This window comes from Musca vetustissima, unplaced genomic scaffold (assembly GCF_032173495.1).
Source record: "Musca vetustissima isolate MV318-11 ecotype Yass unplaced genomic scaffold, APGP_CSIRO_Mvet_v1 utg31943, whole genome shotgun sequence".
Taxonomy (NCBI): domain Eukaryota; kingdom Metazoa; phylum Arthropoda; class Insecta; order Diptera; family Muscidae; genus Musca; species Musca vetustissima.
In genome coordinates this window covers 6420-78508 of record NW_026873316.1, presented here as the reverse complement: position 1 = coordinate 78508, position 72089 = coordinate 6420, and the positions used below count along the sequence as shown (strand labels likewise).

General features: G+C 36.8%; 4 protein-coding genes across 4 annotated transcripts; 1 reads left to right on the top strand and 3 right to left on the bottom strand.

Annotated features, from left to right (window-relative positions):
* Nucleotides 1-28822: 28822 nt before the first annotated feature.
* Nucleotides 28823-31471, bottom strand: LOC133323980 (angiopoietin-related protein 2-like). The gene is made up of 3 exons (XM_061532883.1): nt 31385-31471; nt 29425-29849; nt 28823-28844 (listed from the first exon to the last, which is right to left on the bottom strand). The coding sequence occupies exons 1-3, from the start codon at nt 31469-31471 to the stop codon at nt 28823-28825; spliced, it is 534 nt and encodes a 177-aa protein (XP_061388867.1).
* Nucleotides 31472-32967: 1496 nt separating this feature from the next.
* Nucleotides 32968-36821, bottom strand: LOC133323970 (fibrinogen C domain-containing protein 1-like). Its single transcript, XM_061532874.1, has 3 exons — nt 36729-36821; nt 33166-33587; nt 32968-33091 (listed from the first exon to the last, which is right to left on the bottom strand). Exons 1-3 carry the CDS (start codon nt 36819-36821, stop codon nt 32968-32970), a joined length of 639 nt encoding a protein of 212 aa, XP_061388858.1.
* Nucleotides 36822-40961: 4140 nt separating this feature from the next.
* Nucleotides 40962-42132, bottom strand: LOC133323960 (fibrinogen C domain-containing protein 1-like). The gene is made up of 3 exons (XM_061532864.1): nt 42064-42132; nt 41149-41741; nt 40962-41085 (listed from the first exon to the last, which is right to left on the bottom strand). The coding sequence occupies exons 1-3, from the start codon at nt 42130-42132 to the stop codon at nt 40962-40964; spliced, it is 786 nt and encodes a 261-aa protein (XP_061388848.1).
* A 14097-nt stretch (nt 42133-56229) lies between these two features.
* LOC133323949 (probable serine/threonine-protein kinase clkA) lies at nt 56230-57429 on the top strand. Its single transcript, XM_061532852.1, has 2 exons — nt 56230-57096; nt 57165-57429. Exons 1-2 carry the CDS (start codon nt 56230-56232, stop codon nt 57399-57401), a joined length of 1104 nt encoding a protein of 367 aa, XP_061388836.1. The 3' UTR covers nt 57402-57429.
* Nucleotides 57430-72089: the final 14660 nt, after the last annotated feature.

Below are 72089 nucleotides of genomic sequence, written 5' to 3'. Positions count from 1 at the left end.
ACCGATATCGGCCTATAGTCTCGATATAACCGTATCCTCCATTATTTGATATTGTGGGAAGTTTTTTAATTAGCTATAATTTAGTATTTTGAGTTCTCATTGGGTAGCAAATCTCCATACCAAAACCAGTAATGAAAGTTCAAAAGTCGAACGGGCCGACTATATGATATCGTTACTTTGGGTACATACAAGATATGCTCATATGCATAATACCCTGTAGATAGAATAGACGTATCATCTTTGGATATAATGATACCTACCGATTTTCGGAATTTTTAATATTTAGCGTAAAGGAAGGTATATGGGTCCTCAATTAGGCATAACACGTCATATAATGATAACTTCAAATGTTCGGTAAATCCTACACGATGCAATCAAAATTGTTCCCGCTTTAGGTATAACATTTTTCCGCAATGACAATTTTTGTATTGAACTAGCAGCTTCCAACCAATCCCCCGAAATAAAATCCTGTGTAGTTGTTGATGGCCTCAGATAACATTGCCCTCTAAATTGCAGTATTTTGGGGACTTTATATACATGTTCCACCCTACCAGTGTCGTCAATATCGGTCCACGAAAAACACTCCATTAAAAATTTTCTGAAATGTTTTGGTACGTTCCTTATATTTTCATTTCAAGTAACTATCAGTGTACCTAGGGTGGAGGGTATTGAAAATTCGGCCCGACCGAACTTAATGCTTTTTCACTTGTAATATATTACGTTTACATTGTACTGGATTTCGTTAACCCAGTGGATTAAATTTGCAAATTCATATGCCAAATAAATCCTCATAAAGTAGGTTAACCCGGTAAAAAGTTCTAATGTAAATGCCGTTATACCTTCAGAATAATGGCTAATGAAGTAAATATAATTGCTTCGGCAAAAATATACAAAAGTAACCGAAGTAACCGAAGCTTTGCACATATTTCTTCCAAACTTTAATCAAAGTCGAAGATGGTCCATCTGGTCCATCCCCCACAAACTGAAAATGAAAATTACTTTTATAATATCATGCAAACGGACCATCCGATTCAAACCAAATTTTGCACAACCTAATATCATATTATAAGCATGTATAATGTTGAAAAATGGGACTTATTGGTTCATTCCTTCACTTACCTCCCCCACAAAGTTTCAACGTTTTAAGCGAATGGAATACCCGATTTAATCCAAACTCTGCACATTGTGGAATTTTTACCAGTCAAGTCTGAAAATGAGACATCTCGAACCACTACATCTGATACTTCCCCGCACAATAACTCAAAAATTTTGAAAATTTCTTTATCAAATATTAACGAATGGGATCCCCGATTTGATAATAGCTTTATAAAATCTAGAAGATTTTAAAAGAAATATAATTTAAATTATCCGATTTGATCCATTGATCCATCCGAAGATGAGGTCTATAAGGCAAGTGCTTCATAGATGGTGATAAAATACATATAAGCCGAATAGTAAATCCTTTGCGATATAAACATTGCATACCTTAATATTTATACTAAGTGTTGTCAAAATTTTGAAAAAGTAAAATATTTATAAAACCAGTAAGGAAAGTAGTAAATTCGGACGGGGCCAACTATATGAAACCGTTCACCACTGGGTATATTCAACAGATGAATCCTAACAGACGTCGCATTTTTAAAGGACCAGTAAAATGAAATTGGAACCATAAAAATGTCATTCTGCAACCGATACTAAATTTTTCATTTGGTCAGATATAGAAGCTATATCTAAATCTGAACCGATTTTCACGAAACTTAACACACATCATTCTATACCTAATTCATTACGCTGTGCCAAATTTCGTGCAAATCGAAAGATATATAGGGACTTTGGTACACCATTTACATAAAATCGTACGAAAATGTATATGGGAGTTATATCTTAATCTGAGCCAATTTTCAGGAAACTTAGCACACTTCATACTAGACCCAGTTCATTACGCTGTGCCAAATTTTACATTAAAATGGACGAAAATATATATGGGAGCTATATCTAAATCTGAACCGATTTTCACGAAACTTAATTCCGATTTTCACATATCATTCTAGACCTAATTCATTACGCTGTGCCAAATATCGTGCAAATCGAAAGATATATAGGGACTTTGATGCACCACTTACATTAAATCGGACAAAAATATATATGGGAAATATATCTAAATCTGAACCGACTTTCAGGAATCTTAACACACATCATTCTATACCTAATTCATTACGCTGTGCCAAATATCGTGCAAATCGAAAGATATATAGGGACTTTGATGCACCACTTACATTAAATCGGACAAAAATATATATGGGAAATATATCTAAATCTGAACCGACTTTCAGGAATCTTAACACACATCATTCTATACCTAATTCATTACGCTGTGCCAAATATCGTGCAAATCGAAAGATATATAGGGACTTTGATGCACCACTTACATTAAATCGGACAAAAATATATATGGGAAATATATCTAAATCTGAACCGACTTTCAGGAATCTTAACACACACCATTCTATACCTAATTCATTACGCTGTGCCAAATTTCGTGCAAATCGAAAGATATATAGGGACTTTGGTGCACCATTTACATTAAATCGGAAGAATATATATATATATATATATATGGGAGCTATATATACATTTGGACCGATTTTCAGGAAACATAACACACATCATTCTACACCTACTTCAGTATGGTGTACCAAATTTCGTGCAAATCGAAAGATATGTAGGGTCTTTGTTACACCATTTACATTAAATCGTACGAAAATATATATGGGAGCTATATCTAAATATGGACCGATTTTTCCCAATTCCAATTGCGCCAAATAAGTGAAATGTGCCAAATTTCATTCAAATCGGATCACAAATGCGACCTGTACTTTGTTAACAAAAATACATAGACTGACGGAAAGACGGATATGCGTAAATCGACTCAGAAAGTGATTATATGCATATTCTGAAAAGGAACCATGGGTCTATCTCGATACCTTTTGCCTGTTACAAATATATGCACAAAGACATAATACCCTGTACCACAGTGTGGTGAAGGGTAAAAATACCATGGCATACCCTGAAATGTATTAAAGTCCCAAAATATTACAGGTATTTTAAAAGACCAACTACTCATGGTGGAACCAAACATTTATACCAGTCGTACCGGCCTTATTTAACGACTTTCTCACTTGTTTGTTTTAGAGGTGATTTTACAAATTTCGTCCTGGTTCGACTCTTCTCGATTCCAATTATCCCATTTGGACAATAAATTATTGTTCCAGCATGTTTTATATGCGGAGATAGTTATCGAGAGCGTCTATAGTCTCAGATATATAACACAGCAGACGGACTCTGATCTTACTTGGATCAGAATACTGTTCGGTCTTATCCGATTTATCACAAAACTTTTTTAACAGAGAAATCTTATATTCGGGAACAAGAAAATTACTGGGCAGTGATTTGAGCATCCATCAGCAAGGGTCACGCAGTAGCAGATTGACCCTTTTGAGGTAATAAAAGTTCCTATAAATAGTATTCCTTATCTTCAGACGGACGCAATAGTGATATTTCGTCTTCTTCTGTGAGTATTCTTTTGAAACACAACAATCGCATTTTTCAATATTTCTTTGCATCAATCAACACGAGCCTTCATACGATTTTCAAATTGTGCAGAATTCGATAAAATTAATAGGTATTTTCTGACAACCTAAATGTGGAATTATGTCCCTAGGTCCATAAATATACTCAAAGTGAGACGGGGACCCTTACATTGGCATATACAGAAAATTATCTGCGATAAGAGAATAGCAAAAGGTGGATCAATGCAGCATTTCAAAATATTATCTAAAACATTGCGAACTTATCGTATCACCGACGAATCTTTCATGGACCATATAACAAAAATTGCCTACTACTTTATCATTTCTTAAGTTGTCGTTGTAGTTGTCGTTACGCCCCAAACTTGTATCCGATTTTTTTTAAGTCTCGATGTCAGTCAATATTTCGCAAAAAAAGAAACATTTAATTTGAAAAATACATTTTCATGGCATGTAACAACGAAATGAAAAGTAGATGGAGGATAATATGAGGCAGGGCAAGATACAAAAAAACCAAACCCTCACTCACACACACACAACAACAATGAACACACATATTTGTTACATGTAAATGTCTGATTGTATTTTCACAAGAGATGAGAACCAAAAAGAATTGCCACTTTTCATGTTCATGTTTTACTTTCGAATATATATTGGAAGCTTGCAATTTGCCACAAAAGAATGGAAGAGAGAATGAACGGGCGGGCGAAGTAAAGAATGGAAGGAAGATGACGGCTAGAAAATGTAGTTCATCTTGGGGGGAAATGCAGAAACAATTGTAAACTACTGAAACTCAATATACAGCCCAGTAATCTTCAATGGCAACAAAGTAATGTAATCCTTATAGGACATTCAGACTATTAGTCTGCCACCTTTCTCACTCCCACTCTGTCGCTGCCTTCGTAAAATCACTTATATCCACTCTACATTGTTACTGACTGTTGTCGTACAAGTAGGCGTATGTTTTTGTGAATGTTTATTTTTTTTATAGTTTTTAATATGCCATTGTACATTGTCCTGAAATGTCCTGTTCGTTTCTTTTTTACTTGTTCTTAAAAAAAAAGTTTGTCTAGGATAATCTAGAGAAAACATTTTTGGATGTTTCTTTTTTATTATATTTCTAAAAACCATGTCATTTCAATTTCGTTAAATCGAAGCCATGTTTCAGGATGAGTGGTTATGTGACACTTATAAATACCAACAATTTCAAACCACCTGCCAATAACCAATTGTCGGTATGGGGCTGTGGAGGTACAGTAGGACGTATGTTGAGTTACAAAAAAAAAAAATACCGTTAGGATCGAATGTTTTTAAAATACCGAAAATTAGGATGTACCGATAAATGAGAGCTATACGATGACATAAACCGATATTGACAATTTTAAGTAGAAAGATGGGGTGTATATACCATGAAAACCATAAAAATCAAATTAAAGTCAGTTCGGACGAGAAACGTGCCCAAACCCCCGTCAGGAAGATTTTCTCCTCATTGAGAATCTAAAATAGTAAATTATAGCTGATTAAGTTGAAAACCGAGCACAAAAGCTTTAAAATATCGAATATTGTGGGTTCCATTGTGGTGGCGGGGAATAATATGCGACTACATAAAATTGGACGGGACCATTTTATTAGTCACTCAATACTGCACAATTTCTACAAGGTAGCAATGCGTAACATGGAACCCCATCTTTTGGGAACAGAAATAATAACAATGATGTTACAATGGTGAAGCAAGTGAAAAGGCGGGCAAGTTTGGAGTCGCTTGCGTACAATGGGACAAACTTATGTAAATCGATTTAGAGCAAGCTTGATAAACGGAAAACGAAACTTTGCACATCTCCTTCTAGACTTACTTCAAATTTCGTGCAAATCGAAAGATATATAGGGACTTTGGTGCACCATTTACACAAAATCGGACGAAAATATATATGGGAGCTATATCTAAATTTGAACCAATTTTTCCCAATTTCAATAGACTTCGTCCTTGGTTCGAATAAATGAGCAGTGCTAAATTTCATCCACATCGGATCATAAGTGCGACCTGTACATTGTTTACAATTTAACATGAACAGACAGACGGACGGACATGCATAAATCGACTCAAAAGGTACCATCTGCTTTCCTTTTGCCTGTTACAAACATATGCACAAAGACAAATTAACTTGTACCGCAGTGTGGTGAAGGGTATAAAAAAAGGGGTTATATGGGGAGTATCCCTAAAGACAGGGAATATAAATAGTTCTTGAGAAAAAGATTTGTTACCAAATATGACTACAAAATACGAAATTACAAATTAAAAAGTGGACCTATATTATTAATTTTGGTTGGAAAGATTTGGTACCTTATAGAAACCAATGTGCCGAATTTCAGCGAATTCGGTTGAACACAAAAATGCCGAGAATTGAGGGGTACCATTATATGGGGGCTATGCCTATGCCTATTCGTGGACCGATATAGCCCAACTTCGTACTTGACCTGCCTGTAGATAAAAGACACCCCTATGCAAAATTTCAGCACCTTATCTCAATTCCTTCAGAATGATCAAGAATGTATATATATATATAGACTTTTTAGGGTCGGAAATGAATATTTCGATGAGTTACAAACGGAATGACAAAATTAATATACCCTTCCTACTATGGTGGAGGGTATAAAAAAAGAGTGAACAAGATACTCCGTATAACCGATTACTGAATATTCTTTGTAATCGAGACGTTAGAATGACACTTTTCAATTAAATTCTTATGACGAAGCTCCTTTGGAACATATCACACAAGTTCCTATAAAAAGGGATAGCTGATGTTCCTAAACATTGAATTTTGAAACTCTTTAAGTACTCTGAAGATAGAGCTATCAAACTTTAAATAGAGCCTGGAAGAGCAACAGGAAGACAAGATCCTGAGACCCACTTAAGCTTGAACAGTGCATCGAAATTCCTACTAAACAGAATGCGAAATTTGTTGAAGAGAAATACGAAAATCCTGTAGTAGGGAGACTCATTTGATTTGGTATAGCTCCCATAGAACGCCACCTTACTATTTTCGGAATTTTGAAGACTATATCTGCATTAGCCGACATTGTTTCCATATGAGGGTAGCGCCACATTGTCGGTATTTTAAAGGTTTTAGCCTGATTTCCCATTGTATGGACTGTAATTTGACTTTCTGGCATATTGGAGGGTAACACAAATCTATGCGGAAAATTATCTTTATAGTTGTGATATAGTACTCTTTTTATTAATAAATGTTTAACCGAATTTTCTCATTGAGGTGGCTATAATTCGGATTCCTGGTGAATAAAAAAATGTATTACCGTTTATTCGGTATAGATTCGAATAACATAAAGAACCTTAGCATTGATATATACGTATATTTGTACATATTCTCTATTGTCTAAATATTTCCCTATACAATCTAATGTTCACATTTGCATAGTTCTCTCATTGCAATGTAATTTTATAATTGAATTTTTGTTTTTATGATTTTTTATGTATTTTCTTTGTATGTTTCTCTTTTTTCATTAACATGAGATTTTTATCTACGTACAAAGAAAAACGCAAAAGGGATATCTTTCTTTGAAATCAAAGTCATGTTCAAGGAATTTCTGTTTCAAGGGGATTTAATTTTCATTGTTGTGATGGTGGTAATTTTGATTCTTCCTTTGTTCAAAAAGTCAGTTGAGTTTTTTTCAAATTTTTCTTTTTTTTTTGGACAATGGTAGAATTTTTCAATAGCCTCAATGTGATTGTTACAGACAATTATTCAGAAAATAAACGATACATATGGGGACTATGCGATATAGCCCATCATCGAACTTGATCTGTCAGCAAAGTCAATTCTATGCATCACCCTATCTCAATTATTTCGAAATACCGCGTGAAATACCACAACAGACGGACGACGAACATGACTAGATCGTCTTCGAATTTTACACTGATCAAGAATATATATATAACCAATGAGCGGAGCAGTACAGTCGGGCGGGGCTGACCATATGATACCATACACAACTTCTACGAAAATATTGCTTTCTGTGGATCTATATTCTGAGCTTGAACAATATTTCGCAATATTTGCACCCTCATAACCGACTAGAGGTCAACAAATATTACTAATACTCAATACAGCCCTTCTAATTACTTATCTAGATTCCCTTCACAGTGAGTTGTGTTGTGATGTTCGGCTTTCAATTTTGGCCAATAGATCGACTCGAAACCAGTAAGGAAAGCAGTAAAGTCGTACGGGGCCGACTATATGATACCCTTCACCACTATGGGTATATTAAACAACTGATGATATTTATCTAAATGTGAATCTATCTAGATCTATCCCTAAACATATTATTCGTTTGTTACAATAGGACAAAAGTAGGTAAATCGACTTCAAACAAATATAAATAGGTCATCCGTTGGACTATATCTGTACTTCTAGAAAACGCAACAACGTAATTCTATGCTCAATTTTGTACGTTGTGCAAAATTTGATATCAATCTGACTAACATGAGGAGTTTGATGCCCAATTTACTTAAAATCGGGCGAAAATATATATGGATTTCAACGAAACTTGTCACAGGTTATTTTATACTAATTTTAGAACGATTTGTTCCTACCAGCCTATTGGTTCCTTGGTGTGTTAATTACTTAAAATCAATCTATAATAAAAGGGAGCTATATCTAAATCTCAATCGATTTTCACGAAACTTGGCACCCATCATTCTGGACTAAATTTACATTAAATCGGACGAAACTATATATGGGAGCTATATCTAAATCTGTACCGATTTTCCCGAAACTTGGCAGACATCACTCTAGGCTCGATTCAGTACGTTATGGGACTTTGGTGCACCATTTACATGAAATCGGACGAAACTATATATGGGAGCTATATCTGAATCTGGACCGATTTTTTCGAAACTTGGCACACATCACTCTACGCTCAATTCAGTACGTTATGCCAAATCGTAAGATATGTAGGGACTTTGGTGCACCATTTACATGAAATCGGACGAAACTATATATGGGAGCTATATATAAATCTGGACCGATTTTCTCGAAACTTGGCAGACATCATTCTAGGCTCAATTCAGTACGTTATACTAAATTTCGTGCAAATCGACAGATATATATAGTCTTTGGTGCACCATTTACGTTAAATCGGACGAAAATATATATGGGAGCTATATCTAAATGTGAACCGATTTTTCCCAATTTCAGTAGGGTTCGTCCTTGGGCCAAACAAATGAGCTGTGCCAAATTTCATCCAAATCGGATTATAAATGCGACCTGTACTTTCTTTACAATTTAACACCAACAGACGGACGGACGGACATGCATTAATCGACTCAGAAAGTGATTCTATGCATGTTCTCAAAAGGAACTATGGGTCTATCTCGTTTCCTTTTGCTTGTTACAAACATATGCACAAAGACATGCACATACCCTGTACCACAGTGTGGTGAAGAGCATAAAAACACAACATATTTTTCGCTCCACTCCATCCCAATATTATTACCAGATCATCACCGAAAAGTATAGACGTTGTCTTTGACCATACCTGCATCCTCATGGAAAATTTCAAAGCGATCAGAGCCCTCTAGCCTGGTAATGGGTTACTAAATATTACGTAAGTACCTGTAAATATGTAAGTGTATCTCCCACAACCGAGTACATACGACAATGCAATTGCTATAACTGAATATACTATCAACTTCTCAGGACTATGTCCGCCAGGGGTAAATATATTCGCTATAGAATACAATTTTTTTTAATTTTTCACACAAAATTCAGGTTCTATTTGACCCGCTAAATATTGGCTGATCCTTATCAAAACCGGCATGCTTATTCTTTGGTCCGATCCCCTGTTGCGAGTAAAAATTCGCGATGTTTGGGCCATAATTGCGACCAGGAAAACCGATGAAAATTAAGTATTTGGTCCATTTCATCCCCGAAATAGGGGTCTTCGTTGGACAGAACTCACACTACATGCAAAATTTCGTGAAGATTGGTCCATAACTGTGGCCCGTATCGTATTTACAAATTATAATGGACATAGGGACGGGCACATGTCTAGATCGACTCAGCAAGACGAGATATAACAATCGGTATACTTAAAGGTGGATCTGGGACCAATATTTTACGGCGTTACAAACACTTGGGGCTGCACATAGCTATAATACCCAGATAACACAATTGTGTAGGGTATAATAATTATGGAGTCGGAAATAAATGAGTTACAAACGGAAAGACAAACTTAATATTAACATTTCTGAATAGAATTGAATTATTTAATTCAATAACTTTAAATATTTTTATTCCCAACAAAAAAGTTATGAATGAATAGATTTATTAAAGGAAATTTATCTGCATTCCCAAAGTTTTCGGGCATTGTTCGAATCAAATATTTCACCAACTCTAACAACATTTCTACTTCGAAATGATTTTTGTTTCATTGTCTGGCGTTTCCTTGTGTCGGCGCTACTACCACTACATCGTCTAATAACAATGCCTTCTGCTAATGACAACAATTTAATTTCCAAATTCATTTCACTATTGTCTTAATATATTTTTATTTCCACCCAAAATTCGCAGACACGACGACAATCAGACAATGGCAAAATTACAAATACAACAACTAACTGAATATATTTTTGTGAAAAAGATAATACAGCAACAACAACAGCATTTCACATTAATATACGTTTTTAATAAAATCTACAACCGAAAATTAACTCAATCCATGTCAAAGACACACAGATCCCCCAACCAAGGGTGACAGGCGGACAAAAAGACAGACAAAGAGGAAGAATGAGTGCGAGCAGCAAAACGGAAGGAAATACAGTCAGTCGAGCGGATACTTCCGTTTGTTATCTTCGGGTAATATTTGTATAATTCGAAGGTGGGGTACAGACATCTACTTAGCCATCCATCGTTCGAATAGATTTTCAAAAGCTTGACTTCCCTGAAGCAATGGCGAAAGGAAGGACGGAAGGAAACTTATGCGGAGGAGTAAAATGCACAGACATTAGACATTAATGCCGACAAAAATAACCGGTTTAATTTAGTGTGCGGAACAAAGATTATACACAAGAAGAAGCGTTTTATAATGACATCCTCATTAGTGTTATAATAATGATGGTTGATATTAAATTAGATTGAAATTATGTGAATGATTTAATATTTACTTATTTTATAGTACCTGAATTATCATGTTTATACCATCTGTCATAAGACGGAGATGTATATTAAATTTGTTACCTTCTAGGATTTTAATACCCACAACTATGTTGGCAGGGTATTATAGCTTTGTGCAGCACCAAGAGTTTGTAACGCCCCGAAATATTGCTCCTAGACCCAGCTTTAAGTATACCGATCGTTATATCTCGACTACCTGAGTCGATTTAGACATGTGTGTCCGTCCGTCCGTCTGTCCATTATATTTTGTAAACACGATACAGGCCACAGTTATGGACCAATCTTCACGAAATTTTGCATGTAGGATGAATTCTGTCCAATGAAGACCCCTATTGTTTTTGGTAAAGATCGGTTAATATTTAAGGGATGAAATGTACCAAATACTTAATTTTTGTCCGTTTTTCTGGTCGCTCCAGAGGCCGCAATTATGGCCCAAACATCTCGAATTTTTACATGGATAAGGGGATTGGGCCAAAGAATAAGCATGTCTGTTTTGATATGGATCGGTCAATATTTAGCGGGCCAAATGAACCCTGACTTTCATGTGAAAAATTACAAAGTTTGTATTCTATAGCGTATAGATTTACCTCTGAAGGACGTAGACCCGAAAAGTTATTGGTATATCCAAGGGCAGTGGTTGACCTTTAAATTGATACCAATTATATGGTCGTATGTACTCAGATGTGGGAGTTACACTTAAATATTTACAGGTGCTTACGTATTCATATATTATTTAGTAACCTACTGGAGGGCGGAAATATAGCGCTGATCGCTTTGAAATGTTCCATGAGGTTCCAGATATGGTCAAGGACAATGCTAAAATGTTAGGTGATGATCAGATAATAATTTTTCGGATGAAGTGGACCGAGAAATTAATTATTGGTACTTTTCGAGTCGATCTATAGGCTCCAATGGGAATAAGAAGATCGCAACACAAGGGAAGGGAATCTGGACAATTAATTAGAAGGGCTGTACTGAACATTAGTAATAATTGTCGGCATTTAGTTGGACCAGATGGTTCAAATATCGCGAAATATTGCCCAAGCTCAGAATAGAGATCCACAGAAAGTTAGTTTTTCGTGGAAGTTGTGTAGGGTATCATATGGTCGGCCCCGTCCGACTATGCTGTTCCGCTCAATATGTGATAAATCGGTCCAGGGTATATTACTTACTTGCTTAGGTGGCTTGTTACAGAACAGTTGTTCCATAAGCCGAGCTTAAAAAAGACTCCAAAAGCGTCGGTTTTGTGCGGATCTCCTTCAATTTGAAAGACCACGGTCCAAGATGTTGTTTTCTACTTTTCCATCTAATTCGTGGCTTTCCCCTTCGCGTATGCCTTTTGAGCTTGAGCATTCTCATTCATTCGCACAACATGGCCTAGCCACCGTAGTCGCTGCAGTTCAATACGACTGACTACATCGTTGTCCGTAGATCTTTCGGAGAATTTTTCTTTCAAACACCCCAAGAGCTGCCTCATCTGCTTGCGCAAGTACTCATGCTTCAGATCCATATAACAGCACGGGTAGTATCAGCGTCTTTTAAAGTGTGAGTTTGGTCTGGCAAGAGTTGGCCTTGTTTCTAACCTGATCACTTAGACCATAGTAGCATCTGTTGGCCATCACAATCCTTCAAAACTGATGTCATTCGTTTTACTTATGTCGGTACCCAAGGTATATAAAATCTTTAACTACTTGGAAGCTGTAGTTCTCAAGTTCCACAGTTGATCCGAGTCTACTGGACGTCTTACGCTTTGATACCATCAGCTTGGTCTTCTCGCCGTTTACTGCCAGATCCACTTTGGCAGACTCCTTCTCAATTTGTTCAAAGGTGGCTGTTACCGCTCGCAATGTATCGATGTCATCGGCCATTGTATTGATGTCATCGGCGTAGGCGAGTAACATGTTTTTTCCAGCAGGTTAAACCGGTCACATGACAAACTGTCACCTTGTCTGAATCCTCGTTCGGTGTTTAAGGGCTCCGAGAGGTCTTTTCCCACTTTAACTACTGATATTGTCCCAGTTAAAGTTATCCTGCATAGCCGTATAAATTTTGCAGGAATGCCAAACGCAGACATTGCTTTAAATGCCTCGGAATGGATAGGGCTGTCGAATGCGGCGTTATAGCTGACGAATAGGTGGAATGTGAGGATGTTTTTTTCATGGGTCTTTTCCGAGCTTTGACGCAGAGTGAAAATCTGGTTTATGGTGGATTTTCCAGGTCTGAAGCCCCATTGTTATAGTCCTATAATATCAATGACCATTGGCATCAGTCGTTCACACAGTACGCTGGATAGCACTTTATATGCGATGGGAAGTAGACTAATTCCTCTATAGTTTGCACATATTGTGTTTGTGCACGGGGCACAGGATCCTGAGGTTCCAATCATTGGACATGCATTCTTCTAGCCAAATTGTACTAGTCAGTTGATGCATGCTCCTTACCAGCATCTGAAACCAGTTTTGAATAGTTTGGCTGGTAATCCATCGGCATATAGCACTTTATTATTCTTCAGCCGATTTATTGCTATTCTGACCTCATCTTGACTAGTTGGTATACACTCTATTTTTGGGTATACTATTCACCGCTACTATTTGATACCAAAAGCTTTCCAAAATGCTCCTTCCAGAACCTCAACACGCTGTCTGTATCTGTCACCAAGGTTCCTTCTTCATCTCTAAAGGAGGACGCGCCTGCACCAAAATCTTCGGTTTGGCGTTTTACTCGTTGATAAAATATCCGGACTTCATTTTGACTCCTGTACATCTTGATTTTCTCACACTCACGTTTTTCTTGTTCTTTCGTCTTTTTTTCTGAAAATACGGTTCTCCTCTCTCCTTTTCACCCAAAAATTTTCCTTGGCATTATGTGTTGCTAGTTGCCCTACACGCTGCGTTTTATATCAGTAGCAGCAACACTCATGATCGTACCACGGGTTTCTTGATGGTGGTCTTTGGTACCCAAGCTAAACCTAAGTGGGGACCAATATTTAACATAAAATAAAGGGATATATGGGGACCAGCCCCAAAAGGGTGAATATTAAAATTTTTTTGGTAGGAAGATTTGTTACCAAAAATGAATCCGAAACTCCAAACTTCAGCAAATTCGTTTGGAAAACGCGTTCAAAATTTCCAAATACTGAAAATTTAGGGGTACCCTTATATGGAGGCTACTTAAAAATCGACCAATATTGATAAGTTTTGAGGGAAGATTTAGTATCCAATTGGAAAAATATAACAACAAATTACTGCCAATTTGATATAAACACGTATCCACAATTTACAAATGTCCGTCCGTCTGACTGGACGGCTGGTGCGCACTATAACTTTCGAAAGGAGTAACCGATTTCATGCAAACTTTGCATATAGTAATATTTCTTCCAAACTTAGTTCAAGTTCGAAGAAGGGGAATATCGATCCATTCCCTCTGGAAGTACCACACCCCACACAAACGTAAAAATTATGCAAAAAAAAACATTTGTTTCGAATATCATGCGAACGGACTATCCGATTTGAATCAAACTTTGTACAACCTATTATCTTTATCAAGCCTTGATCAAGTCCGAAGATGCGACACATTTGTCCACTACTCCCCCCCCCCCCCCCCCACAAATGGCGAATGGAATTTTTAATTTGAACCAAACTTTGTACTACCTATTACCTTTACCAAGCCTAGATCAACTCCGAAGGTGGGATCTGACGGCCCTCTTCTTCTGGTATTGCAGAATAGTAAACAGCGTCCTCGAAACCCTTACATGTAATATTTATTTTCTTTTTGTACACCCACTGATCTAATTACGGCCAAAATATGTGATCTCTGGCCCATAGTGAACCGATTTGATAAACATTAAATCCGAAACCTCTTTGATAAAAGCATATAACTTATATAAGGCGAATAATAACCATAGGTCGACCCCCCTCCACTTTTCTTTAACTTGTTAATAGAGCGATTTCATACCATATGAGAATCCAAAATAAAGGGGTACCTTTATAAGAGAACTACACGAGAAAAAGTGGACGAATATTGCTATTATTAAGAACCCAAAGTAATAAATTACAACGAATTCGGCTAAAAAACCACCAAATACCGAAAATACCCATTTTAAAACATGACCTGCACGCAGGCAAAATACAACTCTATGCTAATAATGTAGTTCTATAAAAATACTTGGGGTACGAAATCATTACATTTGACCTCTACTTTTGCGTACATTTGACCTCCTGGCGCTGAAACTTCTACTTCTTAGAAAAAATCCAAATTATATATTATCGCTTCTATAGATTCGTTAAATATTTGTACGCAATCATGCTGCTCAACCCATCGTGTTTCACAATATGAATGTTCTCGAAATATTCTGCATGAAGTAGCAGATTTATTGGATTTTCTAAAGAATGGACAAATGTCCAAAATTGTAGAAATATATTTAGAATTTCTCGAATCTTTGAAGCTGTATTTATATTTAATTCTAAAATGTGAAAAGAACAATGAATGTATCAGCAGAAATGAATTTTGATTTAAGGGGACCCCCCCATTCTCGGGGTCAAAAAGAATGTCCCTACAAAATTTCAAGTAAAAATTCCAAGAACTCTTGAAAATATGTGTCAGCATCAAGTGACGGCTAAAGGGCTTCTCAAACTTTAAACGCATTTTTCTCTTTTGCGAATGGCGGGCACGATAACTCAAAAACTAATAACCCAATCAATTCCAAATTTTTACACGTTTCTCTGTGAGTGTATAGCTATCGCCTGAACTAGGATAAAGTCAATCGGTGAAGATCTTCCTTATTTTTTAACTTGGTATTTGGTCAAAAATCGGCGATTTTCCAAAAATATTTTTTCAAAGATCCGCCATTTTGTTAATTTTAGACCGAAGTCAATAATCCTAGTTCATACGAGAGCCAGTCATGTACTCTTTCTAACACCGTTGGAATTTTCGGATCCCGATGTTCCAGTGAGGAGTTATCATGCCCGCCATCAAAAATAAGGACTTCTCTTTAATTACAAAAAACAACAACAAAAATTTTTTGTAAATTATTTTTCTCCCTTTTTAAATCTCCAAATATATATGTACAAAGTTACAGACCTCAGCAAGCATTGGTATTGATTTACCAGCCCATTGAAAATCTTGAAAAATTAAAATCGAGAATGGGGGGGGGGGGTTCCCTTAATAGCGGCCTGCACTCCATTATAATTGCCTCCATTATCCGTGACCTCTCATAAATTTTGGATCCAAATCCAATATGATTATTGTGTTTATGATTCCCATCAATAATTATTTTCCTGTTAATCGATCTACTTCCACGTAGATACCTTGTCAAAAAATCTAATACACATTGATAGCTTCTTCTTTCCGGAATTATCCGTAGTATTTTTAAAGATCTTTCATTCTCAATGTAATATTCTGAGTCCTCATCATTGCGTCTTTGTGGTACTCCGTTTTTTTCGTAAGAGCAGTAAAGCATTCTTTTAAATTTTTAAAGAGTGCTGTAGAAGTAATTTTGTCGCCTGGGCCCCTTGGGCCACCGTGCATATGATTGTATGTAAATCAATCACCGATTGTATGTAAATTGTTCTGCAAATGCTGATATAAAATTTTGTACAGCTGCAGCATTCCGAATGACCCGTGTCAAAGCTTTAATGTATATTCGGGATCCTCAGAATATTTCTACCTTCTTAGAAATTGTGTATACCAAAAAACTGTGGAACTTTCCTTACTGATTCCTACATGTGATAGGGGTATTCATAATTATCACATAATATCAGAATATCTCCGAGTATAGACACTATACGTTGTGACAAGTTCTCTAATCAAACAAAAGAACCCGATCCGGAAATGCCTCAAGAAGCTTGGGACATCTTCATATCAGAGCAGTGTGATCAGTTGTGAAATCACATGAAGTACACCAATGTCAGTTAATTAAAATAAATACAATGTGCACTGTTTACTATTTTAGCAATTAGGTTCAAATTCGACATCGAAACTTACGTCACAGCGATAATTATATTTACAAGTGTTTTTAATTTCAAAATCTCAAACAAATATGAGTATGTATGTGGTTTGGCGCCAATATCAATTTCAGTTCAATATCAATATTTACCGAAATGTAAACCAAAAGTAACAAAAACCACTTCAGATTTCAGATTGAGTAACCACATTTATTTGTTTAATGTTTTCAAATAAACAAAAATGTTCGCACAACAATTAAGAAAATATTTTGCAATTGTTTTTTTTTTATTATTATTTTGAAATAGCACTTAAGTCCGTTATTTGATGAATTTGTATTCTTAAAGTGATTCTTCGGGTAATGATTGATCGTTGGGCAAATTGGAACCATCCGATGGTTCTGATGAGGATGACGATTCAGTTGAGGATGACGATTCCGTGGAAGATGACGATTCCGTGGAAGATGACGATTCCGTGGAGGATGACGACTCCGTTGATGAGGAGGATTCATCTGTGGCTGGGCTAGTGGTATCCGGTTGACCATCATCAAAACCATTTTTCAAACAATTTTGCAGGGCCACCGTTAGGGCATCGGTGTCGGCCTTAACCTTATCCAATACTGTTTGTATACAGGCATCTTCCGAGCTGTCAATGCTGACATAGGCTGCCGATAGTCCATTTGCCAACGAAGTGGAGCTCAAGCTGACCTGGGTTACGGTACTTTGTAAAACTTGTGACTGTCGTAATAAGGAGAATGAAATTCATTATAAATCCGCTAGCACGGCATCTACACGAGCTGTACTTACATTATCCCTAAAGCAGGTTAGGAAACTCAAAACATCCTCCTGTTTGACACATGATGCCAATGTCTCTTGTACGGTTTTCACCTGTTGATCCAACGACTCCCGCTGTTGTTTCACTTTGTTCAACTCATCTTCACGTCGTGATGTGGCTCGATTTACACACGCCGCCGTATCACTTTTAGAATCTTCTGTTGCGGCCGTTATCAATGGAATATATTTATCGTAACATGCCAAACCACCACCAGCTCGTCCAATTGCCGGGGTCCTTAGCAAAGAGGAAACTTTAGTCTGTGCATAAGCCAAAACTTCAGCCTGAACTTCATCGGGAGATTTTGAGGCATTGGCCAGCTATGGAGGTAGAAGAGATTTCTATTTTACATTTTTTTTTGAATATTTTTAATAAAGTGCACTTACACTCAATCCCACAATGGCTATTAAAACAATGATAAATTTCATTTTTATTTTTTTTTCTCTGTTTTGTTTTGGAACTGACCACTTCTTTAGATACTGTTAGGAGAATGATTACGATATTCACATTTTGCTGGGCTTTTATATCGACACATATGGTTTCTCAATATGCCGCCGTGCAACAATAATTGCGATAACTGTTTGCAAAAAGTTTAAGATAAGGTTTCTGGAGTATCTTTTGTGGATCAAGTAGCTACACTTAGAGAAACAAAAAAAAACAAATGAGCATTTGGCATTTCTTCATCCGATTTTATTTCTACCAAACAACAATAAGTTCGACTGAGGAGATCTTTTTACGCCCTGTAGCTATGATATAATGGATGTGCCATAGTGCCTTGGATGGGGTGTCAGACTAAAAACCGATAGGCTTTCCAAATTCTTTAAAATTCCATAGAAAAAAATTTGAGAGCATATTCATGATTTTTGGTACATAGGTCCAAGGTACCTATATTCGCCTTTTTTTGGGCCGAATCGTTAGATTCGGCACGTAAAAAAACTAAAATCACACGGGGTTCTACGGCATTTGAGTGGACCTTCTTAAATTTAGACGCAAAACCAGTGAGCGGAGCAGTATAGTCGGACGGGGCCGACCATATGATACCCTACACAACTACCACGAAAATCATGAACTTTCGGTTCAATCAACAACTCTACTTTCTAAGTCTTGCATATTTTCCAAAATGTTTTTTCTTGAAATGAATTTTTACGCCATAAAATAAAAAATTGGTCACTTTAGGTTTTGGTCGATTTGACCCTCGGAAAATTGACCGATCATCATCTAAACAGCCGCCTCTAAGTATTTGGTCAGATCCCCTTCACATTGTTAAATATGTGATGTTCTGCATATAATAATTGCCTCTAGAGCGACTAGAAAATCTGACAAAATTAAAGTTTTCGGTTCATTGCACCCCCTGAATGAAATCTCAACTTCACCGAAAACTATAGGCGTCGTCCTTGACCATTATCAGAAATTCAGGTACAATTTCAAAGCGATCAGCGCGACATTTCCTTCCTCTAATGGAGTAATAGTAGTACTATGCACATAGTCACCTTTACCTAATTACGTATAACTCCCACACCAGAATACATACAGCCATATAATTTGAAGGTCAACAACTCCTCTTGGATATACTGTCAACTTCTGGGGTATATGTCCTTCAGGAGCAAGTATATACGCCCCAGAATAAAATATTTGTAATTTTTCACACAAAAGTCAGAGTCCATTTGACCCGCTAAATATTGACCGATCTTTATCAAATCAGGCATGCTTATTCTTAGGCCCGATCCCCTTCTCCATGTAAAATTTCACGATGTTCGGACCATAACTGCGGCCTCTGGAGCGACCAGAAAAACCGACAAAAATTTAGTATTTGGTCCATTTCATCCCCTAAATATTAACCGATCTTTACCAAAAACAATAGGGGTCTTCACTGTCCAGAACCCATCCTACATGCAAAATTTCGTAAAGATTGGTCCATAACTGTGGTCTGTATCGTGTTTACAAATTATAATGGACAGACGGACGGACACACATGTCTAGATCGACTCAGGTAGTCGAGATATGACGATCGGTATACTTAAAGGTGGGTCTAGGACCAATATTTCGCGGCGTTACAAACGTTTGGGGCTGCACAAAGCTATAATATCCTGAGAACATAGTTGTGTACTCGTATGTGGGAGTTACACTTAAGTGTTTACAGGAACTTACGTAATCATATACCACACTAGAGGTCGGAAATATAGCGCTGATCGCTTTGAAATTTTCCATGAAGATCCAGGTATGGTCAAGGACAACGCCTTTAATTTCGACGATGATCAGATAATAATATTGGAATGAAGTGGACCGAAAACTTAATTTTTTGTGTTTTTTCGAGTCGATAGGCCACAATTGAAAGCCGAACATCACAACACAACTCACGGTATAGGGCATCTGGACCAGTAATTAAAAGAGCTGTATTGAATATTAGTAATATTTGTTGATCTCTAGTCGGTCAAAATGGTGCAAATATCGCGAAATATTGCCCAAGCTCAGAACATAGAACAACAGAAAGTTAGATTTTCGTGGAAGTTGTGCAGGGTATCATATGGTCGGCCCCGTCCGGCTATACTGCTCCGCTCACTGATTCTAGACTTAATTCAGTACCCTATACCAAAATTCGTGCAAATCGAAATCGAAATATATGGACATTAGTGCACCAATTACCTAAAAACGGATGAAAATATATATGGGAGCTATATCTAAATCAGAACCGATTGTCACGAAACTTTGCACACATCATTCTAAACTTAATTCAATACGCTATGCAAAAATTCGAGCAAATCAAAACATTTCGAGGGACTTTAGTGGACTATTTACCCAAAATCGGCGAAGCTATATATGGGAGCTATATCTAAATCTGAACCGATTTTCACGAAACTTTGCACACATCATTCTAGACTTAATTTAGTACACTATATACACAATTTATCTTAAATCGGACGAAGATATATATGGGAGCTATATCTAAATCTGAACCGATTTTCACGAAACATGACAGAAATCATTCTAGACCTTATTCATTACGCTGTGCCCAATTTCGTGCAAATCGAAAGATATAAAGGGACTTTGGTACTTCATTTAGCTTAAATCGGACGAAAATATATATGGGAGATATATCTTAATCTGAACCGATTTTTCCCAATTTCAATAGCGTTCGTCCTTAAGCCAAATAAATGAGCTGTGCCAAATTTCATCCAATTTGGATGATAAATGCGACCTTTACTTTGTTTACAATTTAACATGGACGGACGGACGGACGGAGATGCATAAATCGACTCAGAAAGTGATTCTATGTATAGTCTCAAACGGAACCATAGGTCTATCTCGATTATTTTTGCCTGTACCACAGTGTGGTGAAGGGTATAGCATCTGTAGAGATGGGCAGTGGGTAAATACCCCAAGGATAAATACCCGGTAAATTGGGTAAATACCCATTTGTGGGTACTTATTTGGGTATTTACTATATTGAATAGGTAATACAACATCTTACACCCTATTTCCGGGTTTTTGCTATCAAACCGGCATAGAATCGACGTGGGTAAATACTTGGGTAAATACCCGAGTTTTTTTTTCTGCATACATCTTTTTAATGCCAAAGCAAATATAGAAATCCAAAATGGGGTTCCTGGGTCCAAATTTTGATATAGCCCCCATATAACCGTATCTCCCCATTTAAAGTATTTTTTGTCTATTAGACACATTTTACAACCAAATTGGCTGTAATTTGGCACAGAGTGTTATTTTTGGGTACCAAATGTCCATACAATAATTTATTACCTGTCAGCAGACAAAAGAAATTCAATGAAAAACTCTATGCAAAATGTTGGCGACCTATCTCAATTCGTTTAGAGGCTAGAGTGATAACAACGGGCGGACAGACATCGTCATAGGATTTTATGCTGATAGAGATGATTATTTCGATGGGTTATAAACGGAAAAAACTAACTAAAGATACACTCCATACTACGACAGAGAGTATAAAAAGGTACAAATGTTATTGGAAACCCCACGGTCAATAACCGGGTAAATTTGTACCTTTTTATACTCTCCCTCGGTTCACATATAGCAACAGATCACATTTTTAATTTAGTGTCATTCATGTCAATGGTCCAATAAAAATGCGAGCTCTGTTAAGATGCATCTCTTGAATGAGGAATATTTTTGTGAAACATATCCTCCTTCCATCTGGAGTTCTTGTGGGTCATTTTCGTCGTTATTTAATTAAACCGTAAATTAAATACATGAAATTTTGCATATATTTAAGAATTGCATGTGTATGGATTGATTAAGTTTGATTTTTAAATCTATATATATCACATATTTAATTTCGTCCAATTTTATGTCAATTGTCCTCCAATGATGTTACGTCTATTGTGTCGAAAGGCTATTGAATACAGAGGACCAACAACTTTGGAGAAGGGAGTGTGTTACACTTCCTTCAAATCGGTATATATGAATCTTAATGTACCTTACATACGAATCTATGAAGGGTATCATATAGTCGGTCTTGTTGGACTTTTGAACATTCCTTATTGGTTTTGTCTTAATCTAAATACAAGCTTCAATATAATTTCCCTATCCATCCATCTTCCCAGGTTCTATATGTGTATATGTACATCTTTATTTTTAACCATGTACAACAGGGTAAATTTACAATTTCTATTTTAAACAAATAATTATTTATTTTTCTAACAAGAAATATAATAACAATACAAGCGATTGACATACATTATATTATGTATTTCCAGTGAAAACTGCTAATAGGTGATTCACACATTGTTGTAGTTTTTTTTTTTATTTTTATTAGAATCACTCTTAATTAGTGGTATGTAATACTCTCAAGTAGCAAAGTACTTATCCAAGTTTTATGGTGACATATTGACGGAAGTTCTATTGAAAGTTTTTATTTTTTTTAATTTATTGATGTGATTTTTGAAGTGGCATATTTAACCTCAAGCTATTAATTACATTTGCGAAGTGACATTGAGAGAAATAGAAATTAATGTGCCATATTTCAGTATACCGATCAATGTCAATATTTCGCCAATATGAATTATTCTACTTAAAAGCAATTATAATTAAACTACTGGAGACAATTATAGGCCGATTTTCACGGAATTTTGAATTGAAATTGAGTATCAGCAACGGAAGAGAGAAATATATATAGTTGATTACCTAAATAATGTGTAAGGGTCTGCGTCGATTCGCATGTATAACAGAAGCGCTCACCGGATTGCTTGCGAGGGCAGTTCGGAAAGTTTTTAGCCTAGCACAAAAAGCGCGGTATAAACAAAAAAAATTATGTGTTTTGGAAACTTCCATCTTTGATATGAACACATGTTAAATTTTGTTTCGATCTGGCAACTCCCTCATATAGAAACAGGCACGCATTTCTACTGTTTCCATTGTAAACCAGTAAGGAAAGTAGTAATGTCGGACTGGGCCGACTATATGATACCCTTCACCACTTTGGGTATATTTTACATATGTATCCTAACATATGTAGAATATATCTGAACCGATTTCAGGGAAACTTGCCAGATACTAATTTATATTACATCAGTACGTTGTGTAAATCGGCCTAGCTATGGATCTTTTCACGAAGCTTAGCAACATCATTCTAGACTTAATTCAGTACCCTATACCAAAATTCGTGCAAATTGAAAGATATAAAGGGACTTTGTTGCACCAATTACATAAAATCGCACGAAAATATATATGGGAGCTATATCTAAATCTGAACCAATTTTCACGAAACTTAGCACACGTCATTCTATCCTTAATTCAGTACGCTATGAAAAATTTCGTGCAAATCGAATGATTTTCAGGGATTTTGGTGCACCAATTACCTTTAATCGGATGAAAATATATATGGGAGCTATATGTAAATCTGAACCGATTGTCACGAAACTTTGCACACATTATTATAGACACAATTCAGTACGCTATGTTAAATTTCGTGCAAATAGAATAGAAAATAGAGACATTGGTGCACCATTTACATAAAATCGAACAAAAAAAGAAATATATATGGGAGGTATATCTAAATTGGAACCGGTTTTCAAGAAATTTTACACACATCGTTCTAGGCTTGATTCAGTACGCTATGCCAAATTTCGTGCAAATCGAAACATATATAGGTACTTTGGTGCACCATTTACCTTAAATCGGACGAAAATATATTTGGGAGCTATATCTAAATCTGGACAGATTTCTAGGAAACTTAACACACATCATTCTAGACATAATTCATTACGCTATGCCAAATTTCGTGCAAATCTAACGTTATATAGGGACATTGGTACACCATTTACATTAAATCGGACGAAAATAAGGTTCGTCCTTGGGCCAAATAAGTGAACTGTGCCAAATTTCATCCAAATCGGATCATAAATGCGACCTGTACTTTGTTCACAAAAATACATGGACGGATAAACGGACGGACAGACTGGCATGCATAAATCGACTTAAAAAGTGATTCTATGCATATTCTCAAAAGGAACCATGGAACCATCTCGATTATTTTTGCCTGTTACAAACATATGCACAAAGACATAATATACTGTACCACATTGTGGTGAAGGGTACAATTACAGTCAATTTGGTTAAAAAACGTGTCCAAAATCCCCAAAATTCCGAATACTTGGTGGTACCGTTATATGGTGGCTACCTTCAAACTTGGGTCAATTTTAATAATTTTTGGTACGGAATACAAATGGCTATTTACCCCATATTAGGTTGAAGATTTAGAATCGTGTTTTACGAGGGCAATTCGGAAAGCAGAAAAAGTTAAGGTTTTTGGAAACTTCCACCTTTGATATGAACACATGTTAAATTTTGTTTCGATCTGGCAACTCCTTCATATAGAAACATTGGTCATAGAGGACCTCAAAAACCCTGTCCTCATATTAAAACTTCGGATGACACATGTTACCTGAACTTGGCCTAGCGAAACAAATGTTTCAACACTGTTACTAAACTGTCAAACTGTTTTCGAAAGCAATGGCCTAAAGAGATATGAATAGTTGCAGATGGTGACCATGACAAACAAACAGCCAAACGACCGACCGTTCATATGGAATCTCTTTGGAAAATGGTTAACTGTTTGGTGGTGGTCACATGGAAAACCAACAATTTTTGGCTAACCATAAGCAACGAAACGATGATGAGGACAAACTTTTCGTAATTGTGGATTTCACTCAGCTTAAGCCTTGTTTTATGGCTTCAAATTGTTACAACAGCTCCGCACAGAACACCAGCTACAGCTCCGGCTGCCAACGACGAGTAAATGGTAATTTTTTGAAGTTTAAGAAAAAAAAAACGAAAGAAGAAATCGTTTTGATAAAAATCTAAATAAAACTATGAACGTTTACATTTTGCTGGTTTACCATTTTTTCGGCAGAATTTGAAATGTATTTCGCTACTTTTTGTTGTTCCTTTTCCCAAACAAAGATGAAAAAAATGAAGGTGGTGTTTGGCGAAACGATTTGGTTGTGGCATTGCAAGGGGCCGCACAAAATGTGGAAAACATATAATTGCCGTTTTGTGGGCCAACAGCGAAGAAATGTTCCATGCGGCCAACCCTCCATACCCCAATTGCAAATGTTTTCTTTTTGATTTTTTGTTTTGGAATTGCTGCCACAAAATTGTGAACATCATATCAATTGATCTCAGAAAACAAAAAGCGTTTACAAAGCAAGATATGGACACAATAATGAAATGGGAAGTACTTATCCTGCGGCATAATCGCCATCTAAATGTGTACATGTACACTTCTTTCTATCCTTTGTTTGTTGCCAGTTATTTCGCGATGTTGTTGTTGTTGTTCTTGTGCTTTTTCTTGTATATTTTTCAGCGAGCAAAGTGAATTGTGTTGGCAGCTCAAAGATATATCCTCCAGCAGCAACAACGAACAGTAACACTATCACCACCATCATCTGCAGCAGCAATGTCGGGAACCGCAGCAGCACCAAAATGGCAAACAAGTGCCTGCCATGGAAAACCCAAACTATTCCAAATTGTAATCCCAAAAAAACAAAACCAAAACCCAACTATTCGCGTATGCAATCGCCCATGCCTAGTGTCCTGCTATTTGGCAACTGCCACCCATTTAAATCGCTTTGTAGGCCATAATAAAACGTGAGGCACGAATTGCCACAATTGTTACCGCATTTTATTCCATATTCACCATGGCCAGAGTAAATCGATGTGTTTTTGTTCGGAAGAATCACAGAATGGCAAATTAAATTAGCTATGCATAAAACCGTAATCAAGAATGGAATGTGCAATTTTGTCTTCTAACGTTTTTTGTTTTTTTTTTCTTTTTGTGTAGGGAAAGAAGAAACAATTAGTGAATAAAACACAATAACAAATGGGGGTAATGAACGTGAATTAAGTTGGAATTAATATTATTTTCCTCCGATATCCGGACAATTGGTCACTATTTAATGATGACTGGAAAATTTGGGTTTCGTAGGGAACGATAGATACCAAGCAACGGCTCTGATTGGCTTTAACTTAACGAAGCCCAGGCTTATCTTTGTCCCTCTTTCATCTCAATTGTGGACACTTACATCCCCGCGGTGTCACCTGGGGTAACTATTTCCATCACCCATTGAAATATTCAGCTGATATGGGCCGCGAGGCGTCGCGTTATTTACTCACACTGGATTTGCTGGCATATCACCATTGACCAGATTTTCACTCTACGCCAGATCCTAGAAAAACCCCACGAAAAACACATCGACAGATTCCACCAATTCATAACAGGATAACTTTAACTGATACAATGTCAGTAGTTAAAGTAGGAATGGACCTCTCGGTGCCCTTAAATACCGAACGAGAATTCAGAAAAGACAATTTGTCGTGTGGCCTGTTCAACATCCTGCTTGAAAAGGTCATACGAGATGCAAATGTGGACAGAAATGACACTCTGTACACCAAAAAGCATATGTTTACACGCCTATGCCGACGACATCGATATAAGGGTTCAAACATTGCTAGCGGTAACAGCCACCTTTGCACGAATTTGGAAGATGTCTGCCAAAGTGGGAGTAGCAGTAAGAAGGACCAAGGTGATGGTTTCAAGGCGCAAGACGTCGTGTAGACTCGGACCTACTGTGGAACTTGAAAACTACAGCTTCGAGGTAGTGAACGATTTTATGTACCTGGGCTTTGAAATCCGGAAGAGAATAGTGTTGGTCAACAGATACTACTATTGTTTGAGTAAACAACTCAAAAGCAAGGCCACCAGACCAAACTAACATACTTCATGACAGATGAAGCAGCTCTTGGGGTGTTTGAGAGAAAAATTATCCGGAAGAGATATGGGCCGACCTGCATCGATGTGAGTATCGCCGTCAAATGAACCATGTGAATATCGCCGTCGAATGAACGCATCGAGCTGCAGCGACTACGTGGGCTAGGCCAACTTGTGAGGATGGATGAAGATGCCCCAACTCAAAAGGCATATAAAAGCGAGTCAAGTGATGGTTCACGCAGAAAGGGAAGGCCATGAATCCGATGGAAAGATCAAGTAGAAGGCAACATCTCGGAAAATAGTGTTTCCAATTGGATGAGATGCGCACAAGACCGACGCGATTGGAAATCTTTTTATACCCTTCACCACACTGTGGTACAGGGTATTATGTCTTTGTGCATATGTTTGTAACAGGCAAAAGGAAACGAGATATACACATGGTTCGTCTGTCTGTCCATGTATTTTTGTGAGCAAAGTACAGGTCGCATTTATGATCCAAATTGGATGAAATTTGGCACAGCTCATTTGTTTGGCCCAAGGACGTGCCCTATTGAAATTGGGAAAAATCGGTTCAGATTTAGATATAGCTCCCATATATATTAAACCGATTTAATGTAAACGGTCACTATATATCTTTCGATTTGCACGAAATTTGGTACAGCCTAATCATTTTGGTCTAGAATGATGTCTGCCAAGTTTCGTGAAAATCGGTCCAGATTTAGATATAGCTCCCATATATAGTTTCGTCCGATTTCATGTAAATGGTGCCCCAAAGTCCCTATATATCTTTCGATTTGCACGAAATTTGCCATAACGTATTGAATTAAGCCTAGAGTGATGTCTGCCAAGTTTCGAGAATATCGGTCCAGATTTAGATATAGCTCCCATATATAGTTTCGCCCGATTTCATGTAAATGGTGCACCAAAGTCCCTATATATCCTTCGATTTGCACGAAATTTGGCATAACGTACTGAATTGAGCCTAGAGTGATGTCTGCCAAGTTTCGAGAAAATCGGTCTAGATTTAGATATAGCTCCCATATATAGTTTCGTCCGATTTCATGTAAATGCTGCCCCAAAGTCCCTATATATCCTTCGATTTGCACGAAATTTGGCATAACGTACTGAATTGAGCCTAGAGTGATGTCTGCCAAGTTTCGAGAAAATCGGTCCAGATTTAGATATAGCTCCCTTTTATTATAGATTGATTTTAAGTAATTGACGCACCAAGGAACCAATAGGAACAAAACATTCTGAAATTAGTATAAACTAACCTGTGACAAGTTTGTTTGAAATCGCTTAATATTTGGATAAAGCTTCCATATATATTTTCGCCCGATTTCAAGTAAATTGGGCATCAAACTGCTCATGTTAGTCAGATTGACATTAAATTTTGCACGACTTACAAAATTGAGCATAGAATTACGTAGTTGCGTTTTCTAGAAGTACAGATATAGCCCAACGGCCTATTTATATTCGTTTGAAGTCGATTTACATACTTTTGTCCCATTGTAACAAACGAATGACATGTTTATGGATAGATCTAGGTAGATTCACATTTAGATAAATATCACATATTTTATTTCATCCAATTTTATGTTAATAGTCCTGTTTAATATACCCATAGTGGTGAAGGGTATCATATAGTCGGCCCGTCCGACTTTACTACTTTCCTTACTGGTTTTTTCTTGACTTTGTAGGGTTCTAAGGCCCAGATCTTTTGATACAGCCACATATCGCACCATTTTGGAAATGGAAAATTGTAATCGATCATTGAAGGTTTATAATGTAGCCATGTTAGTTTTAAGGAGTTTTTCAAAAAAAAGTTGGGGTCCAGAACACATTTTTTGGCTGTATATTCCAAACGAAGATAACCCTTTCACTCTGTAGAATCAGGTGCCCGTACCCTACCTTCCAGGTCAAATAACCGGGAACCGGGTACGTACCCCAAGAAAAGTATAATTAGGATAAAAATAACTACCTTTGGAAAAAAACTTAAAAAATCTAAACTAGAGTTAAGCCTTCGCATTGCCAAATTACAGTCGCATCGATTCATATCTTTAAATTCAAAAAGATATGTTATTTAGAATTATCCGGTATTTTGGTAGTTGCCAATTTGACATTTGAAATTTTTCTCCATTACTGAAATTTTAGATAGAAAAACTGCATTTTTGGAAGACCACAATAACACCTCTTATTAGAAAATGTTGTATATCATGTAAAGGTTTTCACATAATTGTTTTTATTTAATAACCCCAAACCATTACTAAAAACAACAAAACATTTATCTTAAAAACAGCAAAAATTGGAAACACTTCTTCGGCTCTTCGATCACGTCATAATTTTTTTTTTAATTACAAGACTAAACTTGAAATGAAATCTCGGTTAAACATAGACGTGTTCTTGTTTTATTAATAAAAATATTTTGTTAATCATTAATTCATTTCGGAATTATTGACATCTCAACAAATTTTAAGGAATAATAATAACCCCTAAATGCTTTCCAGTTAACTCCTTGAGCAAGGACTGTAGTTGGACCCTTTAAATATCTGCCATTCAAATTACTATAAAAAGAGAGAAACAAAATTAATTAACTTGGCACAACAACAATCAATTAAGAATTTCCAGCTTTACTTACCTTTCATGACAGGCTTTATACCACCAAGCACCTGTATATAACTGGGCACAATTGTTGTTAGGGTCTATATCATGGTCTCGATCCATGGTGGTGAATTTATAGCCCAACTGAAATGTTAGTGAATCACCAGCTGTACCACTGTATCTTCCCAAAGTTTGAAGTTTATATTTTTCATTTTCACTGGCCACTACAAAATTATCGTATTTAGCATAGCGACGATCATTTTCGAAATCCTCCAGGACCACCAACAATTCATAGGGTCGACTATTGGTGAGTTTATGCAGACGTTCTAGGCCAATGAAAAATTCTCCACTTTGATTGCCAAATCCATGTTTATAATCCTCCCATAGCCGGTAAAAGTTCTCCGAACCATCTATGCGACGTTGTATAATAATTTCACCGTTGGCGCGACAATTCTGTTCAAACTAGACGCGAAAGAAAATATTAACAAGTGAAAAAGCGTTAAATTCGGCCGGGCCGAACTTTGGATACCCTCCACCATAGATATACTGACAGATACTAGAAATAAAAATATAGGGAACATACCAAAAAGTGGACCTATGCCGACATTTCTAAAAACGGATTATGTAACCCATAATACAAATTTCAGAATTTTTTAATGGATAATTATACCCTCAGCCTTATGGCTAATGTGGGTGTATACCCTTTAACACGGTGAAAATGTGCCTCATCGAAATATTGGTTCTAGATCCCATGTTTCTTTGGATCAAATCCGTTTCACAAAATTAAAATTTCATCCAAACTTTGCGCATCTTATTATTTTTTCCAAACTTAGTTCAACTTCGAAGATGGAAAATATCGGTTCACTCCTTCTGGAACCTCCACACAAGGGCTAGGTTCATTATCGAACCTTTTGTTCTAATTTTTTTATCTCGTTATCCTCCACAGGTAAAATGATTACAACAAAGTCTTGGAACCAAACTCAAAACGCAGAACAAATCAGATAACTATTTTAATATAAAAAAGGGGGTTATATGGGGACTACCCCAAAAAGGGGGCGAATATTAATAATTTTTGGTAGAGAGATTTGTTACCCTATACGACTACAAAATACCAAATTGCTGCAAATTCGGTTGAAAAACGCGCTCAAGAACCCTTAAAATCCGAAAATTAGGGGTGCCCTTATATGGGGGCTATCCGATTTGGGACCTATTAAGAACTCAAAATATTAAATTACAGCTAATTCGGCGGAAAAATACGATCAAAATCCCCAAAATATTGAAAATTAGAAAGTACCGTTAAATGGGGGCTACCAGAAAAAGTGGACCTATATTTATAATTTTCTGCGGAGACATTTAGTATTTCAGCGAATTCGGCTGAAAAACGCGCTCAAGAACCCCAAAATAGCGAAAATTGAGGGGTACCGTGATATGGGGGGTACCAAAAAAAATTGGCCTATATTTATAATTTTTAGTGGGGAGATTTGCTACCCAATAAGAACTCAAAGTACCAAATTTCAGCGAATTCGGTTGGAAAACACGCTCAATAACCCCAAAATACCGAAATTTGGGGGGTACCCTTATATGGGAGCTATGCATAAACGTGGACCGATATAGCCCATCTTTGAACTTGACCTGCCTGCAGACAAAATACGACTCTATGCAAAATTTTGAGGCGCTATCTCAATTCGTTTAGACGCTAGAGTGATTACAACAGACAGACGGACATGGCTAAACCGTCATAGAATTTTAGGCCGATCAAGAATATATATACTTTATAGGGTCGGAAATGATTATTTCGATGCGTTACAAACGGAAAAACAAAACTAATATACCCTCCATACTATGGTGGAGGGTATAAAAATTACCGTTCCGAGTTCGTTAAACCGTCGACAAAGGCTTTCAACCCGCACAAGGAATTTCGCACTCCCCGAAAATCTTGTTGCACAGTGTAATATTTTAAATTACTCGTATGATTTCATTTTAATTCCTTCACTTACGTCATATGTTTTGCCTGGATTCACAATATTCAAAAATACTATTAATATGATATTAATCATATACGGACTTCGTATTGGCTTATACATATTCAACGTTTAACAAAATGTTCCCGAATTTTCACTACCATCAACACTTGGTATATGTAACCAACTGAAATGTGATCTTAATAAGACATATTTTTATAGACTAGAGAAATATGCGTGCAACAAAACGACGTTAATCAAAACAAAGATAATATCCATACCAGAATAGAGTTGTAGTTTCTGGAGCCCCTTCCACAAGTTGTATTCAGATAAGATAGAATCCGTTCAAACACAACTTCATTTGATTACTTTTCGAAGTCGACTGCGGAGCATATCTACTACTGTTAATTTATTTGTCTACTGTGGAAGGTAGATATTTTATCTATGTACCAGAACCATTCGATTTCCCCCTTTATAATTGACTATTTGAGTACTTTGGGTTCTCAATGTATAAACAACCAATCTCCCTACAAAAAAAAAAAAAAAAACAGTAAGGAAAGTAGTACAGTGGGACTGAACCGATACCCTTCACCACTTTGGATGTATTCTACATATGTCTCCTAACAGACGTCGCCATTTTGAAAGAACATTGACATGAAATTGAACGAACTTAAATATGTGATATTTATGCCTTTCTGGAACCTCTGCTAAATTTCATTACATTTCGGCAAGTTTAGAGTCGTTTGCGTACATTGGGAGAAATTTATGTAAATCGATTTAGAGCAAACTCGATACACGCTATTCGATAGGCCACACTCTTCAAAATTTAATCTCGATCAGACATGAAACGCAATACGTCACTCAACAAAACGCAATAACGCCATTCGTGTCACTCGATGCACCATTTACCTAAAATCCAACGAAAATATATATGGGAGCTATATCTAAATCTGAACCAATTTCAACGAAACTTGCCAGAGATTAATTTATATTAAATCCAGTACATTGTTCAAAATTCTGTGCCAATCGTACAAACTTTGGGACTTTACTGCAAAATTTACGTAAAATCGGAAGAAAAGATATAGGGGAGCTATATCTAAATCTGGGTTTTCACGAAACTTGACACACGCCATTTTAGACGTAATTCTATGCTATGCCAAATTTCGTACAAATTAAAAGATATGTAGAAACTTTGGTGCACCATTTACATTAAATCGGACGAAAATATATATGGGAGCTATATATAAATCTGAACCGATTTTCACGAAAGTTTACATCTGTCATTCTAGACTCAATTCGGTATGCTATGCCTTTTGCCTGTTACAAACATATGCACAGGACATAATACCCTGTATCACAGTGTGCTGAAGAGTATAAAAACAATGCCGCTCAAAAATGCGAAGCCTTGTTCAAAGCTGCCCCTCTGGGAAGGCAGTTTTGAACGTAATGACTTAGTCCAGTAAAACAGTAACAAAACATCCTAATGGAACTTAAAGTATGTCATATGTTTATTCAGTGTAAAGGTTGCATTTGCACCTATTAGTTCAAATTTATAAAACAAGGAAAAAGTATTCAAAGGTGCCCCTCTCCCCTATATATTTTTTTTAATATTCATTACTTTATTTCGGAATTATTGACATCTCAACAAATTTCAACGAATAATTATAACCTCTAAACCAATACCAGACAACTCCTTTAGCAAAAATTGTAGTAGGACCCTTTAAATATTTGCCATTCAAATTACTATAAAAAGAGAGAAACAAAATTAATTAACTTGGCACAACAACAATCAATTAAGAATTTCCAGCTTTACTTACCTTTCATGGCAGGCTTTATACCACCAAGCACCTGTATATAATTGGGCACAATTGTTGTTAGGGTCTATATCGTGGTCTCGATCCATGGTGGTGAACTTATAGCCCAACTGAAATGTTAGTGCATCACCAGCTGTACCACTGTATCTTCCCAAATTTTGAAGTTTATATTTTTCCTTTTCACTGGCCACTACAAAATTATCATATTTAGCATAGCGACGATCATTTTCGAAATCCTCCAGGACCACCAACAATTCATAGGGTCGACTATTGGTGAGTTTATGCAGACGTTCTAGGCCAATGAAAAATTCTCCACTTTGATTGCCAAATCCATGTTTATAATCCCATAGCCGGTAAAAGTTCTCCGAACCATCTATGCGACGTTGTATAATAATTTCACCGTTAGCACGACAATTCTGTTCAAACTAGACGCGAAAGAAAATATTAACAAGTGAAAAAGCGTTAAATTCGGCCGGGCCGAACTTTGGATACCCTCCACCATAGATATACTGACAAGTACTAGAAATGAAAATATAGAAATTTTTAATGGATAATTATACCCTCAGCCTTATGGCTAATGAGGGTGCATACCCTTTAATACGGTGAAAATGTGCCTCATCGAAATATTGGTTCTAGATCCCATGTTTCTTTGGATCAAATCCGTTTCAAAAAAATTAATATTTCATCCAAACTTTGCGCATCTTATTATTTTTTCCAAACTTAGTTCAACTTCGAAGATGGGAAATATCGGTTCACTCCTTCTGTAACCTCCACACAAGGGCTAGGTCTAAATGCGGCTGTAGTTCATTATCGAACCTTTTGTTCTAATTTTTTATCTCGTTATCCTCCACAGCTGAAATGATTACAACAGAGTCTTAGAACCAAACTCAAAACGCGAAACAAATCAGATAACTATTTTAATATTAAAACCAGTAAGGAAAGTAGTAAAGTCGGACGGGGCCGACTATATGATACCCTTCACCACTATGGGTATATTAAACAGGACTATTATCATAAAATTGTCACAGGTTAGGTTATACTAATTTCAGTACGTTTTGTTCCTATCAGCCATATATTGGTTCCTTGGTGCGTCAATTACTTAAAATCAATCTATAATATAAAGGAGCTATATCTAAATATCAACCGATTTTCACTAAACTTGGCACACATCATTCTGGATTAAATTCAAAGCGCTATACAACATAAGGACTTGGTACATTATTTAGATTAAAGCGGACGAAAATATATATATATATATATATATATATCTAGATCTGAATCGATTTTCATGAAACTCAGCACACATCATTCCAGCATCAATTCAGTACGTTATGCCAAATTTCGTGCAAATCGAAAGATATATAGGGACTTTGGTGCACCATTTACATGAAATCGGCCGAAACTATATATGGGAGCTATATCTTAATCTGGACCGATTTTCACGAAACTTGGCAGACATCACTCTAGGCTCAATTCAGTACGTTATGTCAAATTTCGTGCAAATCGAAAGATATATAGGGACTTTGGTGCACAATTTACATGAAATCGGACGAAACTATATATGGGAGCTATATCTAAATCTGAACCGATTTTTACGAAATTTGGCAGACATCACTCTAGGCTCAATTCAGTACGTTATGCCAAATTTTATGCAAATCGAAAGATATATAGGGACTTTAGAGCACAATTTACATGAAATCGGACGAAACTATATATGGGAGCTATATCTAAATCTGGACCGATTTTCTCGAAACTTGGCATACATCATTCTAGGCTCAATTCAGTACGTTATACCAAATTTCATGCAAATCGAAAGATATATAGGGACTTTGGTACACCATTTACATTAAATCGGGCGAAAATATATATGGGAGCTATATCTAAATCTAAACCGATTTTTCCCAATTTCAATAGGGTTCGCTTGGGCCAAATAAATGAGCTGTGCCAAATTTCATTCAATTCGGATCATAAATGCGACCTGTACTTTGCTCACAAAAATACATGGACAGACAGACGGACGGACGGACGGACATGCATAAATCGACTTAAAAAGTGATTCTATGCATATTCTCAAAAGGAACCATGGGTCTATCTCGTTTCCTTTTGCCTGTTACAAACATATGCACAAAGACATAATACCCTGTACCACAGTGTGGTGAAGGGTATAAAAAGCGGGTTATATGGGGACTACCCCAAAAAGGGGGCGAATATTAATAATTTTTGGTAGAGAGATTTGTTACCCTATACGACTACAAAATACCAAATTGCAGCAAATTCAGTTGAAAAACGCGCTCAAGAACCCTTAAAATACCGAAAATTAGGGGTGCCCTTATATGAAGGCTATCCGAAAAAATGGACTTATCTTCATAATTTTCTGTGGAGAAATTTGCTAACCAATAAGAACTCAAATTAATAAATTACAGCCAATTAGGTGAAAAAATCGGGTCAAACGCCCCCAAAAACTGAAAATTGGGAGGTACCCTTAATGGGGGCTACCAGAAACAGTAGACCTATATTTATAATTTTTAGAGGGGAAATTTGGTACCCAATAAGAACCCCATGTACCAAATTTTAGCGAATTCGGTTGAAAACCGCGCTCAAGAACCCCAAAATACCGAAAATATGGGGGTACTCTTATATGCAGACAAAAGACGACTCTATGCTAAATTTTGGCGACCTATCTCAATTTGTTTAGACGCTAGAGTGATTACAACAGATAGACGGACATGGTTATATCGTCATAGAATTTTAAGCTGATCAAGAATATATATACTTTATAGGGTCGGAAATGACTATTTCGATGAGTTAAAAATGGAAAAACAAAATCAATATACCCTCCATACTATGGTGGAGAGTATAAAAACTCAAGTGCCATGATCAGTTTATTTCAAAAACATATATCTTGAACACAATATATATGAAGACTTTGAGTATGTTGTGTAGCTCTAAGAATTACAGGCGGTAGGGCCTTGGTTAGAAAAAAGAATCGACCGAAAATAAATATGGGAGTTATTCTAAATCTGAACCGATTTGGATTATTTCCAATAGAGTTCATTCTAATAAATGTGCTGATCATAAATTCAATCCGTGTTTTGTTTACAATTTTACATGGACAGACAGAAGGTCGGACATATATAAATAGTCATAGAAAATAATTCTAAGCATATTCTCAAAAGAAACTATGGGTCTATCTCGTGTCTTTTTGGATGTTCAAAACATATTATGCACAAAGAGAGGTAAATATTAAGAAAAATAATATAAATAATGGTAATAAATATTTCAATATTTATCAGTATGCCAGAAATAAATATGTGGCAGCCGTCGCATTGTCGCTTATCTCCCATTTAATACGCAGCTTCTTTTCTGCCGAGGTAAAGACAGAATAAAACATGGAAAAATTACCCACAACGTAACTGATAATAACAAATAATTGACAGTAAATTATATTGAATTCTAGCCACAAAGTAAGAGTAAAAAAAATTACCGTTCCGAGTTCGTTAAAATCTTGTTGCACAGTGTAATATTTTAAATTATTCGTATGATTTCATTTTAATTCCATTACTTACGTCATGTGTTTTGCCTGGTTTCACAATATTCAAAAATACTATTAATATGATATAAATCATATACGGACTTCGTATTGGCTTATACATATTCATCGTTTAACAAAATATTCCCGAATTTTCACTACCATCAACACTCGGTATATGTAACCAACTGAAATGTGATCTTAATAAGACATATTTTTATAGACTTGTGAAATATGCGTGTAACAAAACGACGTTAATCAACACGAAGATAATATCCATACCAGAATAGAGTTGTAATTTCTGGAGCCCCTCCGACAAGTTGTATTCAGATAGATAGAATCCGTTCAAACACAACTTTATTTGATTACTTTTCGAAGTCGACTGCGGAGCATATCTACTGTATGGCGCCCCCATGTTAACTTGGCATACTGTTAATGTACTTGTCTACTGTGGAAGGTACATATTTTATTAAATATGTACCAGAACCATTCGATTTTCCCCTTTATATTTGACTATTTTTGGGTTCTCAATGTATAACCAACCAATCTCCCTACAAAAATAGTAAGGCAAGTAGTAAAGTCGGACTGAACCGATACCCTTCACCACTTTGGATATATTCTACATATGTCTCCTAACAGACGTCGCCATTTTGAAAGAACATTGACATGAAATTGAACGAACTTAAATATGTGATATTTATGCCTTTCTGGAACCTCTGGTTTCGTTATATGGGGCTACTAGAAAAAGTAGACCTATATTTATAATTTTTGGTGGAGAAATTTCAAACCCAATAAGAACCTAATATACTAAATTTCAGCGAATGCAGTTGAATCACGCGCTCAAGACAGACAGACAGACGGATAGGCGGACATGGGTTACAAATGATTATTTCGATGAGTTACAAACAGAAAAACAAAATTTATATACCCTCCATAATATGATGGAGGGTATAAAAATTGGTTTTGCACATAATGCGTCTTGAATTTTCCATTACTCGCACCTTACAGGGAACAGAGGAACTTCTACAGCTTTTCAAGCAGAGAGTAGAACAGATATTCATGTAATTTAATTATGCAACAAGAAATCTTATATACCGAACAATTCTGCATCACAATTTTTGATTTATGCCGGTCTTGTAGCAAATAAGCGATTTATGGGAAATAAGTCGCTGGATGACGTTGGGACGTGTCTGATTTAACGATTCATCAACGCCCAGACGAAACGGCTGAAGCTAAAATCTTGAAATTTTGGGTGAGGGTCACTCTTGGTCCAAATGTGACAGATAAGGCTGGGTTTTTGGAAATTCGTACTAGAACGGTACGAAAAGTACTAAATGTGATACCAATTGTATTTGGCGAACCGGTAAAGCTAGAACTCTGAAATTTTGAGTGGTGGTCGCTGATGGGGTATATATATGGTGTAGCAAAGGGTTTTCGGAAATTCGAACTATAACTATCCGAAATAAACTAAAATGTACATAATTTGGTACAAATCCGTAGCATGTAAATGGATAGAGCTAAAATCTTGAAATGTGGAATGCGAATTAGGGTTGAGATGTAGAGTCTATTTAAGGAGATGGTTTTGAAAGCGTGTACTCATGTGTACGAAAAGTAATATATGGTACTATAGTTGGTACAAATGTATTCTATACTAATAAAAGAGTAAAGTAATTGACTGACTTACTGATTTAACAATTCATCAACGAACAGACGAAACGGCTGAAGCTAGAATCTTGAAATTTTAGGCGAGTATCACTCTTGGTCCAAAGGTGAAAGATAAGGCTGGTTTTTGGGAAATTCGTACTAGAACCGTACGAAAAGTACTATCATTTGTATTTGGCGAACCGGTAGAGCTAGAACTCTGAAATTTGGATTGAGGGTCACTGATGGAGTGTAGAATAGATGTAGCAAAGGACTTTTTTAGAAATTCGAACTATAAGTATCCGAAAAGTACTGAAATGTTCTAAATTTGGTACAATTTCGTAGCATGTGAATGGATTGAGCTAAAAACTTGAAAATTGGACTGCAAATTAAGGTTGATAATTAGGGTCGATATGAGGAGAGTTTGGAAAGCGTGTACTCATGTGTACGAAAAGTACTATATGATACTATATTTGGTACAAATTTGATTTTGGAATCCTGAAAATTGAAAGTAACATTACCGTCGGAGCGTAGGATTGGGATATGTACGCAGTTTTGGAAATTTTTACTTATGTGTACGAAAAGTACTAAATCGTTCTATAATTGGTACAATTTGGATTTGGGTGAACCTATATAGGTGGAACAATGAAGTTTGGACATTTACTATTGTGTACTTAACTTTGTACAATTTATATTGTGGGTGAACCGATAGTGTTGGAATCCTGAAGCTTGGGTTTAGAATCACTGTCGGGTGTAGGATTGGGGTATTTAGGAAGTTTTGGAAATTCGTACTACTGTGTACTAAATTTGGTACAATTTAAATTGTGGGTGAACCAATAGAGTTGGAATCCTGAAATTTGAATCTAGAAACATTGTGGGGGTGTAGGATCGGGGCATGCATAAAGTTTTGCTAACGAATTTGCGGGCATATGCTAGTATAACATACATTTTTAATTAATTATGACTACTAATATGAGAGTTAAGAAAATCTCATGAATATATCGTAAACTGTTCAATCTATATTTTGTGCTATGGGCCAGAGACCTTATTTTCTGGCCAAAAATAGAGCAGAGCGTTTATGAAATAAATATCACACATATGGGTTTTGTGGACGCTGATTAAAAGCAAAAAAATTGATAGGGTAGACCGAAAATAACAGTATTAAGGGCTTTAAAATATGGCACATCATAATAAAATTTTAAATATCGACGATTTAGGTGAAAAAATTCCCAACATACAGAATAAGGGGGTCCTTTTATATGGAGCTCACCCCGACGCTTAAACCAATATTGATAATTTTTGTTACGAAGATTTCACACCCAATGAGAATTGAAAATACTAAATTACAGGCAATTTGGATGAAAAATGCAAAAAAATAAAAAAAAACAAAATTGGGGATAACCAAAACCAAACATTGATCATTTTTGGTAAGAATATGCGCTGCACAATGCGAGCCCAAAATACCAAATTAAAGCCAATTTGATTGAAGATTAATATTTTGACACATCTCAAGTTTATATCACATTTTTATACCCTTAACCACACTGCGGTACCGGGTATTATGTCCTTGTGTATATGTTTGTAACAGGCAAAAAGAATAGAGATAGACCCATGATTCCTTTTGAGAATATGCATAGAATCACTTTCTGTGTCGATTTATGCATGTCCGTCCGTCCGTCTGTCTGTCATGTTAAATTGTAAACAAAGTACAGGTCGCATTTATGATCCGAATTGGATGAAATTTGGCATATGTCACTTTTTTGGCTCCATATATATTTTCGTCCGATTTAAGAACCCTATTGTAATTTGGCACGGCGAACTGGATCAAGCCTAGTATGATGTGTGCTAAGTTTCGTGAAAATCGGTTCAGATTTAGATATTGCTCCCATATATATTTTCGTCCGATTTAAGGTAAATGGTGCACCAAAGTACCTAAATGCCATAGCGTACTGAATTGAGTCATTCTAGACTCATGTTTCGCTATGGGCTATGTTTCGTGAAGATCCGTTCAGATTTGGATATAGCTTCCACATATATTTTCAACCGATTTTAAGTTGAAATTGGTGTATGTTGAAATTGGTGCAGATCCAAACATAGCTTCCATATGTATTTCGAACGGATGTCTGATTGAGATTAAATTTTCAACAGTGCGGTGTACCGAATAGCGTGTATCAATTTCCATATAAATCATTTTCCATAAATTTGTCCCATGGTACGCAGACGACTCTAAATCTGCCCAAATAAAATTAAATTTATCATAGTTTGCAGAAAGTCATGAGTATGATCCTTCGATATACCCAACTTTACTGGTTCAAATATAACTTTTATTCAGAAAAATATGAAATTATGATGTTGACCTCATGTCATTTGTCAAACGGGACCCACAATGATAAAAAAAAATATCGGTGTAAAGCTCAAAGTCCCCAGATTTAATATATATAACGTTTTTTTTCCTTTCTACCTTAACTGGACTTTTTGCCAAAAATATATTGGGTTCCTGGCCCATAGCGATTTGGTCTGAACTATGTTTCTATGCAGTTTCCCTACGAATACACATACAGAAAAATGGTATTTGATAAAATCACATTTATTCTTAAACATTTGTTGTAAACATTTTGTAATCCATAATTCATTTTGGTCGTATTGACATCTCAACAAATTTCAACGAATAATAATGGCCTCTAAAAGACTGCCAGACAACTCCTTTCGCATAGACTGTAGTTGCACCCTTTAAATAACTGCCATTTAAATTACTTAAAAAAGAGAAATACATTTACTTAACACACTTTTACTTAATAATTTCACACTTCACTTACCTGGCGTGACAGCTTCTATACCACCAAGCGCCTGTGTATAATTGGGCACAATTGTTATTATTATCTGTATCATTATCCTGATCTTTGGTGGTGAATTTTTGACCCAGTTGCCAGGTTAGTGAATCACCAGCTGTGCCATTGTATTGACCTAAACTTTGTAGTTTATATTTTTCCTTTTCACTGGCCACTACAAAATTATCATATTTGGCATAGCGACGATCATTATCGAAATCCTCAAGGACCACCAACAGTTCATAGGGTCTACTATTGGTGAGTTTATGCAATCGTTCTAGTCCAATGAAAAATTCTCCACTTTTGTTACCGAATCCACGTTTGTAATCCTCCCATGGCCTATAAAAATCCTCGGAACCATCCATGCGCCGCTGTATGATAATTTCACCATGAATATTTTCCTGTAGCTGATCTAATTTCGAATTAACTTCCGACAATTGTGATTTAATTGTTTGTAATTGTGCCTCTAATTCGTGCAAATGTTTATAGACATCTTTATTGGTCTTGGCAAATTTATAAACATCACTGTACCATTGAATCCACGCGTCCAGATCTTCTGAGTCACAGACATCTGTAGGAATCTGAAATAGATTTAGAGTAATAAGTTCGTGTGGTGAAATCGGTCAGTTTGACCCAAAATCAAATTAATAATTGAGGGAAAAACATATTTGCTTCATTACTCAATATTACGAAACAGTTTTCTGGCTAGATGTGATTTGATTATTAAAGTCAGTAGCTATATCATGATAGGCCAAACAAATATCTTCCATGATTAGAGATGGGCTGTGGGTAAGTATCCGGTAAAAATTAAAATTTCATTGAAAAATATTATTCTTTTTTTAGAATTCAATATGCGTTCTATTTAAATTTTAAAAAATGTTTTCTTTAAATTCTTCTACCTACGATTTGTGTTTTACTTCCATTGAAAATATTGAAAAATATTAATGTGACATAAATCAGCGATGGCCCCATTTTGTGTTTGTGAAATTTTGCTGCGTTTTCAGTACCATCAGCATTCGTTCTAACTTGCGAACTGAAATAAACAATTGATATGACATTTTTTTCATTAATCGCCGACAACAATTTGTGAAAATAGTGATAAGAGGTCAAATGGGAAGTACCGTGCCTGATATGTCGATCACACTACTCGAATAAAATACATATGGTGTTTAGTAAGGCATAGAGTCTTCAAGAGAATTAAAACCAGTAACATTTGACATGAAATGAAAATCAATGATTTGTACCAAACTGTATCCAATTCGGAATATAAATGTGTCCTGTACGTAAATTTTTTTCATCAACGGACAAAATTCATAAATTGACTCAGAGAGTGATTTTTTGCAGATTCTCAAAGATAACTGTGGGTATATTTCCATTTCTTTTGCATGTTACAAACGTTTACACAATGGCATAATACCCACAGTGTGGTGAAGGATATAAGAAATGAGCCGAATCACTGAGAGGCAAAATACGAAAGTATTCCTATTAAGATGCATAGTTTATTCTAAGGTTACACAGAAAAAAAATAATTCATAAAATATATGAATAGTGTTCAGAAAGTGTTGCTAAGTCGAGATTTATGCATGCAGTTCATAAAGATTTAAAATAATTTAGGATTTATATCGAAATAATATGGAAAATACATATGCGAATTTTGTAACACAAATGGAATGCAAAACTTGTCACTCTCGAGAGAGTGGAATGTCGATACCAAAATAAACAATCAATGGTGGTTGTGGTGGTGTGTTTTTTTTTCTTTTCTTGGGAGAAATACATTTGTTTTAGTCAAAAAGAGAGGGTGCGAAAGGGAGAGTAAAATTTAGCTCAAGCAGTGGTTAAGTAGAACGAAGTAGGAAAATAGTTGTGATATTAATGAAATATTTGTATATTTTTGCAAAAAGAAAGATAGTGGATTTCTTTTGATTATAAGAACTCTTTGAAACCTCAGCATACTGTGCCCCGAGCACAAAAAAGGAGACAAGACGATATGTGTCAACTATAGAGGAATTAGTCTTCTTCCCATCGCATATAAAGTGTTATCCAGCGTGCTGTGTGAACGACTGAAGCCGATGGTCAATGATATTATTTGATCTTATCACTTCGGCTTTAGACCTGGCAAATTGCATATAGGCCATATTTTTACACTGCGCCAAATCCTGGAAAAGACTCACGAAAAATACATTGACATATTCCACATATTCGTTGACTATAAAGCCGTATTCGACAGCCCTATCCGTTCAGAGGTGTTTAATGCCATGTCTGCTTTCGGTATTCCTGTAAAATTAATACGACTATGCAGGATAACTTTAACTGGCGCAAGGTCAGCAGTTAAAGTCGGAAAGACCATCTCGAATCCCTTCAGTACCGAACGAGGGTTCAGACAAGGTAAGGGCCTCTTGTGTGATATTATTACCATCCTGCTGGAAATATATTTTCACAGCATATGACTATGTTACTGTGTACATTAAATTTCTTATTCAATTTTTTTGTAAGGAGATATGTTGCCAAATAATAATCCAAAATTAAAATTACAGCCATATTTTTTTACGATTTGTTCTAAATTCCCAACTGAAGAAATTTCACTCATATTAATCCGTTGTGGCAGAAAGATTTGACGCCCAATTAGAACCCAAATTACAACCAATTCGATCAAAAAAAAAAACTTGTCAAAAACCCTAAGACTAAGGAAACTTAGTGGTACCGTTGTATGAAGACTACCGCAAAAACTGCACCAATATTGCACATCTGCCAAATTTCGTGTAAATCAAATAAACGTAGGCTCTTCGGTGAATTATTTACATAAAATTTGACGAAAATATATATGAGAGCTATATCTAAATCTGATTCATTTTTAGCAAAACTTCGCATACGCCTATCTGGACATACACTGCGCAAGATTTTCTCTCGATCAGAAAAAAATTTTGAGAGTTTAGTGCACAATTTAAACAAAATCGGACGAAAATATATATGTGGTTATATTTAAATCTGAACCGATTTCCACAAAAAAAATTCACGAACATCAAACTGGACTTGTACTGACTTAAGTCCAGTTTGATGTTCGTGAAGTTTTGTGGTACAAAATTTTGTATTAATCGGAGAAATAATATTGGGAGTTTGGTGTACCCTTTACCAAAAATCAAACAAAACTGTATATGGGAGCTGTATCTACATCTGAACCAATTTCCACAAAACTTCGTATGCATTTCAGAAACCAGTGGGCGGAGCAGTATAGTCGGACGGGGCCGACCATATGATACCCTACACAACTATCACGAAACTATAACTTTCTGCGGTTCAGATTCCCTTTACCGTGGGTTGTGTTGTGATTTTTGGCTTATAATTGCTACCTATAGACCAACTCGAAAAAAAAAATAAAAAAATAAATGTTAGGTCCATTTTATCCCAAAATTATTATCTGATCATCATCGAAAATTAATTATAGGCGTCCTCCTTAACCATACCTGGATCCTCATGGAAAATTTCAAATCGATCAGCGCTATATTTACGTCCTCTAGTGTGGTAATGGGTTTCTAAATAATATCTGAATACGTAAGCATCTGTAAATATTTAAGTGTAACTCCCACATCCGAGTACATACGATAATAAAATTGGTATCAATTTAAAGGTCAACCACTCCTCTTGGGCATCAATTTCTCCGGTCTATGTCCTTTGCTGATCCCCTTCTCCATGTAAACATTCGCGATGTTTGGATCATAATTGCGGCCTCTGGAGCGCCCAGAAAATCAGACAAAAATAAAGTTTTCGGTCCATTACATCCCTAAATATTAACCGATCTTTACCAAAAACAATAGGGATCTTCATTGGGCAGAACCCATCCAACATGGAAAATTTATTGAATTTATTGGTCTATAACTGTGGCCTGTATCGTGTTTACAAATTATAATGGACAGACGGACGGATGGACTGGCACACATGTCTAGATCGACTCAGCAAGTCGAGATATGACGATCGGTATACTTAAAAGTGGGTCTAGGACCGATATTTCGCGGCGTTACAAACTCTTGGGGCTACACAAGGCTATAATACCATAACAACATAGTTGTGTAGGGTAAAAAAATCGGACGAAACCATATATGGGAGCAATATCTAAATTTGAACCGATTTTCTTCAATTTCGATACGGTTCGTCCTAAGTCCAAATAAGTTAGAGGTGCCAAATTTCATCTAAATCGGATCAAAAATGCGATAAATGTGTAAGAGGTGCAGGTCTTCTTCTTCCTGTGAAAAAGCTCCAGGTATTCTTGTTCCTATAGGAAAAGCTCTCCTGTAGGAGAGCTGGAGATACTCTTCCTCCTATAGCTGAGCTTCAGGTATTATTCATCCTGTGGTAGAGCTGCAGGTGCTCTTATTCCTATAGGGGAGCTGGAGGTACTCTTCCTTCTATTATTCTTCTTGTGGAAGAGCTGCTTCTTATTATAGAGAGCTGCAGGATTCTTCTTCCTGTGGAACAGCTGCGGGTATTCTTCTTTCTGTGGATGAGCTGCAGGTATTCTTCTTCCTTTGAAAGAGCTGCAGATATTCTTCCTGTGGAAGAGCTGAATATAGTCTTCTTCCTGTGAAAGAGCTGAAGGCATTTTTCTACCAAGTGGAAGTGGAAGTCCTGGAGCTATTCTTTTTCCTATAGGAGAGCTGCATGTAATTTTCTTCTTATAGAAAAGCTGGAGGTATTTTTCTTATTATAGGAATGCTGGGGGTATTCTTCTTTCTATAGGAGAGCTGGAGGCATTCTACTTCTTGTGGAACAGCTGCGGGTATTCTTCTTTCTTTAAAAGAGCTGAAGATATTCTGTTTCCTTTGAAAGAGGTGGAGGTATTCTTCTCCCTGTAGGAGAGCTGGAGGTCTTCTTCTTCCTAGAGGAGAACTGTACGTATTCTTCTTCCTTGGAAAGAGCTGCAGATATATGCTACCTTTGAAAGAGCTGGAGGTATTATTCTTCCAGTAGGAGAGCTGGAGGTATTCTTCCTCCTATAGCAGAGCAGTCGATATTCTTCGTCCTGAGGAAGAGATGCCGGCATTCTTATTCCTGTGGAAGAGTTGAAAGTCTTCTTTCTGTGGAAGAGATGAAAGTCTTCTTCCTATTGAAGAGCGGCTGGTATACTTCTTCCTTTGAAAAAGTTGCAGATATTCCGCTTCCTATGGGAAAGCTGGAACTATTTTTCTTCATATAAGAGAGCTGTAGGTATTCTTCTTCCTGCGAAAGAGCTGCAGGGACTCTTGTTCCTGCGGAAACGCTGCAGGTATTATTCTTTCTTTAAAAAAAACTGGAGGTTTTCTTCTTCTTTTAGAAGAGCTGGAGGTATTCTTCCTCCTATATGAGAGCTGGAGCAATTTTTCTCCCAGTGGAAGAGCTGCAGGAATTCTTCCCATGGAAGATCTGCAGGTATCCTACCTCCTATTGGAGAGCTGGAAGTCTGCTTCGTCCTGTGGATGAACTGCAGGTATACTTCTTCTTTTGAAAGTGCTAATAAATAAATAAGCTTATTAAATAAGCTTATTAGCTAAAGATTTCAACGTTTTCGACAGTTATTTATTTTAATTTTAGATGTCTACGGATTAAAGCTACTGATGTACAATGAGAGCTTCATATCGAAAACGACATTGCCGAATGTGCCCCGATGCAGAACGTGAACCAGTCTCCCCGTAACTACGTTAGTATAAAAGTAAAAAATCCTATAATCATGAAGAAGCCACTATTATTTCCAAAAAATGTAAATGTTTCATTAAACTCAGAACTATTTTCCTACACTGCTTTACTATATCACTATTTGCGCTAATGTTTCTCTCCCTTTCTTTTTGGACAAAAGGTATTTTTCCGAAGATTAAAACCAACACCACCATTTGTTGTTTGGCTGGGTTTGGTGTTGGTATAGTCCTCCCCCACCCCTAATTTGGTGGTTGTTAGTTTTGAACCATAAATCGAATAGAATAAGGTCTCCAATGAATATTTCGCGGAGTTACAAACGAAATGAGAAATTTAATAAACACTCCACATTGTGTTGAACAAAAATTGTACAACATTTTAATAAATTACCTTTCTCTTATTTGTATTTGTCATCCTGGCGGTAATCGCTTCTCATGTAGATACTGTCAAATATATTACTCTAATAAAGTCATCCTAAAAGTATGCTTTAATTTATAGCGTGGCTAATATACCTTGGTCTCCATTTCAAGTGAATGCCAGAAACAAAAGTCCCCCACTTGCCTTTAGCAAAGCTTTGAACATTTTCTTCCCATTACAAAAAAAAAAAAAAAGAAAACTGAAACTTTACGAAAAGAAAAACGAATTTTTCAAAATTTATCTTTAATCTCTGGCATTTGTGATAAGAAAGAATGCACATGAAAAATTAGGCAACGAAATGGTTCTTTATTTGATCATAATTCATTGATAAGAAATGGAAAAAAGCCAAAATAAAATGGAAAAAAACTCGAAACAAGAGTGTTTCTTATTTTGTATTCCATGTTTTTTTTTTTTTGTTCTGCTTTTCTATTTCCTGTTACGGTATCCTTCACAAATCAATAAAGTGGATTTTGTTAGTTACACACTCTCCTACCCGACCCCCATTTCCATTTACATGAAAAATGAGAAAATTATGCCGAAATACCAGAAGAAAAATTATCAACGATTTTCAAGTGTTGTTTTCCTCGATTTGATATTGATTTCGTCCTGCCAGCCGACTGTCTGCCGGTAACGATTTTAACGATTTATATAGCTGTCATTTCACTTTTGCTTTCGATCGAAATTCGACATTGTGTGTGTGTGTGGTCGTATGCCTCGACAAGCGGATGTTAGATGACAGTAAAATGCTTTGCTAGTGCCACCACCATCAACACCCATCGCCAGCATTGCGAATAGCAGCAATGATAACAACAACAACATCAATGATGAATTGAAATGTTTAAATCAATTGCAGATTAAATCGTGAATTTTGCTTTGGGGGTATTTTTATGTTTTTTGTTTGTTTAAAATTATGAAAATTATTTGCTTTCAAAAGTCATTATTAAATATTATAAAATTGTATGTTAATTTACAAAATTATGCAGGACAACAGAAAAGCGAATAGAACCAATAAAATTAGTCGGGCCGAATTTGTTATACCCTACAATTTGGGCAATATTTCTCCATTGGAAATTGAGCATTCCCTCAAAAGGTAAATAAGATTGCAAACAACTTCATCGAGTGGTTTTATCCAGGGCTGAGGTAAGCTCAGATAGCGTGTTAAGGATATGGAAGGAGCATTTTGCAAAGCTTCTGGTGTCAAATAGTGGCATACGAGAGGCAAAGGTGAACTGAAATGACACCCTGTACACCAGAAGATAAAGCGGAGGGTATCAACGTGCAAGACGTCCAGTAGACTCGGACCAACTGTGAAACTTGAATACTACAGCTTTGAGGTATTCAGAGATTTTGAAATTCGTAGAAGAATATTGCTGGCTAACAGATACTACTATGTACTAAATAAGCAGTTCAGAAACAAGGCCACTTCTTGTCAGACCAAACTCACACTCTACAATACGCTGATACTACCCATGCTGTGATATGGATCTGAAGTATGGGTACTTGCGGAAGCAGATGAGGCAGCTCTTGGAGTGTTTGAAAGAAAAATTATCACACAGATTTGCGGTCCGATCTGTGTCGACGGTGAACCACGAGCTTTACTATCTATACACGAACATCGACATAGTCAGTCGTATCGAGCTGCAGCGATTACGGTGGCTACGCCATGTTATGCGGATAGATAAGGATGCCCCAGCTCAAAGGCGAGCGAGTCTACTGAAGGGGAAGGTCACGAATTTAATGGAAAGATTAAGTGGAGGACGATATATCAAAGGGTGGCCTTTCGAATTGGAAAAACTGCGCAAAAGATCGACGCCTAGAAATCTTTTGTATACCCTCCACCATAGTATGGACCCTATAAAGTATATATATTCTTGATCAGCGTAAAATTCGAAGACGATCTAATCATGTCCGTCTGTTGTAATCACTCTAGCGTCTAAACGAGTTGCGATAGATCGCCAAAATTTTGCACAGAGTTGTCTTTTGTCTGCAGGCGAAGATGGGATATATCGGTCCACGTTTAAGCATAGCTCCCATATAAGGGTACTCCCCAATTTGCCGTATTTTCGGGTTCTTGAGCGCGTTTGTCAACCGAATTCGCTGAAATTTGGTTCATTGGGTTGCTATTCGGTACCTAATTTCTCCACAAAAAATTATACATATAGGTCCACTTTTTCTGGTAGCCCCCATATAACGGTACTCTCTAATGTTCAGTATTTTGGGGGTTTTTATCGTAGTTTTCAACCGAATTTGCTGTAATTTAGTACTTTGAGTTCTTATTGGGTAGCAAATCTCTCCGCTAAACATTATAAATATATGTCAATTTTTTCTGGTAGCCCCCATATAAGGGTACTCCCAAATGCCTGTATTTTGCGGTTCTTGAGAACGTTTTTCAACCGAATTCGCTGAAATTTCGTATTTTGTAGTCGTATATGGTAACAAATTTCCTTACCAAAAATTATTAATATTCACCCCCTTTTTGGGGTAGTCCCCATATAACCCCATGTTTATACCCTTCACCACATTGTGGTACAGGGTGTTATGTCTTTGTGCATATGTTTGTAACAGGCAAAAGGAAACGAGATAGACACATGGTTCCTTTTGAGAATATGCATAGAATCACTTTTTAAGACGATCTATGTATGTCCATCCGTCCGTCTGTCTGTCCATGTTAAATTGTGAACAAAGTACAAGTCGAATTTATGATCCGAATTGGATGAAATTTGGCACAGCTCATTTGTTTGGCCCAAGGACGAACCCTATTAAAATTGGGAAAAATCGGTTATGATTTAGATATAGCTCCCATATATATTTTCGCCCGATTTAATGTATATGGTGTACCAAAGTCCCTATTTATCTTTCGATTTGCACGAAATTTGGCACAGCATACTGAATTAGGTCTACAATGATGTATGTTAAGTTTCCTGAAAATCGGTCCAGATTTATATATAACTCCCATATAAATTTTCGTCCGATTTTATGTAAATGGTATACAAAAGCCCATATATTTCTTTCGATGAAGGGTATCATATAGTCGGCCCCGTCCGACTTTACTACATTCCTTACTGGTTTATATTAAAATAGTTATGCAATTTGTTCCGCGTTTTGGGTTTGGTTCTAAGACTCTGTTGTAATCATATCACCTGCGTAAGATATCGCGATACCTTTACCTCTTTGGTAAAAACAAACCAAGCATAACAATTGCAATATCCCTTCAATAGAGCAGACATAGTACATTGTGATCTGTACAGATATGTGAACCGATTTTAACACTAGATATACGGAGTATATTTGGCACATTTCGAATTTGATCACTGTATATTTTTTAAATTTAAATATTTAAAAATTTATTTTAAAAAATTTAGATTGGTTTTTAGTTAAATGACCAAATATATAAAAACGTTCCATCATCTTCTCCGCAGAACCCTTTATTTTGAAGATTCGGATGTAGTATACCTACATTTACGGTTATGAGCCGATTTGATTCATGCTAGGTTTTACCAGGTATTGGGTGTTTGCTGTGCATTGAAGTAATATATAATTTATAATTACGGATTAAATCTATTTTATATCATGAAACGAAAAGAAAATACTATTATTTTGTGGAAAAAAACTAATAAAAATATGGAAAGGTCAATCAGATAATGGATATCGACCAACATGAAAACGAAGTGGAATTTTCAAGCAGTGAAACCGAAAATGGTTTTGAAGAAATTTATACATACATAACGAAATAACTGCTGATGGGATTTTATGGAAAACATTTAATTGAGCAAAAACGTTGGTAGATAATCGATTTATACCATATTCGAAGACGTTTCAGGTCTAACTATCTATGCAAAAATTCATATACCTAGGATCAAATAAACTCTTGGGGCTGCACAAAGCTATAATGCCCTGACAACATAGTTGTGCAGGGTATAATATGGACTTCAAAAAATGTTAACTACCAAAACCAATAAAAGAAACCCAGAAGGAAAGGTGGAAATTCGGATGGCCCGGCGATATGATGTCCTTCACACCCAATGAGTGGGAGATCTACTTTGAAACTTGAGCCAGTATTTAATACTTTTGTTAAGGGGACTCTTTACCCAATGAAAACCGAAAAAAAAAACAAACAAAAATACCGAATCTTGAGAAGTACTATTTGCGGGCGCGACAAGGACCAATATTGACCATTTTTGCTAGGAAGATTTGGTACACAATTGCATATGGGTCTATACCAATACTGGGATCGAATACGTATTTTCAATACCAAACAAACTAGGATAGAATGGTGTATGTAAAATTTAAAGCTCTATCTAAAATATTGCCTGCTCCATCGTGATGTCAACAGATAGACAGACAAGGGCCTCCGGTGAATATTTCGAAGTGTAGCAAACGGAATGAAAATATTAATGTACCCTTTACCTTATCGTGATGGATTCACTGTAGATATATATTAAAAGAATTTACAGACATTAACTATTTGCATTTGCATTTAATGGAGCAAAAACGTTGGTAGATAATCGATTTATAGCATATTCGAAGACGTTTCAGGTCTAACTGTCTATGCAAAAATTCATATTATGATTGGTTCAGCAAGAAGAGCATTCATGTTGATACCAGACGAAAGTATGATGCCTTATTTAAATTTTGGTAAAATATTACTTTTCACATGTTAGCCCTTTTGTGGGGGAGGTACCTGAACGAGCGGACCGTTAGTCCCCATCTTCAATCATGATATAGTTTTTGTAATAACATACGGTTGTCCTAAGTTTGGATCAAAACGGATAACCGCTTTGCAGGATATCGTTAATTTATTTTTCAACAAAATGTTGACCTTTTAGGGAGGAGGCACCGGAAGAAGTGGTCCGATATCCTTTATCTTCGAACAAGATTTAGGTTCGGAAGAAATATTACGATGGGCAAAGTTTGGGTTAAATCTGTAACTCCTTTCGAGAGTTATGGTGCGCACTATCCAACCAGACCGACATTTCAGTCTTAATACGGGGGGTATAAAAATAGATTTTATATGTAAAATGTGGTGTCAATGAGTTCTCTAATAATGAATGCTTTAGATAAATTAATTTGGAACAGCTTTCTTTACAAAAACTTTAATTTTCATACATGAGACAAATTGGCTCACTTCCGTAAAAGTAGGTATATACCAAACAGCCGTAAATCTAGTGTTAATCAATCCAGATATACAAGTGTCATTCCGCTGTCTATCTGAATATTCCTATCAATTTGGCATCATTTCGGTCTTTGCTGTACGATTTACATAAAATCGAACAAAGTTATTGACCATAATAGGACTATCGATGGTACATAAATTGGGAGATATATCTAAATCTAAACCGATTTAAATTCAAAATGCTTCATTTTAGGCTCAATTAGCTACGCTGTGAAAAATTCCATAGGTATTTAATACATCATTTAGATAAAAACAGTCGAATATATACGATAGCTATATATTAAAATTTTAACAGATTTCATCTTAACACACATCATTGTAGAAACAATACGGTACGCTTTACCAAATTTTGTCTCAATCGGATATACCTTGGGAGATTGGTGTAGCATTTACATAAAATCGAACGAAGTTATATGTGAGAGCTTTATCCAAATCTGAACCGATTTCAACAAAACAACACACATTATTCTACGTCGGAATTTTGTCTCAATCTGACAAACCTTGGGTATTTGTTGTGCCATTTACATAAAATCGGAAGAAAATATATATGGATGCTATATCTATATTTTATGCGATTTCAATGAAACTTAACACGTATTATTCTAGACTCAATTCAAAATATTTTGCAAAATATTGTCTCAATGTGACAAACGTGGGGTTTTGGTGTACCATTTACATAAAATCGGACGAAAATATATAGGGGAGCTGCAGTCGAGTACGGTTATAGGGAACTAGTGGGGACCAAGCAAATTTATTCGTTATAGAAAAAGTTCTTTATATCCAACGTAAGGCAAAACAAAGACATAATACCCTTTAAATGGTATTATGACTTACATCGATACACGTTTAGACATAGCCCCCATATAATTATTCCTCCTGATTTTTGGTACTTTGTTTAGTGTCTTTCCAAATATTCCAATCAGATATAATCAATATTGTACCATCTTTAGGAATAGGAATAGACCAAGGTGTATTTAATAAGGTGTATGCATCAGATAAAACAACAAATATTTTACAAAAACAACATTGTTGTTATAGAAATTAAATTGTCATGCTGAAATCAGTTTTTGACAAAAATAAACACAAACAATTATAAATTTATTTTTGTCAAGAACTATTCTTTGAGGAATAATTAATGAATTTGTGTATTCTTGGGTTATTGGCTGTTTTAGGTCAGTTAAAAATAAAGTTTAAGACCTGGTCGCGATTATTTTAAGTTTCCCACAATTAGCCCATGGCTGCTTGTGATGTTTATATTGTGGATTGCAATCTAGTTTTTATATAGAGTGGCTTCAAATCTTGCCTTCTTAGAGAAAATTGAAAGACATACAACCCCGGCCAAAGACTAAATCATGGAAATTGTGTTGACCGTATATAATCTTTCTATAGGCGTATTTAACCTCCCCCGAGAATTGCGACAAGCACCGATTCCAATATAGGCTAACATAATCTTCTCGATTTTATGAGTAGCTGGGAATTCTGGACAGATTTCCACAAATAACATAAAATATGTGGACCAATCGGCGAACGGGGTCTGAGTTTCCCTTCCGTCCATTGAATTTTTATTATTGAAAAAGCCAACGTTTAAAGATCATTTTTGAAATCGAACTGTAGTATTGAAAATGTTTTTTACAATTTACTTTACAAACAATAAAGAAAAAAGTTTGAAACCATATGATTGTCACTTACACCTTATTAAATACACCTTGGAATAGATCATACCTGTGCTCTCCAAATTGAGATGTTTAAATGAAAATATTAATACGATTTCAAGAGATATCGCGGATTTTATAATTTAGTCAGCGTTATACTGCATATAGGGTATATAACATTGGTCGTCTGCAATATGTTTTTGCCACCACTTAAAAATAAACCAGGCACAAAAATCCATATTGTGAACAATTTTATTTTTCTATCCGACATGTTTGTCATTTTGCATTTTCAAAAGTGGAAATGGTATGAGAAGTTAATGATTCTCTCTGCCTTATATGCGGTTAATTAAATTCCGTTTAAAATGAATAATAAATTGTTATGACATAATTTATTATTCATAAAAATCAAACATTTTAAATGAGATACACAATCAAATGTTATTTAGTGGTATTTTCTGATAAGAGAGCTTTTTCAAAACTGTCTGCATTATTGAATGCAAAAAACAATAAAAAAGTGAGCGAACTCTTATAGTCGGACGAGGCCGACCATGTTATACCCTACACAACTTCCACGAACATCTAACTTTCTGTGGTTCCATGTTCTGAGTTTGGGTAATATTTCGCGATATTTGCACCCTCTTGACCGACTAGAGGTCAAAAAATATTACTAAAAATTTTTTACAGCCCTTCTAATTACTTGTCCAGATTTCCTTCACCGTGGGCTGTGTTGTGATGTTCGGCTTTAACTTGTGGCCTATAGATCTACTCGAAAAAAACAAAATATTAAGTTTTCGGTCCACTTCGGTTTCAATATTACTATTTGATTATCTTCGAAAATTATAGACGTTCTCTTTGACCGTTACTGGGACCTCACGGAACAATTCAAAGCGATCAGCGCTATATTTCCGACCTCTAGTGTGGTAATGGGTTACTAAATAATATATGAATACTGTAAATATTTAAGTGTAACTTCCACATCCGAGTACATACGACAATATAATTGGTATTAATTTAAAGGTCAACCACTCCTCTTGGATAAACCACTTCTCGGGTCTATGTCCTGCAGGAGACATAATTTGGGACAAACTTGTCAATATTTAGCGGGTCCATTTGACCCGTCTGACACATCCCCATCGCGATGTTAAGGTCATAATCGCGGCCTCTAGAGCGACCAGAAAAACCGACAAGAAAAAAAAAGCTTTTTGTCCATTTTATCCCCTAAATATTAACCGACCTTTACCGAAAATAGGTGTCTTCATTGGCCAGAACTCATCCAACATGTAAAATTTCGTGTTGATTGGTCCATAACTATGACATGTATCGTGTTTACAAATTATAATGGACAGACAAACGGACACACTCAGCTACTCGACATATACCTAGGATCAAATAAACTCTTGGGGCTGCACAAAGCTATAATGCCCTGACAACATAGTTGTGCAGGGTTTAAAATGGGTTTTAAAAATTTTTAACTACAAAAGGCAATAAAAGAAAACCAGAAGGTACGGTCAAAAGTCGGATGGGCCGGCGATATGATACCCTTCACACTCAGTGAGTGGGAGGTACAGGGGGCCTACCCCGAAACTTGAGCCAGTATTTAATACTTTTGTTATTGGGACTTTTTACCCAAAGAAAACCGAAAAAACCCTATTTGCGGACGCGACAAGGACATTTTTGCTAGGAAGATTTGGTAAACAATTGCATATGGGTCTATACCAATACTGGGACGGAGGACGTATTTTAAATACCAAACAAACTAGGATAGAATGGTCTATGTAAAATTAAAAGCTCTATCTAAAATATTGCCTACTATATCGTGATATCAACAGATAACCAGACAAGGGCATCCGGTGAATATTTCGATGTGTAGCAAACGGAATGAAAATATTAATGTACCCTTTACCTTATCGTGATAGATTCACTGTAGATATATATTCAAAGTATTTACAGACATTAACTGTTCACTTTGCCTAAGCATTCATTTGTATAGCCCCGTCCATCATTTTTTAGAAACTATTTAAAAATAGTCACAATCGGACATTAATATGACAGCTGTCACAATAAATATTTGACAGAAAACGCAAACTTTTTCCCATATTCAAATGGTATAAATTTCGAATAATTTTCAAAACTTATTGCAGTTGAAAAAATTAGAGATAAGTTACAATGTTACGGTCATCTGAATCTGTGGCAAATCGACGACAGCTATGGAGAAAATTCACTGGATTATTGTTTTTCATTGCGGTTGCAGAAGCTTTGCGATGTCGCAGCGATGATGGTCCTTCGGAGGCTGAATTGAAAAGAGTTGGCCGAAATTGTATGAGAAAATTTGGTGAAAATGTTTTCAATATGCAAAATAATCAGCAGCAGCAGCAACAACAACAGCAGCAACAGCAATCACAAGGACATTACAGCCAACAAAGGTCTAATCGTAATGGTTACAATATTTATCCCGATTACGATAATGATGATGGCAGTGATGAAAGCCATGGAGGTAATAGTAATGAAAATAGTGGTGGCGGTAATCAATTTTCTCAAAGAAATTATCAACAAAATAATCAGAATAATAACAACAACAATGGCAGAGGGGGAGGTGGAGGTGGAGGTACTGGCAGAAATCAGAATAATGACAATAATGGCCGATCTGGCAATTCAGGTGGAGGAGGCGGTAATACGAACTATGGCAACAATGAGAATGAAGATCGTTGTGGAAATCAAAATAATCGCCAGCGTTCGGGATCAAATGGCAATAGATCAAATGGAAATTCCGGTGGTGGCGGGAGCAACAATCAAAGGAACCAAGGAGGTTCCGCACAGAATGGTCGATATGGCAATAATAATCAAAATAACAATAATAGGAGCAACAACAATAATCAAAATAATAACAATAACAACAACAGAAATCGAAACAATAACTCCAATTATAATAACAACAACAACAACAGAAATAGCAACAATAATAATAACAACAACAATTCTTCTTCATCGGATAGTAATTGCATCGTCCATTGCTTTTTCGATGAAATGAATATGGTATGTAAGGGCCCAATTTTGTCGTCGATGTGAAAATTGCAAATAAGTTTTCTTAATTTTACTTATAGTTAAACAAAAACAGCTATCCCGATCGTCATAAGGTCCTCTATGGTCTCACCAAGGATATGCGTGATCGCGAATTACGCAACTTCTACACGGACACCATACAGGAATGTTTTCGTTATTTGGAGTCGCAAAGACGCCGCGAGAAGTGTCAATTTTCACGTGACCTCATCTCCTGCATGACCGAATATGCCAAAGGCAATTGTGAGGATTGGAATGAATTTAGTATGATGTTCAATTAGATATGTAAGAAAATGTGAAGTAGCTAAATAAAATGCATCACCACCATGAAATGGACATTTAAAATGCCAAAAAATCTGACGAAATTCTTGTAGATATTCGCTAAAATCATTGTAAATTGGCAAAATACAAAATCCCGTTTTTTTTTTATCTGAGAAAACTGAGAAAACGAAATTCTAAATTAAAGAAAATTCGGCTAGAAATTTCAAAATCTCTAGAACCATTAAAATACTTATAAAGTCGCTACGCAACATAAACCAGAACTTTGGTACATTATTTACATTAAATCGGAAGAAACTCTATATGGGAGCTATATCTAAATTTGGACCGATTTTCTCAAAACTTGGCAGACATCACTCTAGGCTCAATTCAGTACGTTATGCTAAATTTCGTGCAAAAAAAATATATGTGGACTTTGGTGCACCATTTACATTAAATTGGACGAAAATATATATGGGAGCTATATCAAAATCTGGACCGATTTTCACGAAACATGGCAGACATCAGACTAGGCTCATTTCAGTACGTTATGCCGAATTTCATGTAAATCGAAAGACATATCGGAACTTTGGTGCACCATTTACCTTAAATCGGACGAAAATATATGTGGGAGCTATATCTATATCTGAACCGATTTTTCCCAATTTAGGGTTCGTCCTTGGGCCAAACAAAATAGCTGTGCCAAATTTCATCCAAATCGGATTAAAAATGCGACCTGTACTTTGTTTACAATTTAACACCAACAGATGGACAGACGGACGGACATGCATAAATCAACTCAGAAAGTGATTCTATGCATATTCTCAAAAGGAACTATGGGTCTATCTCGTTTCCTTTTGCCTATTACAAACATATGCACAAAGACATAATACCATGTACCACACTGTGTTGAAGGGTATAAAAATACCCGCAAAGAAGTTTTTTCACCATGAACGTCTTAAAACAGCAAGTGCATTTGGAAAATGAGTCGATATAAAAAAATTATTCGATGATCTAGAGACATGAACTTCTGTTAAGAATTTTCGGCGGATAGGTTTTTTTATTTCTCCGAAAACTCCAGGTTAAAACTTATATTAGAAAACAGCCAATTTTCACATCTTCACATGACCAGTTTTACCGAATAAACCGCAACTACTCGGATTTGATTCAAAGTGCACTTGGCTCGTGCTCGAAGACCCTTACTTACTTGGTTACATAACTGGCTTGAGACAGAACATTTGTTCAGTCTGACTATGTCGATGTCCGTGTATATAGCTCCTCTCTCATCCGATGTTCATTCAATGTTCACCTTCGACGCATATCGGCCCGTAGATCTCTCGCAAAAATTTTCTCTCAAAAACTCCAAAACTGTTTCCACTGCTTGCGTAAGTACTCATGCTTAAGATCCATACAACAGCACAGGTAGTATCAGCGCTTGTGTGAGTTTGGTCTGGCGAGAGGTGGCCTTGTTTCTAAATTCCTTACTTAGACCATAGTAACATCTGTTGGTCAACACTATCCTTCACCCAATTTCAAGACCGATGTCATTAGTTTTATTTATGGCGGTACCAAGGTATATAACATCTTTGACTACCCCGAAGCTGTAGTTCTCAAGTTCCACCGTTGGTCCGAGTCTACTGGGCGTCTCGGGCGTTGATACCATCAGCTTGGTCTTCTCCCGTTTACTGGCAGACTCCTTCTCAAATTTTTCAAAGGTGACTGTTACCGCTCTCAATGCTCGAACCTTTATGTCCACGTCATCGGCGTAGACGTGTAACATGCGTTGTTTGATGTACAGAGTGACATTTCTGTTCACCTTTGCCTCTCGATAGACTTTTTTTCTGTAGGATGTTAAAAAGCTCACACGATAGTCCGCCAGCTTGTCTGAATCCGAGTTCGGTATTGAAGGGCTTCAAGAGGTCCATTCCGAATTTTACTGCTGTTTTTATGTCAGTTTTTATGTCAGTTAATTAATAAATATATTAATTTTACTGGAATACCGAGCCCAGACATGGCTTTAAACACATCAGATCAGAGTGGGCTGTGGAAAGCGGCTCTATAGTCGACAAATAAATGGAATGTGTCGATGTTTTTTTTTTTTTTTTTGACTTTCCAGAATTTGGCACAGTGTAAAAATCTGCTCTATGATGGATTTGTCAGGTCTGAATCCGCATTTATATGGTCCAATAATAGCATTGACAATTTGTTTTAGTCGTTCACACAGCCCGCTGGATAGCACTTTATATGTGATGGGACGGAGAGTTATTCCTCTATAGTTGGCAAGTATCGTCTTGTCTCCTTATTTGTGCACGGGACACACATAGTTCGGCCGGTAATCCATCGGCACCTGCTGCTTTCTTGTTCTTTAGCCGATTAATTGCTACTCTGACCTCATATTAGCTAGGAGGCATGCACTCCATACCACCATTTGATAGCAGAACATTTGCAAAATGCTCCTTCCAGATCCTCAACACGCTGTCTGTATCTGTCACCAGGTTTCGATCTTCATCTCTGCGGGGGGATGTGCCTACACAAAAGCCTTCGGTTTGGTGTTTTACTCATTGGTAAAATTTCCGGACTTCATTCTGACTCTTGTACATCTCGATTTGCTCACGCTAACATTTATAATGTTCTTTTATTCGTTTTTGAAAATACTTTTCTCCTCTCTGCAGGGTTGCCCTATCGCTGCGTTTTTCACCTCATTAGTATTTCTTCATGGAGGCTGAATTTTCCGACAGTGGGACAAAAAAGCTTTCCCTTCCATTTTTGCATTTAAATCTCCTAGCATTTTAATGTCATGGCCAGGTCATATGTTGTTGCTAGGCACTCGTAGAATATGTCTTTGGTCTGTTCACCTTTGTCTTCGGCCGACGGGCATAATAACTCCTCACTGGAACATCGGAATACGGAAATTCCAAGGATGTTGGAAAGAGTACATGTCTGGCGCTTGCATGAACTAGAATTATTGACTTCACACAAAAATTAACAAAAAGGCGGACCTTTACTTTTTTTTTTTTTTTTGAAATTCGCCAATTTTTGACAACAAACTAAGTTAAAAAAATAAGGAAGTTCTTCACCGATTGGCTTTATCCTAGTTTATACGAGAGCTATACACTCCCAGAGAAACGTGTCAAAATTTGGAACCGATTGGATTGAGTTACCGTGCCTGCCATTCGCAAAGCACTGATTCGAGAAAAATGCGTTTTAAGTTTGAGAATCACTATTGCCGTCACTTGATGCTGACACAATAAATCGGTTGTTGAGATTTCACATGTAGGGACATTATAAAACCAGTAAGGAAAGTAGTAAAGTCGGACTGGGCCGACTATGTGATACCCTTCACCACTTTGGGTATATTCAGCACATGTATCCTAAAGTCGAAATTACATATGGAAGCTATGCTATATCTATATCTAAACCGATTAGAGATTAATTTATATTAACTTCAGTACGTTGTTTTTTTTTGCGGGCATCTTTCGTTAGAACTGGTTGGGTCTGTATGCTTGTAGAAATTCGAGGTACCGTTATACGGGGGGCTATACCAAAACGTGGACCGATATATCACATTTGCAATACCAAACATTTAACGAATACTAGCAATGTCTGTGCAAAATTTCATAGCTCTATCTTAAATATTGTGTATACTTTGTAGGGTCTCCGATGAATATTGCAAATCGTATGACAAATTTAATATACACCCCACGTTATGGTGGTGGGAATAAAAATGCGTTTAGAACCTTCAAAACATGCACCTATATTCAAATGATATGCAATCATGTTTTCAGCCTCCAAGAGACAGATATACCAAAATACAACCACTTCGAACCGCTAGAATTTTATTATTATATTGATGAGGTACTTTTTGTTTTCACCATACCATAAAATTTACTACACATTCAAATTTTAGACGGTGCGTATAAAAACTTTCTCCCCTACACTGACATACATACGTACACATACAGATGCAATATATTTGCCATATGTCATTAACATTTATTTAGTCCATTGTTTAACTAAACAATATTTATGAACAAGCAATGAATCATTTTTCGTCATAGTTTAATAAATTATTGGCAGGTTTATTGTGATATCAAAACAATAAAACATCTTAACAAGGACATCAAATATAATCTACACCATTGAACTTTTGACCTGAAAATCTTATTTATTTTTGTATAATATTATAAATAATATTTATGAGATAAATGAAAAGAAAATTTTGGATGCAAATAGATGTAGATGTGTGTGTGAATTTATAAATATGTTTTAAATTGATGTTAAATTATATAAAATGATGACACTTATATTATATTTATTAAGAATAAGAGAAAAAATCCAATATGTGTTATTAGGGTTATTTAAAAGCCGAACAGTTTAAATAATCGCCATAGGAATCGATAACCAATCGTATTTTAAATGTTAAGTGTACTTTTCATGCACTCCACAATATGGGCGGACAAACCAGCTTGATATATTCAAGTTAGACCTTCTGCTTAATGAATATGGATTGGGACCTTGATACACCCAAATCATGGACTTTTATTGGAAAACCTGGAATATACTGCAAATGGAAGGTATCTATCTTAAAAACTGCTATCTCTATCGTAATTTCAACAGACATCGACATAGATTTTTATTCTGATCAAGAAACGGAATTTAATATTCACACAACCTTTGCCTATTCCATTTAAGTGGAATTCCCAGTTCTTGAAGCGCGAATTTGTATACCCTTCATCACACTGTGGTACAGGTCCGTACGTCTGTCTGTCCATGTTAAATTGTAAACAAAGTACAGGTCGCATTTTTGATTCGAATTGGATGAAACTTGGCACAGCTCATTTGTTTGGCCCAAGGACGAACCCTATTGAAATTGGGAAAAATCGGTTCAGGTAAATGGCGCACCAAAGTCCCTGAATATTCTTCGATTTGCACGAAATTTGGCACTGCTTACTGAATCAGATTTAGATATAGGTCCCATATATATTTTCATCCGATTTTTATGTAAATGGTGCACCAAAGTCCCTAAATATGCTTCGATTTGCACGAAATTTGGCATAGCGCAATAAATTATGTCTAGAAAGATGTGTGTTAAATTTTGTCAAAATCGGTTCAGATTTAGATATAGCTCCCATATATATTTTCGTCCGATTTTTATGTAAATAATGCACCAAAGTCCCTAAATATGCTTCGATTTGCACGAAATTTGGCAATGCGTACTGAATTAAGTCAATAATAATGCGTGTTAAATTTGGTAAAAATCGGTTCAGATTTATATATAGCTCCCATATATATTTTCGTCCGATTTTAGGTAAATGATGCACCAAAGTCCCTATATATCTATCGATTTGCACGAAATTTGGATTCATATGTAAATGAAGAACTCAAAATGTAGCCGAATGCACAAAACATACTGAAATAAGTGTAATCTAACATGTGACATGTTTCGATGAAATCGGTTTAGATTTCGATATTTTGCTTCAAATTTATTTACATAATTTTGTCCTATTGTAAGAAGCAACTCTATATCTGACCAAAGATTAGTATAGGTTGCAGATTGACATGTTTAAGACGTCTGTTAGGATTTTTTTTATAAAATTTTCGATATTCCCCTTGTTTAAGATGACCAAGTGTTAGCTCTTTTAACTCTGCCCAACTGGAAACAGATACCTGAAAGTCGCTGTATTTTGGCCACGCCCTCATAAAGACTTTGACGACATCCAATTAGAGTTTCCTAGAAGGGAATCCTCGGCAAATGGCTCCTTACCTTTGACCGGTCTGTCGAGATTTACAGACGGGTCGAAGATAGGGAAGGTACTGGTGCAGGCGTTCACTGCAAGGAACTAAACATTTACAACTAATATAAACTTAATGATCTTTGTAGCGTTTTTTTAGGCAGAAATCATGGCAATCACTGCCGACAACATAGGACCGGTGACTACATATGTCGATAGTCAGGCGGCACTCAAGTCCACGATTAACTCAATAGCGGTTCGTGATTGTAAGGATGTTATTTATGATATACGACGGACGGTTAAATTATGGTGAGATCCAGGGCATAGATGAGATTGAGATAGCTGATGAGCTTGCTCGAGGGTGTTCGCAGAACAGAAAGACGAAGAAAGATCGGCAAATGTGTAATTGATAATCTAGAATTCTTCTCCAGAATAGACCCCAAGCAGATCATATGCTTTGGTATAACTTTGACATGACTAAAATAACCAGTTTTCTACACTCTCTCAACCTCCACTATGTTTGTTTTTTCTACTTTCCTCTACCCCTTTCTTTTAAGGTATTTTTGTGGTTTTAGTCGCATTGTTCCAACCGAAATATCAGACCCCAAGTTTCTTTGGAATTATGGCTGGAATATCCTATTTGAAACTAATTCGTGCCCTTCCTCTTCTACGGGAACCATCAGTAGGCTCATTTTTATATGCCTTTTGAGCTGGGGCATTTTCATTCATCCGCACAAAATTGGCTTGCCAACGTAGTAGTAAATTGAAAAGCTCGTGGTTCATTCGACGCCGATATTCACCGTCGACGCAGATCGGCCCGTAGATTATTTGCAGGAATGCCGAACGCAGACATGGCTTTAAACACCTCCGAACGGATAGGGCTGTCGAATGCGGCTTTATAGTCGAAAAATAGGTGGTATGTGTCGATGTGTTTTTCGTGGGTCTTTTCCAGGATTTGGCGCAGAGTGAAAATCTGGTCGATGGTGGATTTGCCAGGTCTGAAGCCGCATTGGTATGGTCCGATGATGTCATTGACCATTGGCTTCAATCGTTCACACAGCACACTGTATAGCACTTTATATGCGATGGGAAGGAGGCTAATTCCTCTATAGTTGGCACATATCGTTTTGTCTCCTTTTTTGTGCACGGGACACAGGATGCTGAGGTTCCAATCATTGGGCATGCATTCATCTAGCCAAATTGTGCTAATCAGCTGGTGCATACTCCTGACCAGCATCTAGCCACCAGTCTTGAATAGTTCGGCTGGTAACCCATCGACTCCTGCTGCTTTGTTGTTCTTGAGACGATTAATTGGTTTTATGACCTCATCTTGGCTAGGTGGTATACACTCTATACCATCATCTCTTATTGGTTCTGGGGTATCTTCTTCATCGCCACTATTTGATACTAGAAGCTTTTCGAAATGCTCCTTCCAGATCCTCAACACGCTGTCTGTATCTGTCACCAGGTTTCCTTCATCATCTCTACAGGAGGAGGATGTGCCTGCACCAAAGCCTTCGTTTTGTTGTTTTACTCGTTGGTAACATTTCCGGACTTCATTCTGACTCCTGTACATCTCGATTTGCTCACGCTCACGTTTTTCTTGTTCTTTCTTCTTTTTTCTGAAAAGACGTTTCTCCTCTCTCCTTTTCTCCATCACATTACGTGTTGCTACTGTCTGCAGGGTTGCCCTATACGCTGCGTTTTTCACATCAGTAGCATTACGACACTCCTGATCGTACCATGGGTTTCTTGGTGGTGGTTTTTGCTACCCAATTGTTCTTTTTGCTGCAGTTTGTAGGGAGTGGGCAATTCTTTGCCATTGTGCTTCTATACTATTATCGGGACAAGAAGTGCTTCCTTCAAGCAGATGGGTTGTTGTGTTTGCAGCTTTTCGACGTCGAGTTTCCGTGTTGTATTAGATCGCACCTTTGCTGCAACATTAAGACGTGTGCGTACTTTGGCTGCCATAAGGTAATGGTCCGAATCGATATTCGCTCCTCGGATCGATCGGACGTCTAAAACACTGGATGAATGTCTTCCGTCTATCACTCTGATTTCTCGTTAATTGATCAGGAGAGATCCAGGTGGCCTTGTGTATATCGAGATGCTTGAATCTGGTGCAGCTAACTACCATGTTTTTTGCTGCCGCGAAGTCAATTAACCTCATGCCGTTGTCGGGTGTTTCTTCATGAAGGCTGAATTTTCCGACGGTGGGGCCAAAGATATTTTCCCTTCGGATTTTTGCATTAAAATCTCCTACCAGAATTTTAATGTCATGGGCAGGGCAACGGTCATATGCTGTTTCTAGGCACTCGTAAAATATGTCCTTGGTCTGTTCATATTTATCTTCGGTCGGAGCATGGGCGCAAATTAGACTGATGTAAAAGAACTTCGCTTTTATACGGATTATAGCAATTCGCTCATCTACTGGAGTGAATCTGGAGGCGTAATCTGATTTACTTACGCCTGTCCCTTTCCATCGCATTTCCTGTAAGGCAATAATATCGGCTTTGTACTTCTTGAGTATAACCGCCAAAGCGAACACTGCGCCTGTTCTGTACAACGTGCGCACATTTCAAGTGCAGATTCGCAGATCGTGGTCCTTTATACGTTTGCGGGGGTCGTCAACATTAGGGGGGTTTGGTTTTATTTTTCTTAGCTTTTTCATAGTAGGTTGGGTTTTCCGAGATTAGGGAACTAACCAGACGCCTCAACCCATTTTTTTATAGTTCTTATGGGTGAACTCGCGGCACATATTATCTCACTATTTCATCGGGTGATGAGAATAGCTCCCCAGGTGGCACCGCGGGGAGGTCAGTGTCCACAATTGAGATGAAAGAGGGAGCAAGATAAGCCTGGACTTCGTCATGTTAAAGCCAATCAGAGCCATTCCTTGGTATCTATCATCCCCTACGCCCCCCCAACCCCTACGCCACCCATATTGAATTCTGGTCAGGAAAAAAGTTTGTGAATTGCAGCATGCCGTAGACTATCCTCTCTATCCAATATGCATATACTGATACTTTCATTTTGATATCCAAATAATTTCAATTCATAATTTCCTAAACCTATCAGTAAAAAAAATATATGTATATCAGCATTCATATTTGACATAGATGAAGAACAACCCCGAACCAAATTCCAAATTGTTGATATCTATGCTGATGTTTTCCCCTCAATTTTCATTTGTATTGGGGAAATGAATGAAATGTTTTTTTTTCAAAAAAAAAAAATCTAAATCAAAATTGTGGACATTCATATCGATTCGAATGTTTTATATCTTTCAACAATAAATTGAAATATTTCAAATGCCAGGAAGTAACAAATGTTTTTGTTTTTATTTTTGTTGTCATCTGCGTATATATGTACACCTACCTACATACATGCATAAATAATGCTGTTGTTGTAGTTGCTATGACTGCCAAAAATGGTCAAATAAATCTTTCATTTGTACATAATCGAAAACTAAATGTAAATAGTTTTTTGTTGTTGTTCTTGCTATTTTGCTGAATTTCCGAACCCCAGGAATATCTGACATTTTTATGAGACTACAAATCAATCGTTCGCACAACTAGTATATGTACGAACCTACATACATACAGACATTCAAATGTGTGGTTACTGATTAGAGGGGAGGTTGGTACAGAGGTTCTACCAACCATCACTCCCCAATATAGATCATAGGGACCACATATCACAATTGCCATTTGCATATTTTAGTGACACTTTAAATATAAAATGTTGTGATTTTCTTTTTTTTTTTTTTGCAAATGTTTTTATAAAAATCAAAATTTATGAGATAGACAAAAATTCGAAATTCCAATTATTTCGTTAATGCATTTATTTTCACAGCAAAGGCGAAATGACGAGCAGCAACCGGCAGGCAATGTCAATGTCTGTCGGCGTTTTTTTTCTATTCTATTCTGCGTTTGTTATAAATATTACATTTTTACATTAAAATCAAATTACATCCGTTTTGAAAAATGAATGCAAAATCAACAACAACATCAAAACAGCAATGCTGAGCCACAAATTAGTCTAAATAGCTATATATTTTTGGATTGTTGTTGTTATTGTTATTGGTGTTACATATACATACATATTTCAATCATTTCATTCTGCCACAAAAGCCATCATAGAATCTAGCAGACAGTCAACCAACCAACCAGCCATCCAGCATTATACAAAATTCAGTTTCACATACACACACTCATATGTATATGTGTCTATCAAGCCACTACAATTGAATGCGTTACAACAACACCAAAAAATACAAAAACCATATAAAACTAGCAACATCAAATAGAATCATTGCAATTTTATTTATTGCACTAATTCCAATCTCACGCAGCAAGCATACACACACACCCACCCAGCCACACACACACGCGATAGATGTTATTTTAAAAATAACGGGGGAGTGAGAGAGAGAGCGAAACCACGGTTTCTGAAGTGTTCCAATCAAATAAATTCAAAATATATATCAACCTAGATCAAATCCCATCTTCGGCATATCGAATCAAAATTTGAACCAAACATAGATCAAGTCCTTTTGGCACCTCCTCCACAATGTGTAAAAATTTTGAAAATTTCTCAATCTATTAAATATCTATTAAATGGAGTATCCGGTTTTATCTAAATTTCGAAGCAACAGCTTTGATTGACTTTAACATGGCAAAACCCAGGCTTATCTTGGTCCCTGTTTCATCTCAATTGTGGACAATGACTTCCCGCGGTGTCACCTGGGGTAACTATTTTCAACACCCATTGAAATAGTGAGCTGATTTGTGCCGCGAGTTCACCCATAAGGACTATAAACAAGTGAAAAAGCCCTACCCTCCACCATAGTTATATTGACAGGTACTAGAAATGAAATTTGGGGAACATACAAAAAAGTGGACCTATACCGACTATTTCTAAAAACGGATTATGTAAACCATAATACAAATTTTTAAAGGAAAATTATACCCTCAACCTTATGGCTAATGAGGGTGTATTCACTTTAAGAAGGTAAAAATGTGCCTCATCGAAATATTGGTTCTAGACCCAATGTTTCTTTGGACCAAATCCGTTTCAGAAAATTTAGATTTCATCCGAACTTTGCCCATGTTATTATTTCTTCCAAGCTTAGTTCAAATTCGAAGATGGGGAATATCGGTCCACTCCTTCTAGAACCTCCAATCAGGGGCTAGGTCTAAATGCGGCACTAGTTCATTACCGAACCTTACGTTCTAATTTTTTATCTCTCTATCCTCCATAGGTGAAAATGAGGACTACCCCAAAAAGGGGCCGAATATTAATAATTTTTGGTAGGGAGATTTGTTACCATATACGACTACAAAATACCAAATTGCAGCAAATTCGGTTGAAAAACGCGCTCAAGAACCCCAAAATACTGAAAATTGGGGGGGTACCCTTATATGGGGGATATCCGAAAAAATTGGCATATATTTATAATTTTATGTGAAGAGATTTGGTATATATTTAGAACTCGAAATACTAAATTAAAGCCAATTCGGTGGAAAAAAACGATCAAAACCCCCAAAATACTGAAAATTAGGAGATACCGTTATATGGGGGCTACCAGAAAAAGTGGACCAATATTTAAAATTTTTGGAGGGACATTTAGTACCCAATAAGAACACAATGTACCAAATTTTAGCGTATTCGGTTGAAAAACGCGCCCAAGAACCCCAAAACACCGAAAATTGGGGGGTACTGTTATATGGGAGCTATGGCTAAACTTGGACCGATATATCCCATCCTCGAACTTGACCTGCCTGCAGACAAAACACAACCCTATGCAAAATTTCAGCACCCTATCTCAATTCCTTCAGAAGACCCTGATCAAGAATATATATACTTTATAGGGTCGGAAATGAATATTTCGATGAGTTACAAAAGGAATGACAAAATTAATATACCCTCCATACTATGGTGGAGGGTATAAAAAATGGGTTGAGGCGTGGGGTCAGTTGCCCAAACTCGGAAAACCCCTTCTACTATGAAAAAGCAACGAAAAAGAAAAAAGTATAAAGGACCTCGATCTGCGAATCTGAACTTGTGCTCACGTTATACAGAAAAGACGTAGTTTTCGCATTGGCGAATGAATTCAAGAAGTATAATGCCGATATTATTGCCTTACAGGAAATGCGATGGAAATACGGTAGATGCCATGGAATGAGACATCAATTTGGCTGCGGATTTATGGTTAACAGTAGATCTGACCTCATCACCAGATCCACTCTATAATCCATATAAAATCGAAGTTCTTCTGCATCAGTCTGGTTTGCGCCCATGATCCGACCGAAGGCAACGACGAACAAACCAAAGACATATTTTACGATCGCCAAGAAACAGGATATGACCTCTGTTCTGGCCATAACAGTGCAATTCTGCTAGGAGATTTTAATTCAAAGATCGGAAGGGAAAATATTTTTGGACCCATCGTCGGAAAATTCAGCTTCCATGATGAAACATCCGACAGCGGCATGTGGTTGATTGACTTCGCGGCATCAAAAAACATGGTAGTTAGCAGTACCAGATTCAAGCATCTCGATATAACAACAAGATCAAACAACAAGAAATCAAATCGATCATGTTGAGATAGACGGAAGGCATTCATCCAGTGTTTTAAATGTTCGACCTATCCGAGGGGCAAATAACCGATTCGCACCACTACCTTGTAGCAGCCACTACCTTGTAGCAGCTAATGTGCGATCTAACACAACACGATGAAGCCTACTCCGCTCAACTTACCTACTTGCTTGAGGAAAGCGCCTCTTGTCCCGATAATAATATAGAACCACAATGGGAAAGAAATTCCCATTTCCTACAAAGCAAAAGATCACCATCAAGAAACCCATGGTAAGATCAGGAGTATCGTAATGCTACTACTGAGTTGAAAAACGCAGCGCATAGGGCAACCCTGCAGACAATAGAAACACCTAATGCTAGAAAGAATTATCGGGAGAATGGAGAAATGTATTTTCAAAAGAAAGAAGAATGTACAAGAAAAAAGTGAGCGTGAGCACATCGAGGTCTACAGATCTACAAACCTTAGACTTTGGTGCAGGCACATCCTCCAGTAGAGATGAAGATGGAAACCTGGTGACAGATACATATAGCGTGTTGAGGATCTGGAAGGAGCTTCTGGTGTCAAATAGTGACGCCGAAGAAGATATCCCAGAACCAATAAGAGATGGCGATATAGAGTGCATACAACCGAGTTAGATGAGGTCAGAAAAGCAATCAATCGGCTGAAGAATAATATAATAAGAACTATTCAAGGACGGTGGTCAGGTCTGCTGATCAGGAGCATGCACAAACTGATTAGTACAATTTGGCTAGAGGAATGCATGCTCTTATTGGCTTTAACATGGCTAAGCCCAGGCTTATCTTGGTCCCTCTTTCATCTCAATTGTGGACACTGACCTCCCCGCGGTGCCACCTGGGGAGCTATTCTCATCACCCGATGAAATAGTGAGCTAATATGTGCCGCGAGTTCACCCATAAGAACTATAAAAAAATGGGTTGAGGCGTCGGGTTAGTTGCCCACTCTCGGAAAACCAAACCTACTATGAAAAAGCAAAGAAAAAGAAAACCAAACCCCCCTAATGTTGACGACCCCCGCAAACGTATAAAGGACCACGACCTGCGAATCTGCACTTGGAATGTGAGCACGTTGTACAGAACAGGGGCAGTGTTCGCATTGGCGCATATACTCAAGAAGTACAAAGCCGATATTATTGCCCTACAGGAAATGCGATGGAAAGGGACAGGCGTATGTAAATTCGACGATTACGCCCTGTATTATAGCTGCCATGAATGAATTTGGCTGCGGATTTATGGTTAACAGGAGAATAAAAGACCTTGTCTCCAGATTCACTCCAGTAGATGAGCGAATTGCTATAATCCGTATAAAAGCCAAGTTCTTTTACATCAGTCTAATTTGCGCCCATGCTCCGACCGAAGATACAGATGAACAGACCAAAGACATATTTTACGAGCGCCTAGAAACAGCATATGACCGTTGCCCTGGCCATGACATTAAAATTCTGCTTAGAGATTTTAATGCAAAAATCGGAAGGGAAAATATCTTTGGTCCCACCGTCGGAAAATTCAGCCTTCATGAAGAAACATCCGACAACGGCATGAGGTTGATTGACTTCGCGGCAGCAAAAAACATGGTAGTTAGTAGCACCAGATTCAAGCATCTCGATATACACAAGGCCACCTGGATTTCTCCTGATCAAGTAACGAGAAATCAAATTGATCATGTTGTGATAGACGGAAGGCATTCATCCAGTGTTTTAGACGTCCGATCGATCCGAGGAGCAAATATCGATTCGGACCATTACCTTGTGGCAGCCAAGGTACGCACCCGTCTTAATGTTGCAGCAAAGGTGCGATCTAATACCCCAGAACTAATAAGAGATGATGGTATAGAGTGTATACCACCTAGCCAAGATGAGGTCATAAAAGCAATTAATCGGCTCAAGAACAACAAAGCAGCAGGAGCCGATGGGTTACCAGCCGAACTATTCAAGACTGGTGGCCAGATGCTGGTCAGGAGCATGCACCAGCTGATTAACACAATTTGGCTAGATGAATGCATGCCCAATGATTGGAACCTCAGCATCCTGTGTCCCGTGCACAAGAAAGGAGACAAGACGATATGTGCCAACTATAGAGGAATAAGTCTCCTTCCCATCGCATATAAAGTGCTATCCAGTGTGCTGTGTGAACGATTGAAGCCAATGGTCAATGACATCATCGGACCATACCAATGCGGCTTCAGACCTGGCAAATCCACCATTGACCAGATTTTCACTCTGCGCCAAATCCTGGAAAAGACCCACGAAAAACACATCGACACATACCACCTATTTGTCGACTATAAACCGGCATTCGACAGCCCTATCCGTTCAGAGGTGTTTAAAGCCATGTCTGAGTTCGGCATTCCTGCAAAATGAA

Bases quoted from the DNA above. Each gene is read 5' to 3' on its own strand.
- LOC133323960 (XM_061532864.1), bottom strand. From the start codon at position 42,132: ATGGGGCCATCGCTGATTTATGTCACATTAATATTTTTCAATATTTTC. The intron at 41,742-42,063 runs GTAGGTAGAAGA...AATCTATTTCAG, and splicing joins ATGGAAGTAAAACACAAATC to ATTCCTACAGATGTCTGTGA. The intron at 41,086-41,148 runs GTAAGTGAAGTG...CTCTTTTTTAAG, and splicing joins TATAGAAGCTGTCACGCCAG to TAATTTAAATGGCAGTTATT.
- LOC133323980 (XM_061532883.1), bottom strand. From the start codon at position 31,471: ATGTATAAGCCAATACGAAGTCCGTATATGATTAATATCATATTAATA. The intron at 29,850-31,384 runs GTAAGTGAAGGA...TTTCGCGTCTAG, and splicing joins ATCCAGGCAAAACATATGAC to TTTGAACAGAATTGTCGCGC. The intron at 28,845-29,424 runs GTAAGTAAAGCT...TTGAATTTAAAG, and splicing joins TATAAAGCCTGTCATGAAAG to ATATGAATCGATGCGACTGT.
- LOC133323970 (XM_061532874.1), bottom strand. From the start codon at position 36,821: ATGAATATGTATAAGCCAATACGAAGTCCGTATATGATTTATATCATA. The intron at 33,588-36,728 runs GTAAGTAATGGA...TTTCGCGTCTAG, and splicing joins AACCAGGCAAAACACATGAC to TTTGAACAGAATTGTCGTGC. The intron at 33,092-33,165 runs GTAAGTAAAGCT...CTCTTTTTATAG, and splicing joins TATAAAGCCTGCCATGAAAG to TAATTTGAATGGCAAATATT.
- LOC133323949 (XM_061532852.1), top strand. From the start codon at position 56,230: ATGTTACGGTCATCTGAATCTGTGGCAAATCGACGACAGCTATGGAGA. The intron at 57,097-57,164 runs GTATGTAAGGGC...TTTTACTTATAG, and splicing joins TTTTCGATGAAATGAATATG to TTAAACAAAAACAGCTATCC.